The sequence below is a fragment of the Dipodomys merriami genome, unplaced genomic scaffold (assembly GCF_024711535.1).
Source record: "Dipodomys merriami isolate MVZ:Mamm:240054 unplaced genomic scaffold, mDipMer1.0.p SCAF_2, whole genome shotgun sequence".
NCBI lineage: Eukaryota > Metazoa > Chordata > Mammalia > Rodentia > Heteromyidae > Dipodomys > Dipodomys merriami.
The window spans coordinates 112,535,140-112,607,228 of NW_027203381.1; the positions used below are offsets into that span (position 1 = coordinate 112,535,140).

A 72,089-nucleotide genomic window follows, 5' to 3' on the forward strand; every position below is an offset into this window, starting at 1 on the left:
TTCAAGTTTTAAAAATACTGTTCCTACCCAATGGATTTAGGCTATTGAAAATACTAGCTCACCCACATAGTAGCCAAATAGCACTTCAATGCATACCTATTCTATTTACAAAAAATACATGTTAGTGCATAGTGAGATAAATTAGGCCATTTATCAGTAGTAAATTAATATTATTTCCTTTTTGTCTAGAAAGTCAAGTTTTTATCACGATTAGATGACTATGTACATAGATTTTTCTCCAAAATTCAATTCTTGGCACTTTTAATGCACTTAGCTTTCAATTGGGAAACTCAAGCTGACAACAGTTGGGAACGTCAGAAACTGGAAGACATGGGTTCATCTCGGCAGTTCTTGATACAAGGAGCCAGGTAAACAAGTCTGACAGTAGAAGAAGAACCAGCCTAAGAACCAGCTTTGTTTTTTTCAGAACAGCAATCCCTGGTTGGAAACATGAATCAAGATCTCTAGAAGTGCTCTGAAAGGATGATGAGCTTCATATAGAGTCAGTTTCCTCCTTGAGATGTTGTGTGAATTCTGAACGTATAGAGACCAATTTCCTAAGACCCAAAGGAGAATTATTTAAAAAGTGGATAGAATTTTTATCCATATAAAATTGCTGAAAATTACTCACCAAAAGTTATAACCTGCTATGAAGCAGCAAAGCTGGAACAAAAGCATATGACTCAACAATATGCAACCCATAAATAAAATTCACTGCAAAAAATGCTAGAGAAGCTTAATGTACAGGCATAAAAACATGCAAAAATCAATAAAAACTGTAAACTCTAATAACCACATGTGCAAATGGACACCACATTGGATGATAAATTACCATTATCATTCTGCATAAATATCCTATATATTTCTCATATGCAGATACTTGTAATTTAAAACATTTTGTTATTATTAATAGTATTGCTATAAATATTTCATCCATTGTGTGTGTGTGTTTGTGTGTGTGTGTGTGTGTGTGTGTGTGTGTGTGTGTGTATGTGTACTGGGCTTGAATTCAGGGCCCGGACACTGTTTCTAAGCTTTTTTAGCTCAAGTCTAACATTCTGCTACTTGAGTCACACCTTCACTTCCAGCTTCCAGCTTTTCTGGTAGTTAATTGTAGATAAGAGTCTCACAGACTTTCCTGCCTAGGTTGGCTTTGAACCGCGATCCTCAGATCTCAGCTTCATGAGTAGCTAGGATGACAGTTGTGGGCCATGGGTGCCCAACTTTTGCCCATATTTTTAGCAAATACCCTTTTTCACATTTTTCTTAATGCATTTAAAATGCAAAGTATGGGTCTTAAAATTGGGCTTAAGAAGTGGTTTTCCAAAGACGACATGCCAGTTTACATCACCATCAGTATTGTGTTGAGGTTTTAGGTGTTTAACATATGGCTAGTGTCAAAATTTTAAGATAATTAAACTTTAAGAAATTTAAATTTAACAATTACACATGATGTTAAGCTGTTTCAGTGCATGGACACATTGCATTTACCTGACAGTTAATGAAGATAAAACACCATTTCAAATTTGTCAACATTATTTGGGAGGTGTATAATCCTGTCTTCAGTTGGTTTTCAATTGGTTTTCTCTGTATTTGAAAAAATCTTTAGAACACTCTGGAATGTAGGTATGCAAGTATTATAGTTATTCTCTCATGCTACTAATGATGCAAATTTCCTGAGGCTTCATTGATTTACTCTTTAAGAATCGTTTTGAAGTAATGTAATATAGAGGGAGAAGTCTTTTACTCTACATGAATGATTAATCAACAAGCACTATTTATCACAAAGGTTATTCAGTGCCCACAGCACTACACATATTTCTCATTCTAATATGCATAATAAATTTTAAATTTCACTCTGCACATTGGTTGCTTTATGCTCTGCAAATTTTAGTGTATCTTCATTAATCTTTAGATTTAAATGCATTTTTGTTGTTGAGTCTAGGTTATCACAAATGTTACAGTTGAGCCTGGTGTGGTGGCACCTACTTATAATTCAAGCTATTCCAGATTACTTGGGTTCAGCAGTTGCAAGAAAGGCTAGGCAACAGAGTAAGACCCTCATATCAGATAGGCAAGTAAGGACTAACATCATGGAGTTCCTGGTGTTTTGGTAATAATCTGTCTATTTACTTGCTTCAACTTATTAGGGCTAAGCCTGAGTATCTCCTAATTCTTATTTTTTAGCAGGTATGGACATCTAGTGATTATTTTTGTCATATTGATAAAGAAAAAAATTTAATTTTTAAATAATTTGGCTTGGTTTCACGTGAAACTGATCCTTGCAACTTATGAATTTGTATACTCTCTCAAGGTGAACTATGGTTAAGTATTAGACTCATGTATCTTCCTAGTACATTCCTGACATGTTGAGTCTCTGTATTTCCCTTACCATGTGGATAGCGTGAAAAGGGAATGTAGCCTGGTTCTACACTTATTCTGCACAGCTTCTTGCCTGGCTCCAGAACTGCAAAACCTAACTCACTTCTTACTTTTTATCTGGCAGTCTTAGGGCTTGAACTCAGAGCTTAGAAGCTGTCCCTGAGCTTTTTGGCTCAGGGCTAGAACACTGTCACTTCAACCACAGCTTTATTAGTGGCTTTTTGTTGCTTAATTGGAGATGAGAGTCTCACAGACTTCCCTGCCTATGCTGGCTCCAAACTGCAGTCCCCAGATCTCAGCCTCCTGAGAGCTGGGATTCCAAGCTTGAGCCACCACCACCAGCACCTTTAACCCATTTCCTTCTCTCTCTACTATCATATGCCTAATACATTCATGTTTCTAAATCATTAGAATACATTTATGTATTTTACATTTATGTATTTTTAAGAACTTTTGGGCTACATTTTGATAACTCCTAATATTATTATTATTGGTATTTTTAGTGTAATAAAGTCTATATTCTGTAGAGAAGATATTTTGTGTTTTTTAATTGAGAACCATTATACAGAGATAAGACTACTGGATGAAATGATCCAGAGTTGATGTTGCGAAAAACACAAAACATTTAAACATGCATAAGTATAAATAATCCTATATGAAATACAACTATTGTCATGGAAACTATGTTTAAAATTATATGAGGAGCTTAGACAAAGAAAAGCTTGTAGAAATTAGAAGGCACACATAAAAGAAAAGTACATAATTTCCAATTTTATTAGAAAAATAATGACTACAATTCCCTTCTTTTTCCTCTTTTACCCCTTCTTTCTGAAAAAAAGACCACAACCACATACAAGTGACTGAAAATTTCTAAACATACATGTCAAAGTAATTAATATAATGTAATAAAACTATAAGAACAAAATATTATGGTAGAATAGTTTAATAGAATTTGCAAGTCAAATTTGATAACATTGCACAGCATAACACTATAAAATACTTCTGCACTATCACAAAATGCAACATGAATAATTCATCAACATGAGCATGATGCATTCTATTTAGTTTTCCAGATCAGTGTATAGGTGGCATTTATGAAGACATCTAAATTTTGTTCATGTGAAGAAACTTGGAGAGCATTGCAGCAGGACAGGAGGACACAGACAATGGTCTCAGCAGTGGAGGGAACCCCTCAGTAGAGGCCATAGGACCAGTATCTTCCACAGCACAGTGGGCGGCAGCAGCCACAGCCATAGCCACCATAACCACAGCCACCATAGCCACCATAGCCACAGCCACAGCCACAGCGATAGCCACAGCCTAGGCCTCCATAGCCATAGCCCAGGCCTCCATAGTAGCTGCCGTAGTAGCACATGGTGTCAGGAGTGGACTGTTGTGACAGGAGCAGAAGGTGGGATTGTTGAGTCTGGATGTGTCTGTGTGCCAGCTGCCTTTTATACCCCTGGGTGGTGGGTGGGAACCACAGGCATGTGAGCATCATGTGCTCCCTGAGAGCTTCCCCAGCATCCTGAGCACCTCGATTTAGTGCATAAACAAGGTCCTCATAACTGGGATGGTTTTGTTCTTATGTCAGAATTCCATGATCAGTAAATTATAAATTGATCATGGATCTATATTTAGTTTACTCAATACATGTGACTTCACTATACAGTATGATATAAACCATGGGAAAATAGGTATCTCATTTCTACTTCTGTTGTGTATTGTTTCAATTTCTCCATAAGGGAAAAAATTTTAATGTAATTTACTCTCTTGCTCTTCTTTTCTGTCTTCCTCCCTCTCTCATTCCTTCCCTATCTGTTCCCTCTCTCTCTCCCTCACTTTTTTCCTTCCTTCTTTTCTTCCTTCCTTCCTTCCTATCTCATTCTTTCTTTTTTCCCCTTTCCTTGGTCCCTTACTCTCTCTTTTTAAAAGAAGTTTAATCAAGAAACAGAGAGGTTTTCTGATTCTTATTCATGAGCAATGAGCTATTTGTCATGTTATGATTACTGGTTGACAAGTTACTATTATCTATAAACATATTTGAGATTGATCTGAGCTCATTCTTGAGAGTATAATACTTTGAACTTTGAAGAAAACAAATGACTATCTTATGGACCAAAACTACATGTATTCCAATTTTAAGTTTTAGAAAAGGAAAATAAAATATTTTATTTCTTGCCTATTGAAAACTATAGTATTATTTCGTTTAATAGTTGGATAAATGCCCATATATAAAATATTATACATATTAAAATTTTTATTCAAATAATTAAGAGACAATTTTTAATGCCCAGATAAAATTTGACATCTCTGTTAGTCTGTCGGAATTTTGAGAGTGTTGAGTTGGTAAATATTAAAATGGATAAATAACATTTGACAGATGTTTTAAGGCCTGTATTCAAACTTTGTATAATTCTCTATCTAATGGTTTGTAACAGTGTTGTAGAGATTTGTTAGAAAAATAGAATATTTGATCATATTTGGGGGGAATTTCAAAGGAAAAATATGGATTCACAAGTTTAAATTATTATATGAGATGGGCTCAATATCTTAGATGTTGAGCAGAAATCAGTTCTGAAAATTTTTTAAACCAAACTGAGTAAGCTGCAGTCATCAGACAGGGAATTTTATGAATACTGATGTTTAATGATATGTAGAAACACATAATATATGTGGCAAAAATTATCTCTTCTGGAGCACCCGGCTAAATGAGCCTGTATACAAGGTAAGACTAGTTGACAAATATAGGGATTATTATAAACATGAAAAAGGAAGACTGAGGAAGACTTACCTCATTAGAAGCAGAATGTGAACTGAAGTAAGTATTTTACAACCCTTTGGTTTTATCTATGGGAAACATTTGGGTACTCTGCATCTAGAAATTCTGTGTGTAGTTTTATATGCAACAGAAATACACACAAGTTTTCCAGATGATGTGTAATATTAAAAGCTAAAAACACATAGTTGCTTATTACTAAAAAATAAATAATGGTATAGTCCTGCTATGGAAAAATACAGAAACCAAAAGAAAAGATTTTCTTCTGAGTTCAAGTCTCAGAAATATTAAATTGAGTTGGTTCCATAACTTAGCTATGGTAAATAATGCTGCAATAAACATAGTTGTGCTGGTAGCATTAGTATGGTCTTGTTTGTGATCATTTGGGTATGGAACCCACCCAGATGCCTCTCAGTAGATGAATAGATCAAGAAAATGTGGTATATATACCCAATGGAATTCTATGCCTCCATCAGAAAGAATGACATTGCCCCATTTGTTAGGAAATAGAAAGACTTGAAAAAAAAATTATATTAACTGAAGTAAGCCAGGCCCAAAGAAACATAGGTACCATGGTTTCCCTTATTTGCAATAACTAGTATATATCTGAGTCAAGCAGAAAAAGTCAGATAAGATGATGTTAGGGAAATGAACCTCAAGATAAGTATTCAAATATTTTTTCTTCCTTACGATTTTTTCTAAGATATTTATAAGATGATTTCTTTGTTGCTTTGTATGTCCCTCCCCCATGGTATAACCCCTGCTTTCACTGTATTTGTTGGTGTAATTTGTGAAGGGGAAGGGAAAAAACAAATTGTTTAAATAGGGATAAGGTGGACCCATTGTAACAATGAGATGTACAAGTCGTTATGTCGAAAAATGAACTTTACAATTTTGGTGGAAGTGGAAAGATCGGGTGGGGGCGGGTTGGGAGAGTATGGGAAGGGATGGAAAGGGGAAACAGAGGAGGCAACAATGCTTGATAAGAAATGAACTCGTTATCTTGTCCATGTAATTGTAACTCCTCTGTATGGTATTCTCACAATAAAAAAAGAAATATTAAATTTGATCAATAAGCAAGAGTGCACACAACTTTTTAATTTAGAATATTTCATTTACAAGTTAAATAACTTAGAAGACATAATATTGGTTACCTAGAGTTAAAGTGATGCAGAAAGGGCTTTCAGAGTTCTTTAATACTTACTGTTTGATCTGTAGTGGTTTGCATTTTGTTGCAATCATTTGCACATAATTGTGCTTATATTCTGCAATTTAAAATGACATGATAGAACAGCATTTGCGTTATATCCCCAAGGCACTTATCAAACAGAACACTTAATTTAATCTTATTGAAGAGTTTTGCTTTCATTTTCTTTTTTAGTTGACTTTACAGATAGGTGATAGATAAATAGATCAATAGAAGATGAGTAAATCATGATCTCAGTGACAACCTTTTCTGAAAATTATCTTCATTTCTGTTAAAATTATTTTACCAAAAAACAAAAGCCATTTTCTCTTAACTCAGGAATGAGACTCTCTACTTCTCTTCAATGTAGTATTAGAAAGCCTTCCTACAGCAATAAGACAAGATCCAAACATAAAAGGGATCCAAATAGAGAAAGATGAAGTAAAATTCTCTCACTTTGCAGATGACATGATCTTGTATCTAAAGAATCCCATGGACTCCACTCCTAAATTACTCAAGCTGATTCAAAACTTTGGCAAAATAGCAGGGTATAAAATTAACCCTCAAAAAATCAATGGCTTTTCTGTATGCCAACAATGAGACAAGTGTGGCTGAAATCAGGAAAGCAACTCCATTCTCCATTAATAATTAGCCCCACAAAAAATAAAATACGTCGAAATTAACTTAACCACAGAAGTGAAGGACCTCTATGATGAAAACATTGAAAACTTGAAAAAGGAAATCAAAACAGAAATTAGAAAGTGGCAAAACCTCCCATGCTCCTGGATTGGAAGGATCAACATCGTAAAAATGGTAGTACTTCCCAAAGCTATCTACAAATTCAATGTGATACCTATCAATATGCATGAAATTGCAGAGCTTCTTCATGGCAAATGTCATAGCTAGAAATCCCACAGATTGGGAGAAGATCTTCACTAGCCATACAATGGACAAGGGTCTCATACCTAAAATATACCTGGAACTCAAAAAATTAAATTCCCCAAAAACAAACTCTCAAAGAAACAACTGCCCAAAAATAAGTGAGCTAAAGACTTAAAGAGAAACTTCTCTGAAGAGGAAAGAAGGATGGCCAAAGACACATGAAGAAATGCTCAACCTCCCTAGCCATAAAAGAAATGCAAATCAAAACAACATTGAGATACCACCTCACCCCAGTTAGAATGGCTATAATCAAGAACTCTAATAACAACAGATGTTGGAGGGGATGTGGACAGAAGGAAATCTTACTGCATTGTTGGTGGGAGTGTAAACTTGTTCAACCACTTTGGAAAGCAGGATGGAGGTTCCTCAAAAGACTCCACATAGAGCTACCCTATGACCCAGCAATCCCACTTTTGGGCATTTACCCAAATGATCACAAACAAGACCATACTAAAGCTACCAGCACAACTATGTTTATTGCAGCATTATTTACCATAGCTAAGATCTGGAACCAACCCAGATGCCCCTCAGTAAATGAATGGATCAAGAAAATGCGGTATATATATACAAGGAATTCTATACCTCCATCAGAAAGAATGACATTGCCCCATTTCTTAGGAAATGGAAAGACTTGGAAATAATTATATTAAGTGAAGTAAGCCAGGCCCAAAGAAATACAGGTCCCATGGTTTCCCTTATTTGCAATAACTAGTATATATCTGAGTCAAGCAGAAATGGTCAGATAAGTTGATGTTAGGCGAAATGAGCCCCAAGATAAGGATTCAAATGTTTTTTTTCTTTCTTGCAATTGTTTCTAACTATTTATGAAATAATTTCTTTGTTGCAATTGTTTCTAACATACTTATAAGATGATTTCTTTGTTGCAATTGTTTATAAGATTATTTCTTTGTTGCTTTGTGTGTACCACCGCCACAGTATACCCCCTGCTTTCACCGTATTTGATGTCGGTATAATTTGTGGAGGGGAAGGGAAAAAACAGATTGTTTAAATAGAGATACAGGTGGACCCATTGCAACAATGAGATGTACAAGTCATTATATCGAAAAACGAACTTTACAACTTTGGCCAGAGGGGTGGGGAAAAGGGGGCGGGTGGAGATGGGAAGGGATGGGAAGGGAAAACAAAGGAGGAGGCAACAATGCTTGATAAGAAATGTACTCATTACCTTGCCCAGGTAATTGAAACCCCTCTGTTTGGTATTTTCACAATAATAAAAATTATTTTCCCCAGAAAGGCCTACCAGCTCCAGGAAGTCTTCCCCAAGGAGCAGAGAGCCACAGGAGGAGCCTTTCCCAGTTCTACATTCTCAAAAGCCCCGAAGTTTAACCTTGTAGCCATCTCTGTCGAAGTTATAAATACAACCACAGAGCTGTGTAATAAAATAGAGAAAAGACAACCTGGACCATCAAGTTTAAACTTTTGTCCTTTACCAGGGCACATCTGGGCAGTGCAATAAGAATGAGTATTATATTCACCTATTATGATTTACATGTTATAATCACTTAATTTATCCTCTGAATAGCACCATTCTATTGTGTTTGAAAAAAAATTATTTTACCCAAAAATTTCCATAAGAAGACAAAGAATGTTATTGAGCTACAAAGAAGCTTATTGCTCAAAGATAAAGAAAATTGACATGAGTATTTGGGTGGTGTTGAATTGTATCCCACAGAGCTGTGAGCACACCTGGTGAGTTTAGCTGGTCTTGTCACCTCCTGCGTCTAACATGGCCTTGGGGATATGTGAGCTGCTCTGAGGGATGGTGGATAGTTCCCTGAGATCACTATTGTTGCATCATTTCTTGACTTCCTCAGTGGAGGAATCTTTCTCATCTTTCCCTCCGGAATTTGCTCCTTCAGTCCTTTTGTTCTTTTCCAGGTTCAGAAGCTCTAAATGTTTTCTGCTTTGTTTCCAAGTTCCATTTGGCACATTTAGCATCTTGGTACATTTGTAATTTTATTAAGGAGACGGAACTTATAAAAATGATATGCAAATCATTGTCTTTTTAAAGTTTTCATCAAAAAACAAATAGCTTTCCTTAAAAGGAATGCCCTCTTTAAAAGTACTTTATTAAATAATTAGTAGTGAAATTATAACTTAAAACAAAAAAAGTTATAGTTCCTTTGAGTAAGCACAGAGGCTTGGTGTCACTAACATACTAGTCTTTATAGAACTATCCAGGTAATTTAGGCAGAAAGAAAAAAATTTAGTTGGAAAGACCTAAAGAGTGACGAGCAAAATATTTTTATTTATATGAGAAAACAATCGATAATGTCTATGTAAATAAGAATCATCATCCTATTATCATCTCTACAGGATGTAAGTATGTGAGTCCATCATACTTGAATAATACTACAAAAAAAAACAAAGAAGGTAATATGATTTTTGTAAATGTGTCTGAAGGCTCTTGAGCTATAAAAGTAATCAAAATGCTAATTTATGTTAGAATTCAGTAAGAAAAAGTACATGTTTTATTCTGCAATAAAGCATTTCAAGAATGATTTTAAAATGTATAGTTTTCAAGTCAAGAGAGGGAAAAAATGGGACGTAACACATTATATTAATTTAAGCAATTCAAGAAAACAGAGAACACTTGTTTTATGATAAACATAAAACAAACAGAAATGTAGATTAAAACCCCAAAAAGTCTGTCACATTAGTAGGTTACATATTTCAATGAAAACACAAAAATTACTAACCTAGAAAATATGGAATACCTAACTACATATTTTAACAGACATAACTATAATGTCATATAATGGATGTTTAAGAGTCAGTACATCAGAAAATTATACATTACAAACTTTAGGCAAAAAAATAAAATATGGTAACTACATTCATATCAAAATATGGTGGTGTTTTCTTCTTTTCTAATAAGCTTAGGAACTTGAGGCTATATAATCTTTATATTCTTGTCTTTTATGTTATATAGAAGTTTTGTTGTTATCTCTTCTCTACATATTAAATCTTCAAAAGAAACTTGTGGGCAGGGATGGGAGGAGGAATCTGAGAGAAAGTGAAGGAAAGGGTCCAAAAAAGAATTATATTCACCCCAAGCGATTAGTGCTGATCCAGAGGTTTGGCAAAGTAGCAGAGTATAAAATCAACCCACAAGAATCAATGGCATTGTGTTGAAAATGATCTTATACAACTTGTGGATGAAGATGGGAGAGAAAAACTGGGAGAGAGTGTGGGAAGGAGTGACACATTTCAAAAAGAAATATACTCTTTATCTGACTTATAGAACCGTGACCTTCCATACATCACCTTTATGATAACAATAACAAGTGCATGAAAAATGGACCAGCAGGGTGCCAGTGGCTCACGCCTGTCATCCTAGCTACTCAAGAGGCTGAGATCTGAGGATCAAGGTTCAAAGCCAACTCAGGTAGGAAAAGTCCCTTAGACTCTTATCTCCAATAAACCACCATAGAACTGGAAGTGGCACTGTGGCAGAAGTGGTAGGGTGCTTGTCTTCAGCTGAAGAGCTAAAGGACAGCACCCAGGCCCAGAGTTCAGGTCCCACGACCAACAAAAAAATAATAATGAATAAAAAATAATAGAGGACCAATTGAACATTTGTAATAGCTTAGAAGCTATTACAAAAGTCATGATTGAGCTAGTCTAGGGGCATCTGCCTATAGCTCAAGTCCTGTTAGATAACTTTAGCTGAGGAATTGTAGGACAGCTTGGGAAGCAAAGTAAGATCCCATATCAAAAACTAAATTAGGTTGTCCTGATTCAAACAAAGACTTACACAAAAAGATGCTTTTGATATTGGACAAAAGGCACCATCTGCCTTCATTAGACCAATCTATAAGGGCAGAACCAGTGCCTGTGTTATTTAATGATAATTAATTTAGGCAGCATCTGAAATCTGATGATTATTTTCTGATCATTTTGATAAAGAAAGACTTTGATCTAATTTTTAAACATTTCTGCTTGTTTTCTTCTGCCACTGACCCTTGCAACTTGAGAATTCATCGACAATCTAAAGAAGAGCACACTACCTCACAAACCCATTTCTATCTGAGGTCAGTTCTCCAACATAATGGTTTGTTATTCTGAAGAAGAAAGCAATCTAATTCTGCTGGTTACTCTTCCCCCAGCAACTTCTTTTCTCACTCCTAAAATCAAGAACTTCAACATTTACACTCATTTCTCCTAATTCCCCATCTCCTTATTTCTCCATCTTTAGAAGATTGGCCTCTAGGTTATTGTTACCTTGAAATTCCTAGGTGAGTAATATTACTTTACTGACAAGAACAACTTGATTCTGAGAATCAATACACATAGGTGTGTGTGTAGATTGATAGATAAATAGATAGATAGATAGATAGATAGATAGATAGATAGATAGATAGATAGATAGATGATAAAAAGATACATATAGAGCTCAGTGTTGTGTAAAAATAATCTAATGCTAATTTGATACTTAGCAAATATAATATGATCTTCTAAAATTTATTTTACTAATAATAATACACATATTTATCTAAATCATTAGAATATACAGTATCTTTTCCAATGCTACTGGGCTCCCATTTTAATGACAACAATGTCACTGTTAGCTGAAATTTACAGTATGACAAACCCTATATTCATTTTTCTTTTTTTCTATATTCATTTTTCTGTAGGCTTTTTTTAATTGACAAACATCTCACAGGCGCAGAATAGGAGGTATGAAACACAATTTCTGGTGTTGTAAATGACACAAAACATCGAACATACATAAATGTAAATGCCCTGATTTGAAATACAACCATTGCTATAGAAAATATCCATGTTTAAAATTACATAACGAGCATAAACAAAGAAAAAAGCCATAGTAGAGATTAAAAGACACATAAAGAGCTGTTCTTTAATAATGTTCTAGAAAAAATTTGATAATGTTCCTATAATTTTAGAAATCTAACAATGACTAAACTGCTCTCTCTCTTCCCCACCCTCTCTCTCTCTCTCTCTCTCTCTCACACACACACACACACACACACACACACAAACACACACACACACACACACACACACACACACACACATTCTCCCTTCTCTCTCTCTCCTTTCTGAGTCCTTGTTTCCCAGGTACCAACAAACAAGCACGCACACACACACACAGACAGACACACACACACACACACACATACACACACACATATATATTCATTACACACATATATATGATATAATTTAATAATGTATAGACAGTCATATTTGCAAAATACATTTTATTTAATCATTCATATCTTTACCAAAATTTGAAAGTCACAGTGGATCAAGTTTACATAACATTATAGAAATGCAAAATATTTCTGTCCTATCACACAATTTCAAGGAAGAATGAAAGTTGATAGAGTATGGAACATTTATCTAGTGTTTGCTCAGCAAATGGGTGGTATTTCTAAAGACATCTAAATTTTTTTCATGTGTAGAGGACACAGGCAATGGTCTCAGCAGTGGAGGAACTGCTCAGTAGAAGCCATAGGACCAGTATCTTCCACAGCTCAGTGGGCGGCAGGAGCCATAACCATAGCCACCATAGCCATAGCCACAGCCACAGCCACAGCCTAGGCCTCCATAGCCGTAGCCCAGGCCTCCATAGTAGCTGCCGTAGTAGCACATGGTGTCAGGAGTGGACTGTTGTGACAGGAGCAGAAGGTGGGATTGTTGAGTCTGGATGTGTCTGTGTGCCAGCTGCCTTTTATACCCCTGGGTGGTGGGTGGGAACCACAGGCATGTGAGCATCATGTGCTCCCTGAGAGCTTCCCCCAGCATCCTGAGCACCTCGATTTAGTGCATAAACAAGGCCTTCATAGCTGGGATGGTTTTCTTCCCATGTCAGAACTCCATGATCAGTTTATGGGCCAAATTCATCAGTTTTGAAGGCTTTGGCACACTCTATATTTAGTAGATCAAATCATGTGAACTATTTACACAGTATGATGTAAATCATGAAATTCGTTATTCCATTTCTACTTAGATTCTGGCTTCTTTTTCCATTCTTCCATAGGGAAAATATTTTTGGTTTGCATTTTTTGCCTTTTCTTCTGTCCTCTCACTGTTTCTCTCTTGTTCTTTGTTTCCCCCACTTTATCTTTTCATTGAAAAATGTATCATCTAGACAGACTGTTCAGGGACTTTTTCTCAGGAATAATGAGCTACTTATTTTTGATATTATGATTATATGAGAACAAGTTACTATAATCTGTACGTGTATTTGAGATTTATTTAGAGTTCACTGTTTTGAAAATAATATTTGAAAGTTTTCAGACTAAATGACCATCTTTCAGAGTGGAACTAAAGTACTACAGGTTGCAATCTTTCAAAAGGAAAATGTTTTCTATCTTTGAATTGAAAATAAAGAATTACATTTCTTAAGTGGTTAGAGGTATAGTTGCATTTAATATATTACACATACTAAATGTTTCTTCTAATAATTAAGATGCATTTTAAAGTTCCCAAATAAAATTTAAGGACTAAGTTTGTCAGTCATAGTGTTATAAATAGTGTTGAATGTCATGATTTCTTGAAAATTAAAGAAGAAGGTCTCTAGTCAAATCTGTGTAAATTGCTTATCTAATAGCTGTTTCACATGGTAATAGATGTTTATCAAAATAAGGTGTAGGTAATATAGCCTTTGGGGGAGGATTTTAAAAATATGCCTCACAATGTAAATGTTTCTATGAGACTCTTGCAATGTTTAAGCAATCAAAATTGTATTGCTTTGAGCTGATGAACAGATACCATTTCTGGAAATTTTTAGGATCAAACATCTACTAGACAGCATTTGATCTGTGTTAACTTCGCTGGCTTGTAGCATGAATGTAAAATGCCATGATGGAGGGACAGCAAATATTCTGCTTCCTGAGATAACAGTCAGTGCTGTCAATATCCACAACGTAAAGGAAGGTTAGAGCGTCAGGATAAAGGACTCTTTTGATGACCTGAAGTGTCTTTACAATTTTCTTACATTAAGGCCTGGTGTGGTGGTACATGCCTATAATCCTAGTTATCCAGAATGAAGAGAAAGGAGGATCCCTATCCAGGATTTAATGTGGACAAAAGCATGAAATCCAATCTGATACTGTAAGGAAAAGGCTGGTAGCATGACTCAAGTGATAGAACCATTGCATCACCAGTATAAGGGTTTGCGTTCCATTTGCAGCCTTGCAAAAAATAGTTTGATATATTTCTATGAATGGATGGTCTGATTAATAGTCACAGTGACTTCGGGATTTCATGGAAATTGCATAACCCCAGATTAAAGTTTTATATTCAGATACTTGAATGTTTGGTACAAAACACCGAACAAGCATCCTAAGACAGTATTGTGCTTCAGTACTGTGTCCACTCTGTCTTCTTTCTATCTCCCCATCACTAAGCCTCTCTTTCACATGCATACTTACACATGTACACATACACACAAATAAGCAAACACACACATACACACGGAAGCAGGAAATTAAACTAAATGCATTGGAGCCTTATTTAGAGTGGTAACAGTTCATTCAGCATAAACTTTATTTTTTCCTATGAAATAAGTATAGTCACCCCTGTGTGTTTGTGGATTCCTCATCCGATATTTTGAGTAAACTCAGCTGGAAATGCTGTAGGAAACACTTGCCCCTATAATGAAGAGGGAGAGACATTTCATCTTGTCACTAATACCCCATTATTACTTCTAGTTGGATAGAATTTGCATTTTGGCATCCTTACTCATTAGATTTTATTTAATACATACAGGATAATATATGTAGGTGGTGTGTGTTATAGCTTTTATTGTTCAAGAAAATATATGAGAAAAAACATCTAAGCTTTTTGTGTGTGGAGGTTTTATTTCTGTATCTGTGTCTACTGGTAAAGTAACCATATCAAAGAATGAGTATAGAATTAGGAGCATCAATAAGATTGATCAAAACTGTTAAAAATCCTAAAATCCCTAAGCAGCTTTATAGAGTAGAGGAAAAATTAGAAACTTTATTAGAAATGGACTGTGAACTTGAATAATTACATTGGAAAACCACTCAATGTTATATATTCAACCTTCAGATAACCTACATCCAGAATTTTTTTTTTTGATCAGTCGTGGAGCTTGAACTCTGGGCTTGGGTGCTGTCCCTCCACTCTTCAGCTCAAGGTGAGCACTCTACCACTTGAGCCACAGAGCCACTTCCAGTTTTCTATTGGTTTATTGGAGATAAGAGTCTCAAGGTCTTTCCTGCCTGTGCTGGCTTTGAACCATGATCCTCAGATCTCAGCCTCTTGAGTAGCTAGGATTACAGGCATGAGCCTCGGCGTCCAGCTACATTCAGAAATTTTATATCTATTTTTATACTAAACAGAAGTTAAAACTTTTGTTTTCCTGTTGTGATTTTTCTATTAAAAGTAAAAGTAAAGTAGATAATTGCTTATTACTTAAAAATGAATTGTGTTAAACACCTGTCATAGATCAACACACATATGAAAATAGAGTTTTTACTAAACACATTATTTCAGATCTTAGAAACATTAACTTGAGCATAATAAGCCAGAGTGCACAATCTCATTTATTTTAAAAAATTTTTGTCTATTAATAAAGCTAACATAGAGGACAGAATGTTGCTAACCTTTTCTTATAGTGACATGGGAAGGCTTTTCTTAATATTATTATACTTACTGTTATGAATGGATTACATTTTAAACAATGATCTGCACCTAACTCTGCGTATTCTCTATAATTTAAAATCACATTGACATAAAGTGGACATTTTTGTTATGTTTAATAAATGCTCATCAAAGTGTGGATTTAATTTCACTAAGTAGTTTTCTGTTAATTTTATTCCTTGGCTAATAATTTTAGATTAATGATTTGTTAGAAACAATATTTTTTCTTTTTTCAATTTCATTGTAAAGATGCTGTACAGGGGGTTACAGTTACATGAGTAAGGCAATGACTACATGACTTGTCCATCACTGGAACCACTTCCCTTGTTGTTGTCCCACTATCCATTCCCTCCACCACCTACCACACTCCTCCCTGCCCCACCCCATCCCCCCATAATTTTAAAGTTCATTTCCAATATACTGTCCTGTGGGAATCATTGTTGCAATGGCTCATCCTGTTTCCTTCTTTCACCATTTTGTTATTCCCCTTCCCTCACCAGACTGGACAAATATATATACAACATGCAGGGTACCAAAACGAAGCACAGTGACAACAGGGGATATACCATAGGGGAAAGAAAATACAAAGGAAACAAAAAACTCACATAGTACATTGAAAACAAAAACAACAAAGACCATTTGCTTCCATATCTTGGGGTTCATTTCACTTAGCATTATCTTATATGATTGTGTATACATAGCTTTTGAGCTTTTCAGCTCATCTGATAAGATTATCTTATGTGTATATTAATTATTGCAAATAAAGAAAACCTTGGGACCTAAATTACTTTGGGACTGGTTTACTTCACTTAATATGATTTTTTCCAAATCTTTCCATTTCCTAACAAATGGAGCAATGTTATTCTTTCTGATGGAAGCATGGAATTCCCTTGGAGATATATATATATATATATATATATATATGTATATATATTCACATACATATATATGTGGTGGTAAATATATATATGGTAATTATATATGATATGTGTGTATATATATATATATATATATATATATACACCATATTTTCTTGATCCATTCATCTACTAAGGGGCATCTGGGCTGGTTCCATATCTTAGCTATGTTGAGTATTGCTGTGATAAACATAGTTGTGCTGGTAGCTTTAGTATTTAATACACAAATGATGTACAATCTTGCTCTCTTTTTCTTACTCCCATTCCTTATCTTCTCATGACTCAGAAAGAAACCACACACAGATAAACCTATGAAATGGATAAAAATAATTTAACAAACACATAAATAATATTGGTTTAAATTATGGTTTATTTCATAATACACATCATTTCATAAAAATTGAGAGTCATATCTAATAATTCTTCAAGATACCACACAATCCAACTAACAAATAATGGGTCAAATGAACATTTCATTTTTATCAGATGGTTGAATGTGTAGTTGGGATTTCTGAAGACATTCAAAAATTTCTCTTGTGATGGAACTTGGAGATCGTTGCAGTAGGACAGGAGGACACAGGCAGTCGGCTCAGCAGTGGAGGGGACTCCTCAGTAGAGGCCATAGGACCAGTATCTTCCACAGCACAGTGGGCGGCAGCAGCCATAACCATAGCCACCATAACCATAGCCACCATAGCCACCATAGCCACAGCCACAGCCATAGCGATAGCCACAGCCTAGGCCTCCATAGCCGTAGCCCAGGCCTCCATAGTAGCTGCCGTAGTAGCACATGGTGTCAGGAGTGGACTGTTGTGACAGGAGCAGAAGGTGGGATTGTTGATCTGGATGTGTCTGTGTGCCAGCTGCCTTTTATACCCCTGGGTGGTGGGTGGGAACCACAGGCATGTGAGCATCATGTGCTCCCTGAGAGCTTCCCCAGCATCCTGAGCACCTCGATTTAGTGCATAAACAAGGCCCTCATAACTGGGATGGTTTTCTTCCTATGTCAGAATTCCACGATCAGTTTATGAGTCAAATTCTTCTTCCAGCCTAAGATTTTCCCTCACTCAGTGTTGTTTGCTCAGTACATGTGACCTCACTACATAGTATGTTAACCATGACAATCTGTATTCCATTTCTATTTTGATTCTTTTTCTGTTTCCATTCTCCATAGGGAAAATTTGGGGGATCACCTTCAACACTCTCCATCTCTCTCTCTCCCTGTGTCCCTCTCCCTAGTCTCTCTATCTGTGGGTGTCTCTCTCACACAACAAGCACACATACACATACATCTTTCTGGATTCCTTATGTCACTCATTCCTTCCTCTTTCTTTTCTTCTTTACTCTCTCCTTTTTTCTTCTCCACATCCCCATCACATTCCCTTTTTTTCACTTTTTTGAAAAAAACTTTCATCTAGAGTCTCATTTACTGCTCTATTGCTCAAGAAGTATGAAGCAGTTATTTTTTTATATTTGATTACTAGATGGCAACTAGCTACAATTGAGACTTATTCAGAAGCCATTGTTTAATGCACGTTATTTCATAGTTTCTAGAAAGTAAATGAGCATCATATAGAAGAGAGCCATAAATTCTACAACAGTGAATGTTACAAAAGGAAAACATGTATTCTATCTTTTGTATTTTAGATCTTATTTTTTTTTGGTCGGGCATGGGGCTGGAACTCTGGGCTTGGGCGCTGTCCCTGCACTCTTCAGCTCAAGGCGAGCACTCTACCGCTTGATACACAGTGCCACTTCAGGTTTTCTAGTGGTTTATTGGAAAAAAGAGTCTCATGGACTTTCCTGCCCAGGCTGGCTTTAAATCCATGAGCCTCAGATCTTAGCCTCCTGAGTAGCTAGGATTACAGGCATGAGCCATCAGCATCCAGCATGTATTTTAGATCTTTTAGTGAGTAGACATATAAGTATATATAATATGTTAGACAACTAAATATTTGTTCTGATATTTAAAATAGATTTTCAATTGTCCAAATAAAGTTTGAAGCCTGTGACAGTTAAGATTTCATCCATAGTGTTGATTTTTAAAATATTGTCTGTGATAAATAATTTTGGGCAAAATGTTATTTTTGGAAAATCAATAAAGCAGCCAGTATACAAGTTTGTGTAAAATTCAACAGTCTCATGGTTATTTTATGGTGCTCTAGAGATTTGTTAGAAAAAATGAAATTATTGGTATAATTTCAGGGAAAATTTCAAAGGAAAAATGGGGTCTGAAATAAGGTGTCTCAGCACAATTAAGATTATTGCCCTTAAGATTTGTTAATCACCTGTAGAAATCTAAAGATAGATGCTTATATATCACCCTGCACCAGAATCAGCTCCAAATGGATCAAAGACCTTGGAGTCAAAAACACCCTGAAAACATTACAGGAAGGAATAGGAGAAATCCTAGGGCTCCTTGGCACAGGTCAAAATTTTCTTAATAGAGACCCAGAAACACAACAAATCAAAGAAAGGTTGGACAAATGGGATTGCATGAAATTGCAGAGCTTCTGCATGGCAAAGGACATAGCTAGCAAGATCAATAGAAAGCCCATGGATTAGGAGAAGATCTTCACTAGCCATACAATGGACAAGAGTCTCATATCTAAAATACACTTAAACTCAAAAAATTAAATTCCCCAACAACAAATCCTCAGAGAAACAACTGCCCAATAAATAAGTAAGCTAAAAACTTATTTCCTCAGGAGAGGAAATAAGAATGGCCAATAGACACATGAAGAAATTCTCAACTTCTCTAGGCATAAAAGAAATGCAAGCTGGGTGCCGATGGCTCACGCCTGTAATCCTAGCTACTCAAAAGGCTGAGATCTGAGGATCACTGTTCAAAGCCAGCCTGGTCAGGAAAGTCTGTGAGACTCTTATCTCTAATAAAAACCACTAGAAAACCAGAAATAGCATTGTAGCTCAAGCGGTAGAGTGCTCCTCTTGAGCTGAGGGACAGCACCCAGGCCCAGAGTTCAAGCCCCACAGCTGACCAAAAAGAAAAGAAAGAAGGAAATGCAAATCAAAACAACATTGAGAAAAAAACAACAACATTGAGATACCACCTCATCCCAGTTAGAATGGCAATAATCAAGAACTCTAATAACAGCAGATGCTGGAGGGGATGTGGACAGAAGGGAACCGTACTGCATTGTTGGTGGGAGTGTAAACTTGTTCAGCCACTTTGGAAAGTAGTATGGAGGTTCTTCAAAGATTACACATAGAGCTCCCCTATGACCCAGAAATCCCATTTTGGACATTTACCCAAATGATCACAAACAAGACCATACTAAACTACCAGTACAACTATGTTTATTGCAGCATTATTTGCCATAGCTAAGATATGGAACCAGCCCAGATGCCCCTCAGTAAATGAATGGATCAAGAAAATATAGCATATATATACATGATAGAATTCTATGCCTCCATCAGAAAGAATGACATTTCCCCATTTATTAGGAAATGGAAGACTTGGAAAAAATTAGATTAAGTGAAGTAAACCAGGCCCAAAGAAATATAGGTGCAATAGTTTCCCTTATTTGCAATAACTAGTATATGTCTGGGACAAACAGAAAAGGTCAAAAGCTATGTACATATGAGCAGATAAGATGATGTTAACCGAAATGAACCCCAAGATAGGGACACAAGTGGCTTTTTTTCTTACATGCTATTGTTTCTAATGTATTTATAAGGTACCATGTGATTTTTTTTTGTTTCTTTGTATGTTTCTCCCCCAGGGTATAACCCTGTTTTCATTGTATTTGATGTTGGTATAATTTGGGGAGGAGAAGGGAAAAAAATCAAAATGTTTAAATAGGGATACAGTTTGACCCTTTATAACAATGAGATGTACTAGACACTGTTGAACAATTTAGGTGGGGGAGGGGTGTAATTGTGGAAGTGGCAGGGCAGGGATGGTAGAGGAAAAACAAAGGAGGAAGCAACAATGCTTGATAAGAAATGTACTCATTACCTTGCTCATGTAACTGTAACCCCTCTGTACAGTATTTTCACAATAAAAAACATTAAAAAAAAGATCATTGCCCTTAGAACAGAGATGATATGTGGGAAAATTTTAAAACCAAATATGGAGTAATCAGCAATCATCAGACAGATTTTACCAGTTCTGTTGTTCACTGAGAGGTAACATGGAGGGAGAATCATGTGATGTATGTGAAGAATTAATTTCTATTCTAAAGCACCATGCTTCTTAACTCACCTACTCATAAGGTATCAATATTAGACAAAGAAAGGGATGATTGTATAAAGGTCTATTTCCATGACTAAAGCTAAAGTGCTTGGAATATTTGTTGTATTAAGTCCTGGTATGGTACTGTATGTCTATAGTCATAGCAGATGCAGAGAAGGAGTATAACAATCCAGGACTAGCCTGGGAGAGAGCACAAAATCCTATTTGAAAAAACACAGAAATATAAAAGAAAAATAAAAAGTGAGGGGAAGAAGCGTTGGTCACATGAATCCAGTGATACAACATTTGTTTAGTTAATACAAGGTTCTGGGTTTCATTCCCTGCATTGCAAAAAATAATTAGGTGCATTATCATAAATTGATAGTCTGATCAACTGTGGCTTCTGAATCACATGAAAAATGGCATGGCATTAGATTAACAAGTTGATTTTCAGAGCACTGAACTTGAGGATACAAAGAAACTGAGGAACCATCCTAAGCCAGTATTGTTTCTCAGTACTGTCTCTGTTTCTCTCTCGTTTCTGTATTTGCCGTAGTTGCTCCTTTTTTAACATGTATAATCACACACAACCCATAAACACATAAACAGACAGAGGAAAGCAGGACAAACACCAAAAATAATGAAGAGAAATTAAAATAAATGTACTGGAATATAATTTAGAATGGTAACAATTTGTTCGACATAAATGCCATTTTCTCCTATGAAATAAAGATACTCTGTGTCTGAAGATTTCTCATCTTTTGCGTGAACTCAGAAACTATTGGAGAGAAAATGTCCATTATATTAATGATTGAGAACTATTTCATCTTGTGATTAGTCTCTAGCCAGTTCTCACAGCCAGTTACATGGAATTTACATTGTTTTTGACATTATAACATTTGTAGAGTTGATTTAAAAGATGCTGGAAACCATGTGTAGGTTATATCTCTTAGACTTTTTCTGTTCTGACCAATATATGAGGAAAACCTATAAGAATTTTGTGCGTGCATTTCCATTTCTGTACTTCTGTCCATTGGTATAATAACAACAATCTAAGTTTATAAGCTGACCTGTACAACTAGGGGAAATAACTAGAACAACTAAAATTGTTTAAAACCTAAACATATTCAAACTTAGCAAGGGTGAGGAAGAAATAAAAATATTATTGGAAACAATATGAACTGGAAGAATTACTTTGGGGAAACCTTTGATTTTATCCATTCAGGAAGAGCATTCAATCACCTACCTCCAGAAATTTTAGGTATGTCTCAATACTCAATACAAATAGACACATTTGTTCTCCTGATATGATTTATATTAAAAAGTAAAAATTTGTAAATTCTGATCACTTAAAAATGAGTTACATTCTAGACTTGCAAGGGGCAATACAGAAATAAGAAAAAGATCTATAACTCATGAATTTTAATCCCAGAAATATTAGAGCAAAATCAAGAGGAATGCACAATCTTATTTTTACTATTAATGTTTATCTACAGAAAAACAAATTTAGTAGACAGAATATTTGTAATCTTTTAATTTGGTGAGGTGTAAGGGTTTTCAGGGTGGTATCATCCTTTCTGTTTTATCTGGGCTGGGTGATATTTTGTACCAATGATTGGCACATAATTATTCTTTATAATTCAAAAATGGCATAGTGTAAAGCAGGCATTTCCATAAGTTGCTCATCCAGTTGTACATTTAATTCAGTGAGCAGACTTCTATTCATCTTCTCTCTTAGTAGGTTAATAACTTGTTAGAAATAATGAATACTTTTGAGTTGTATTAGAAAGTATGCCCTCACGTTCTCAGTGTTTCAATCCCATCCCTCCAAAAGCAACAGCAAACCTTATAAACTCATAGGAAACAAGTTTTGTAGCAAAATATGGTTATTTAATATGTAAATTTTGACAAAAATGGAGATTGCAATTTGGACCCATTTTAACTAGAAGACAAAATAAATATTTCTTCAAGCTAGCATACAATCCAATTAAAAATAATGGGTCAAAATGAACACTATGCATTTCATTTAGAGTTGGATGTACAGCTGAGGGTTCTGAAGACATTCCATGATTTCTCATGTGAAGGAACTTGGAGAGAGCGGCAGCAGGACAGGAGGACACAGGCAGTCGGCTCAGCAGTGGAGGGAACCCCTCAGTAGAAGCCATAGGACCAGTATCTTCCACAGCACAGTGGGCGGCAGCAGCCACAGCCATAGCCACCATAACCATAGCCACCATAGCCACCATAGCCACCATAGCCACAGCCACAGCGATAGCCACAGCCTAGGCCTCCATAGCCATAGCCCAGGCCTCCATAGTAGCTGCCGTAGTAGCACATGGTGTCAGGAGTGGACTGTTGTGACAGGAGCAGGAGGTGGGATTGTTGAGTCTGGATGTGTCTGTGTGCCAGCTGCCTTTTATACCCCTGGGTGGTGGGTGGGAACCACAGGCATGTGAGCATCCTGTGCTCCCTGAGAGCTTCCCCCAGCATCCTGAGCACCTCGATTTGGTGCATAAACAAGGCCCTCATAGCTGGGATGGTTTCGCTTCTATATTAGGATTTTGTGATCAGTTTTTAAGCCAAATTCTTCTGTAATTTTAAGATTTTCTTTGACTCTATATTTAGTTTATTCAAAAAATATGATACCATATACAGTAGGATATCAATCATGAGAATGGGTATTCCATGACTATTTTTATTCTGCTTCCATTTGTCTATAGGGGGGAAACGTATTCATTTTGGACTTTCTGTCTTCTCTTTATCTCTCTCTCTCACACACACACACACAACAGGGACACACACACACACGCACACACATCTCTCTCTTCATAACTCCTGTATTACTCAGGTCTTCCTCTGTCCCTTTCTTCTTTACTCTTTCTCTTACTGAATACCTTACCGGCAAACATTCCCATTCTCCTCTTTTTTTATTTTTATGTTTTTGTTTTTTGAAGAAACTTTGATCTAGCACCTCATGTATTGCTCTCTTGGTCATGAATAATGAGGTAGTCATTTTTTATATTATGATTGCTTAAAGACAAATTACTAAGTCTGTACATATATTTGAGACTTATTCAGAAGCCATTTTTATTTAGCACACATTGCTTGAAACATAAAGAAAATAAAGGTCTATCTCAGTACCTTAAATTCTACACCAGTACCTTAAATACTACAACATTCAGTGTTTTTTTTTACTTTTTCTTATTGTGAAAATACTGTATAGAGGGGTTGCAATTACCTGGGCAAAATAATAAGTACATTTCTTATCAAGCATTGTTGCTTCCTCCTTTGTTTCCCCTTTCCATCCCTTCCCATCCCCCCACCCAATCCTCCCCCCCACCCTGACCAAAGTTGTAAAGTTTGTTTTTTGACATAACAACTTGTACATCTCATTGTTGCAATGGTTCCACCTGTATCCCTTTTTAAAGGATTTGTTTTTTTCCCTTCCCCTCCACAAATTATACCATCAAATACAGTGAAAGCAGGGGTTATACCGTGGGGGAGGGACATACAAAGCATCAAGAAAATAATCTTACAAATACAACATTCACTCTTACAAAAGGAAATATAATGTATTCTTTCTTTTGAAATTTTAGGCCTTTAAATATTGATAGATAGGCAAACATATCTAATATAAACATATATTACATGTTTGTAACAATAATTAAAATAGATTTTAATCACCCAGATAAAGTTTGAAGCCTGATTGTATCAGTCAGGATTTCATCAATGGTGTTTATTTTGAAAATATTATATTGGGTAAATAACTTTGGGTAAAATGTTATGATTTCTTGAACATCAAATGAAACATCCTATATTCAACATGTATAAAATTCATTAGTCTAATGGTTATTTTACGATGTCCTACCGATTTGTTAGAAAAAATAATAATGAATATAATTTTGGGGAAATTTCAAAGGAAAATGTGGACTCACAGTATCAATGCACGTAGGAGACAGATGTCTTGGTGCATTAACGATTATGGCTCTGAGATGGTTAGAAATCACATCTGGAAAAATTTGAAACCAAATATGGAGTAATCAGCAATCATCAGATAGGGATTTTACCAGTCCTGGTATTCACTGAGAGGTAAGATGGAGGAAGAATCATGTAATATGTGTGCCAGAAATTATCTCTCTTCTGAGATACCATGCTTTCTAACATAGCTTGTACTTAAGGTGTCAATCGTAGACAAAGGCAGGAATGATTATATATAGTGACAGGATAAAAGAATATTTTGGGGATTAAAGCATCTTTGAAAAGTTTGTTGTATGAAGGCCTGGTGTGGTAGCATATGCTTAGAATCATAGCTACATCAGATGCCAAGTCGGAGCTAAGCAATCCAAGACTAGCTGGGCAAAAGCATGAAATCCTGTTTGACACAACAAAATGCAGTGGGAAGGGGCTGGTTGCATGAATCAAGTGAAGGAACATTTGCCTACTGAGTTCAAGGCTCTGAGTCCATTCTCAGTATTGTAAAAAGATAGGATATATGACCCAGCAATCCCACTTTGGGGCATTTACCCGAACAATCGCAAACAAGGCTATACTAAAGCTACCAGCACAACTATATTTATCACAGCATTATTAACCATAGGTAACATGTGGAACCAACCCAGATACCCCTCAGTAGATGAATGGATCAAGAAAATGTGGCATACACACACACACACACACACACACACACACACACACACACACACACACACAGATACATAAAGAACAGGATAAAATGCAAACATAATGAAGAGAAATTAAACTGAATGCATGGGGGCATAATTCAGAGTGAGATCATTTTATTCAACAAGAATGTCATTTCCTCCTATGAAATAAGTACAGTCAACCTTCTGTGTTTTGGATTTCTCATCCATTCTTAGAGTAAACTCAATCTATTTGGGGAAAAATTTACCTGTACATTAAAGAAGGAAAAATATATCATCATGTCACCATTCTCTAAATAAATATTCTGGATAGTTAGTGAAATTTATGTTACTTTTAGCATCATTTGAAATGTATGAGTTGATTTACAAGTTACAAGAAAATACATATATGTTATATATATTAGATTTTTTATTGTTCTGTCAAATATATGAGGAAATGCTATAAGAATTTTGTGGGTACATTTCTATTTCTGTGTTTGTATCTGTTGGTAAAGTAACAATAGCTTAGTTTATAGGCTTGGATATATACTTAGGGTAATCTATTGGAATAATTGAAATGTTTAAAAACCTAAATAGAGTCAGGCTTAGCAAGGCTGAGGTAGAATTAATTAGAAACATTATTGGAAATAGATTGTATACTGGAAGAATTACTTTGGGAAGCCTTTAATTTTATCTATTCATGAAAAGCATTCAGGGTGCCGACACCCTATTCAATAAAAGAGATATACTTTTACTGATATGATTTACTAATAAAAAGTAAAAATGTATAACCCCTTATTATTTGATAATGAATTGTATTGTAGACCTGATGGGGTGATAAAATACTAAGAAAAATCTCCTATCCTCATGAGTTTGAATCTCAAAAATAGTAAATAGAGCAAAATAAAGAGGAGTTCACAATCTTATTTTAACTGTAACTTGTATCTACAAAGAATTGGAGATGACAGAATGTTGGTAACATTTTATTTCTGTAATATGGAAATGTTTTCAGGGTGCCATCATCATTTCTAGTTTTTCTGGAGTGGATTATATTTTGTACCAATGACTGACATCTAATTCTGATTATTCTCTATAATTCAAAATGACAGAAGATAAAGTAGTAATTTTTGTTATTTCCACAAGTTGCCCATTAAGTTGTTCAGTTAACCCACTAAACAGGTTTCTGTTCATTTTCTCTCTTGGTTAATAAGCTAGGTTTAATGATTTTTAAAGAAATAATTATCGTTTTCTATTATATTAATTCCTCCTCTCATTCTCGGTACTTTAATCCCATCTCTCAAAAACTATAGCAAATATTATAAACCCATAGGAAACAATTTTTATAGCAAAATACAGTTTATTTAATAAAATATATCTTTGCACAGAAATGGAGATTAAAATTTGAACCCATTTAACCCCAGAATACAAAACGAAAAGGTTATTTCTTCAAACTATTACACAATCCAAGTAAAAACGAATGGAATAGAATAAGTACTAGGTATTTCATTTAGAATTTCTCTGATAGTTGAATGTATAGTTGAGATTTCTGAAGACATGCATAAATTTCTCATGTGAAGGAACTTGAAGAGAGCTGCAGTAGGACAGGAGAACACAGGCAGTCGGCTCAGCAGTGGAGGGAACCCCTCAGTAGAAGCCATAGGACCAGTATCTTCCACAGCACAGTGGGCGGCAGCAGCCATAACCATAGCCACCATAACCATAGCCACCATAGCCACCATAGCCACAGCCACAGCCACAGCGATAGCCACAGCCTAGGCCTCCATAGCCATAGCCCAGGCCTCCATAGTAGCTGCCGTAGTAGCACATGGTGTCAGGAGTGGACTGTTGTGACAGGAGCAGAAGGTGGGATTGTTGATCTGGATGTGTCTGTGTGCCAGCTGCCTTTTATACCCCTGGGTGGTGGGTGGGAACCACAGGCATGTGAGCATCATGTGCTCCCTGAGAGCTTCCCCCAGCATCCTGAGCGCCTCAGTTTGGTGGATAATCAAGACCCTCATAACTGAGATAATTTTGTGCTTACATCAGAATTCCATGATCAGTTTATGAGCCAAATTCTTTTATCATGTTCAAGCTTTCTCTTACTGCATATTTAGTTTATTTAGCACATGAGACCTCCATACACAGTACTATATAAATCAGAAAATAGGTATCTCATTTCTATTTTTAGTCTGATTGTTTTCCATTTCTCCATAAGGAAAATTTTTTGCTTAAATCTGTACACTCTCTGTCTCTCCTTCACTGTCTCCCCTCTTTATCTATACCTCCCCCCACACACACACACTTCTCTCTGCCTTTATTCCTCCATCACTCCTTCCTCTTTCCCTTTCTTCTTCACTTTTTCTCCTTATTTAGTTCTGCACACTTTGCTGCCAAGACCCAGATCCCATATCCCTCTCCTTCTATTCTTTTTATAAAAGTTTCATGTTGACAGACTGCATAATAATTTTTGTCCTGAAAAATGAGCTTGTTGTTTTTTAGGTTTTGATTACTTGGTAGAAACTCACTAGAGACTGTACACATATTTGACACTTATTCCAAAGCCATTGTTTAGTGCACATTATTGAAACTTCCCTGAAAATACATGGTCATTTATAAACTAGAACACTAAATACTACAACATTCAAGCTGCAAAAAGAGATATAATGTTTGGTTATTTTTTTTATTTTAGATCTTTAGTGAGTAGACATATAAGCATATATAGTATATTGTACATATTAAGTGTTTGTTCCAATAATTAAAATAAATTTGCATCCTAAGCTTGTCAGGATTTCATAAATAGTGTTGATTTTTTAAAAATTGTCTGGGGTAAATAATTTTGGGTAAAATGTTGTGACTTCTTGAACATCAAGTGAAACATCCTGTATTTACTCCATATTGTGAAAATTCCTCAGTTTAATGGTCATAGAGATTTGTTGAAAAAACTGAAATAATTGATATCATTTGGGGGAAATTTAAAGGAAATATGTGCACTTGCAAGTATAAATTCTTATATGAAAAGGATGCAGCGTCTCAGCACATTGAAGATTATGGCCCTGAGATGGTCAGCAGATATTTGGAAAAGTTTGGCACCAAATACTGAGCAATCAGTAGTCATCAGACAAGGTTTTTATCCATTGTGGTATATTCACTGACAGGTAAAGTGGAGAAAGAATCCTGTGATATATGTGTCAAAACTTATCTCTCTTCTGAGACACCAAGCTTTATTACATAGCCTGCAGTTACGGTGTGATTAGTAGGCAAAGACAGATATATAGATATATATATAGATATATATATATATATCTATATATATATAGTGACAAGATAAGGAAATGTTTTGGCAACCACAATATCTTTGAAAAGTTTCTTTTCTTAAGGCCTAGTGAGGTAGTACATGTCTATACCCATAGATATGCCTGATGTAGAGGAATATGGAAATCCATGCTGGGCAGAAGAATGAAATCCTATTTGTAGCAACAAAAGAGAAAAGAATAAGTGGGAGGGCCTGGCTGCATGAATCCGGAGATAGAACACTGGTCTAGGGAGTACAGGGCTCTGAGTTCCATTCCCTGCATTGCAAAAAGTAAGTGGATAAATTACCATCAATTGACTGGCTGATCAATTGTGGTTTCTGCATCACATGAAAGATTGCATGATATAAGAGTAACAAACTGATTTCCGAATCCTTGAATTTGGAGGTACACAGAAACTTTGGGGAAATTCTAAGCCAGTATTGTTTTTCAGTATTATCTCTGTTGTCTGTTTTCTCTCATTTCCCTGCATCTGCCATCGGTGCTCCTTTTTTTCACATGTATGTGCTCACACAATCCCCAAAAACATAGACACAGAGAAGAGCAGGATCAACATCAGAAGTAATAAAGAGAAATTAAACTCACTATCCCGCGGCATAATGTAGAGTGGTAAGGTTTATTCAACATAGACTTCATTTGCTCCTGTGAAATGAGGATAGTCAACTGTCTATCTCTGGATCTCCATTCTTTTGAATGAACTTAGAAACTATTTGGGAATAAATGGCATTTATATTAAAGAAGGAGGGATATTTCATTTTGTTAATATTCTCTAATAACCTGTTCTCACAGCTAGTTATGTGGAAATTACACTGTTTTTAGCATGGTAAGATATTTAGAGCTGATTTAAAAATACAGGGAAACATACATAGCTTATGCCAATTAGACTATCTGTTGTTTTGACAAATGTATGAGAAAAACATCAGAATTTTGTAGATTTCATTTCTCTGTATGTGAGTACCAGTAAAGTAACAAAATCTGAGTTAATAAGTTTGGATGTACAATTAGAGAAATATGCTAATATAAGTAAAATTGTTTAAAACCTAAATATTGGGAGCCTTAGCAAAGCTGAGGAAGAATAGGAAGAATTAACAGCATTATTGGAAACAGAATGTGAACTGAAATAATTGCTTTGAGAAAACCTTCAATGCAGGCACCTACATCCAGAAATTTTAAGTCTGTTTCTATACTCAATTGAAGTGGACACATTTGTTTTCTTGATATGATTTAATATTAAAAAGCAAAAATTTGTACTTGCTTATTACTTGAAAATAAATTGCATTCTTATTTCTTACAGGAATAAGAAAAGATCTATCCTCATGAGTTGGAATCTCAGAAATATTAAATAGAGCAAAATAAAGAGGAGTGTACAATATTATTTTAATTTTAACTTCTATCTATAAGAAAAAATAATTTAGAGGACTGAATATTGGTAACGTTTTATTTTGGTGACTTGGAAGGGTTTTCAGGGTGTATCATCCTTTCTGTTTTATCTGAGATGGGTTATATTTTGTAGAAATGATTGCCACACAATGCTGCTTATTCTCTATAATTCAAAATGACAAGAGATAAAGTAGGCATTTCTGCTATTTCATAAGTTACTTATCAAGTTCTACATTTAATTCAGTAAGTAGCTCTCTGTTCATCTTCTCTCTTAGTTAATAATCTTAGTTTAGTGATTTGCTAGAAATAATTCATACTTTTGTATTATATTAGAAATTAACCCCTCTCATTCTCAGTCCTTAAATACCCTCTCTCCAATACCAAGAACAAACACTACAAACTCATAGGAAACAATTTTTGTAGCAAAATATGGTTTATTTTAATAATATCTACCTTTTCACAAAAATTGAGATTGAAAGTTGAACCCATTTTACCCCAGAGTACCAACTGTAAACATAATTTTTCAAACTATGACACAATCCAATGAAAAAAGTAATGGGTTAAATGAGCACTATGTATTTAATTTAAAGTTGGATGTATAGTTGAGATTTCTGAAGTCATGCAAAAATGTCTCATGTGAAGAAACTTGGAGAGAGCTGCAGCAGGACAGGAGGACACAGGCAGTCGGCTCAGCAGTGGAGGGAACTCCTCAGTAGAGGCCATAGGACCAGTATCTTCCACAGCACAGTGGGCGGCAGCAGCCACAGCCATAGCCACCATAGCCATAGCCACCATAGCCACCATAGCCACAGCCATAGCCACAGCGATAGCCACAGCCTAGGCCTCCATAGCCATAGCCCAGGCCTCCATAGTAGCTGCCGTAGTAGCACATGTGTCAGGAGTGGACTGTTGTGACAGGAGCAGAAGGTGGGATTGTTGAGTCTGGATGTGTCTGTGTGCCAGCTGCCTTTTATACCCCTGGGTGGTGGGTGGGAACCACAGGCATGTGAGCATCATGTGCTCCCTGAGAGCTTCCCCCAGCATCCTGAGCACCTTGATTTAGTGCATAAACAAGGCCCTCATAACTGGCATAATTTTGTTCTTATGTCAGAATTCCATGATGGGTTTATGGGCCAAATTCTTCTTCCATTTTTAAGGCTCTGTTTAGTTCTATATTTAATTGATTCAATACATGTGAACTCACCACTCAATATGATATACGTCATGAAAATAGGAATCTCATTTCTACATTTGCTCTGTTTTGTTTTTATCCCTCCTCAAAGAAGAGTTTTGTTGTACACTTCTCTTTATGTGTCCCTTTTATCTTCCTGTTCACTGTCTGTGTCTCTCTGAATAAAAGCAAAAATGATAGAAAGAAAACTAAATATATTGAAGCACCATTTAGAGTGGTAACAGCTTATTAAATATGAATTTCATTTTCTCATATAAAATAAACATACCCAGCCTTCTATATATTTGAGATTCCTCATCCATGGTTCATCTGAGCACATGTGGACACTTTGTGAAGAAAATGTTTGCATTTTTATTAAACAAATACAGATATTTCATCATGTGTGTATCCCCAAATAGCCCAGTATCTACTCTATTTACACAGAATTTATAGTGCTTTGGGCATCATACATTATTTCTGGATGATTTAAAGAATACAGGAAAGCATATGTAGGTTCTCTCAAACTGTTGATTTTTGTATGTAACATAACTAATGTATTTTTCAATGGTCTAAAGAATCAATTATAATTTACTTATAGCTATTTTATTTTAATTATTTTTATCTTTCAGTAGTTGTACAAATGGGTTATATAGTTCAGCATTTTCGTTTATGAGTACAATGAATCAATATTGAAAGCTATTGTAGTCCAGCTCAATCTTACTTAGTTCTTACATTTGCCAAGCAAAGCAATCTTTATTTATACCATGTTTTCATATTAAGAGAGGTTTGGCAATAGAAAGGAGTATTCACCCCAAGTCTATATCTGTCTTACATGCAGATTTCCTTTAATAACATGTAATAAGACCATTTGTACAAGAAGAATGCTCTAATTTCTTTCCTTCTTTCAATTGAATTAGAGTTATTGAAGTTATGTAATAGTTTCCTATATCCCATCATTTAAACAAACATTATTTCATTATTGGGGAGATACTGAGAGACAATGGGATTATATTATCATTAGTGTGACTATACTTCCAAATACAATCTATCATTGCCAGCATTATGCACTATAAGACACAGCTGTGTTGCAAAGCCATTTGAGAATATCAAAATGTCCCCAGGGCATTGCTATTGAGTTCTTTATTGGGATATTTTCAATGTTGGAGTGTACATATACATATTTACATATACATAAATTATTTACAAGGTAGTTTGTCATGTCCAAGACAGATGAAAAATAGAAAACCATCAGAATCTGAAAATAAAGTCCAAGTTACTATATTATATGCATGCTACTTGAGATAAAAAATACCAAGACAATGATTCTATTAACATGATACATCTGATACCAAATAGTAAGTATTGAGATCTATTAAAAATGTATCCTAAAATTAAAAATAGTGGACTAAAACATTGCCTTGGTGATCAAGTTGCAGCTACACAAGGAGGAGTTCCAAAACATTTGATTTGTTGATGACCCAAGGTAAAGAAGGCAAAATCTGCAGATGGAGGTGACAGGGACAGCCCAAAGACTCAGTCACTGTTGTATAGAGCAGGAATTCATTGATGTTTTGGTGACACTATTCCTTGGAAGAGAAAATGGGTACAACTTCATACTTCCTCTCTCCTTTTTTCTTCTTCTTTCTAATATCACAATTATAACGATGATAAATAGAATTTTAATGCGGTATCAATGAGTGAAGTTAGTGCACGTTTTATGTGCCAGTCCTAGAACTTGAACTCAGGGCCTGGACTCTGTCCCTGAGCTTTTTTGCTCCAGGCTAGTGCTCCACCACTTAAGCCACAGCTCCACTGCTGGCTCTTTGCTGGCTAATTAGAGATAAGCATCTTACAGATTTTCCTTCTGGAGCTGGCTCAGAGCCTCCATCCTCAAAGCGCAGTCTCCCATGTTAACAGAGTCTGGCTACATTTTATGAGACATTTAATCACAATATTTCATTAAGTTGAAACACACTAGACCTGACATTTCTGTGAATTTGTTTAGTTTTGTTTTTCAGGTATACTTGGGTGAAGTTTGTACTTTTGGAAATAAATAAGAGATGTTTAGTAAAAAAATAAAGTGAACTTGGAATAATTTAGTCTGAATGGTTCTACAGATGTTGGAGCAAAATTCGTAGAAGCAGTATCTGTCTGAAGAACAGGAACAACTGGAGCCACAGTCACAGCAAAAACACCACAGTTCTGAGCAACAGAGCATTTTACAAGGCAAAGGCCTCTCCTAGCCACATATCTCCAACAGTTATTTATGGGACATAATAGGCTCATTCATTCACCCAAGAGATATCTTTATGTACATTTTCATTTGTTTCTTCACTCTGAATAGACGGATTTTACCTTGATCTTGTTTTCCATTACAGTGTATTCCTTGGGTCTCTAGAGGTAGAACTTTAGTTTCTAATGAGATAAACCCACCTATGCCTTTTGAAATTCTCACGTGATAATGAGAAAGACCCTTATCCAAATTCAGGGTTCTAACAGGAGCTACATAATAGGACAAGAGATGTTTCTATGGGGAAAAAATACCCCAAAGAGTCTATTACCTGCAAAACCAAGAGAAACTTCTGGTATTTGATTTGAGGAAGCAACTCCATATTATTGTCTACTTTCTGTTTACTTTTATTTATGGTAGGAACTGAAAATTACATTTCTTAGGCTCTTCTCTTAGAAGCATTTCAAGACAAAGTGTCCCAATAAAAGGCTGACAGTCAAAATTCAATATGATTGATTTGAAAAGAACAGGAAGTCCTTTTATTGAACAACGAAGGGGTGATGTATTCCTTTCAGAATGTGTGAGCCTTCACAGCAAGTTGGAGTTAGTCTCCTGAGAACTGCCTGTGTTTCCTGAGGTTTCCTCACTCAGAGGCTCAAAAGGAAGTCTCAGCTGTGGGGATGCATTTCTTCATTTTTTTTTCCTCACAAAATTCTCAGTGGTTGAATAACCTGCTATTTCTCTTACTTTTATACTTTTTCCTATACTACTTTTAAGTCCTATTTGATGCATTTAGTTATGTCTTAATGGGCACATAATATTTAGGATATGAAAGTTACAAAATCAAATGCAAATTAATGCCCACATTTTTATTAGTCTGAAATAAAATCTCTCTGGTGGTTTTTTGTTTGTTTGTTTTGTTTTGGTGTTGGTCATGGGGCTTGAACTCTGGGCCTGGGTGCTGTCTCTCAGCTCTTCAGCTCAAGGCTAGTACTCTACCACTTGAGCCACAGTGACACCCAGCCTTTTCTGCTTATGTGGTGCTGAGCACTCAAACTCAGGGCATCATGCATACAAGGCAAGCACTACCACTGAGCCACCTTCCCAGCCCTCTTTGGTTGTTCTTGAAAACAAGGAATGTCCCATTTAAAATACTTTTTTTAAAAAAAACAATTAGCAATGATAACATAATGTATTTCCACTAACTTGATTGTCAGAACTCTTGGTGACACTTAATCTATTGATGCTCAATATAAAATGATGCCTTTTTCTCCATGTTGGTATGGCTTCTGTATTTGTTGCAGGACTGCCCCCTAACTGGTAGGTCCAAACTTTGAGAGGTAATAGGATTTCAAGGCTCTGACATAATCAATGGATTAATCCTTAGATTGATAATTTGATGGCATTACAGTATTGGAATTGGAGGGAAACTTTCAGAGATAAGGCCTCCTTGTAGTAAATAGGTCACTGACACACAGGATGTAGGCTATATTTTGTACAGGACCCCTCTCAGTTTCCTAGTCATTCTGATATAAACAATATTTGCCACATAGTCTTACCACAAGAAACCTGCCTCACCTAGTACCCAAAGCAACAGGTCCAGCACAACTTGGACTGAAGTACTAACCCCAACTAAAGCTTTTTTCTTGTTTATGTTTACCTCATATATTTGCAGTAAAAGTTGTGGTCAATAAGATGGTCATTTATTTTGTGGGAAGTTTCAAATAATATTCTCTAAACAATAGATCCTGAAAAAGTCTTACATATATGTACAGAAAGTAGTAACATGTTATCAACTAATCACACTATAAAAACAGCAAGCACATTCTTCTAGAGCAAAATTCAGTAAACCAGTTTGACCAGAACAAACTGTATCCAAACAATGAAAAGGGGGGAAGGAAAGGAAGAGAAAGAGTGAAAGATGGGGAAAAATGGAAACCAAAAATATTTTAGAGGAATAGGAAACAAAACAGAATGAGAGTAGAAATGGGAGAACAAATTTCAAAAATGTTTATCAAATTATATACTGAAGTCACATCTATTCGATAAATTAAATATAGGATGTGTTAAAGCCTTAGAAATGAAAGAATTTGGCTCACAAAACAGATCATGGGATTCTGATATGGGAACAAAATCATCTCTGTTATGAGGGCCTTGTTTATGCACTAAATCGAGGTGCTCAGAATGCTGGGGGAAGCTCTCAGGGAGCACATGATGCTCACATGCCTATGGTTCCCACCCACCACCCAGGGGTATAAAAGGCAGCTGGCACACAGACACATCCAGATCAACAATCCCACCTTCTGCTCCTGTTGGAACAGTCCACTCCTGACACCATGTGCTACTACGGCAGCTACTATGGAGGCCTGGGCTATGGCTATGGAGGCCTAGGCTGTGGCTATCGCTGTGGCTGTGGCTATGGTGGCTATGGCGGCTATGGTGGCTATGGTTATGGTGGCTATGGCTGTGGCTGCTGCCGCCCACTGTGCTGTGGAAGATACTGGTCCTATGGCTTCTACTGAGGGGTTCCCTCCACTGCTGAGCCAATTGCCTGTGTCCTCCTCTCCTACTGCAACGCTCTCCAAGTTCCATCATCACATGAGAAGTTAGCGAATGTCTTCAGAAATCCCAAATATAAATACATAGTGTTCACTTAAACTATTCTTTTGTTTAACCCATTATGTTGTGAAAGATATATTTTTAATAAACCATATTTTGCTACAGATGTTGCTTCCTATGAGTTCATAATGTTTGCTGCTGTTTTTCAAGAGATGGGATGGAAGGATTGAGAATAATAAGGTGTCATAATACAGTAGAGAAGTATTAATTATTTTACCAAATCATTAAGATTATTAACTAAGAAAGAAGATGAAAGAAAGCTCCTTATTGAATTAAATGTACTACTTGATGAGCAACTTGTATAAATAACAAAAATGCCTACTTTATCTCCTCTTGTTTTGAAATATAGAAAAAAACAGAATTATGTGTCCATAATTGGTACAAAATATAACCCACCCCAGATAAAACAGAAAGGATGATACACCCTTCCATATTACCAAAAGTAAAGCTTATCAATAGTCTATCTTCTAAATCAGTTTTAAATAGACGTTAAAATAAGATTGTGAAGGCATAGAATTCCATTGTGTATATATACCACATTTTCTTGATCCGTTCATCTACTGAGGAGCATCTGGGTTGGTTCCATATCTTAGCTATGGTAAATAAGGCTACAATAAACATAGCCGTGCTGGTAGCTTTAGTGTGGTCTTGTTTGTAAGCATTTGGGTAAATGCCCAAAAGTGGGATTGCTGGGTCATAGGGGAGCTCTATGTGGAGTCTTTTGAGGAACCTCCATCCTGCTTTCCAAAGTGATTGAACAAGTTTACACTCCCACCAACAATGAAGTAAGGTTCCCTTGTGTCCACATCCCCTCCAGCATCTGCTGTTATTAGAGTTCTAGATTTTAGCCATTCTAACTGGGGTGAGGTGGGATCTCAATGTTGTTTTGATTTGCATTTCTTTTATAGCTAGAGAGGTTGAGCATTTCTTTATGTGTCTATTGGCCATCCTTCTTTCCTCTTCAGAGAAGTTTCTCTTTATGTCTTCAGCCCACTTGTTTATTGGGCAGTTGTTTCTTTGAGGATTTGTTGTTGGGGGATTTAATTTTTTGAATTCAAGGTATATTTTAGATATGAGACGCTTGTCCGTTTTATGGCTAGTGAAGATCTTCTCCCAATCCGTGGGGGACATTGCCCCATTTGTTAGGAAATGGAAAGGCTTGGAAAAAATTATATTAAGTGAAGTAAGCCAGGCCCAAAGAAACATAGGTCCCATCGTTTCCTTTATTTGCAATTGTTAGTATATGTATGAGTCAAGCAGAAAAGTTCAGATAAGGTGATGTTAGGGAAATGAACCCTAAGATATGTATTGAAATGTTTTTTTTCTTTCATGTGATTGTTTCTAACACATTTATAAGTTTATTTCTTTGTTGCTTTGTATGTCCCTCCCCCACAGTATAACCCCTGCTTTCACTGTATTTGATATCAGTATAATTTGTGGAGAGGAAGGGGAAAAACAAATCATTTAAATAGGGATACAGGTGGACCCATTACAACAATGAGATGTACAAGTCATTATGTCGAAAACGATCTTTACAGTTTTGGTGCGGGGGGGGGGGAGGGAAAGGGGTGGGGGGAAGAATGGGTGGGGGGTCAGGGGGAGGTTGGGAAGGGATGGGAAGGGGAAACAAAGGAGGAGGATACAATGCTTGATAAAAATGTACTCATTATCTTACCCATGTAATTGTAATCCCTCTGTACAGTATTTTCACAATAAAAATAAATAAATAAGTAAAAAAGAAATGTACTCATTATCTTGCCCATGTAATTGTAACCCCTCTGTACAGTATTTTCACAATAAAAAAATAAAATAATAAAATAAGATTGTTCTTTCTTGTTTATTTTCTTCTATTTAATATTTCTGATAGGAAAATCAGGAGGGTAGGAGATCTTTTTTCTTATTTTTGTACTGCCTCATGCAGATCTAGATGCAATTCATTTCAAGCAATAACCAGTTATAAGCTTTTAATACTAAATCACATCAGGAGAATAAATGTGTCCATGTCTGTTGAGTGTAGAAACAGATCTAAAATGTCTGGATGTAGGATACCTGAATGCTCATCATGAACACATAAAATGGAAGGTTTCCCCAAAATAATTATGGTTCTCATTCTGGTCCCAATATGTTTCTAATTCTTCCTTAGTCTTGCTATGCCTGAATGTATTTAGGTTTTAAGCAATTTTAACTATTCTATTTGATTCTCCTAATTCTATATCCAAGCTTCTAAACTTCAAAATTGTTACTTTATCAACAGACACAAACACATAAATGGAAATACATGGACAAAATTATTATAGGTTTTCTTCATAAATTTGACAAAACAAAAATCTAACACACATCACCTACATATATTCTCCTCTATCTTTTAAATCAACTCTAAATTCTTTAGGATGCTAAAAGAAAGTAATGTAAGTCCCATGAAAATAGCCATAGTACTACTTTATTTAAAGAACTGTGACGTGATGGAATCTCATTCCTTCTTTAATATACAGATAATCTTCAAAATAGTTTGAATTCAGTAAAAAGAATATGAGAAATCCACAGATATAGGTTGATTATTTATTTCATAGAATAAAATGATGCTTATATTGGATAAAATGTTCCCTCACTATATTATGCCTCCATTCAATTCACTCAATAATTTTTCATTATTATTTTTTCTTTATATCTTGTTCTGTATATAAAAATAACTAAGTATGTGTGTGTTTGGGGTTTGTGAGTATATATGTATATAAAACACAGGAACAGTGATAGTGACATACAGATGCAATACTGTCTTGGAAAGTTTCCTCAGTTTCTCTGTACCCCAAAAATCAGTCATCTGAAAATCAGTTTGTTAATTCGATGTCATGCTACCCTCCATATTATTCAGAAGCCCCAACTGATTAGACTACCATGATAATACATGTGAATATTTTTGCCAATGCTGAGAACAGAATTCAGAGCCTTGAACTCACTAATCAAATGTTCTATCACTTGATTCTTACCCTTCTGTTTTGTTTGTTGTTTTGGTGCGTTTTTTGTGCTGTTGTTTCAAAAGGATTTCATTTCCAAAATACTATCTTGTGTATGTCTCTATTTGTCTCACCATTCTGTTGAGCCCCTTCTCTTCCCTAATTCCAATAAGCATATGTACAATACCAGGGTACCAAAACCAAATACAGTGACAACAGGGGATATACCATGGGGGAAAAATCTACAAAAGAAACAAAAAATCAGAGTAGAGAGGAAGATGGTGGAGGAGAAGCTGGAGGCTAAACAAGCTCTCACATAGAAATCAGTTTTAGTGTTCCAGTGAACAATCCTAAGCCAGAGAATCACACCAAGTGAGCCATCACAGTACAGAGAGTTAGGCCAGAGAGGGAAAATCCAGGAAAGTAGACAGATCTGAGCACTTGCCAGCAGCCACCGCTGCGCCAGCAGCCACCGCTGCGCCAGCAGCAGTGGCATAGCCGCCATACCTGCAACACAGAGAGTCCGGGACTAAGGAGCCAGATGCAGTGGGCAAGCAGATTCTACTCAACACCAGCAAGAACCAACAAGGAGCAGACATCTTCATCCTGCAGTTCGCAGACCAGAGACGACCCAGGAACCAAGACTCGCCATGAGTACAAGCCTAACGTCCTCACTCCTTCTCAGGGAGCAGAGGAGGGAAGGCCACCCCTCCCTCACCACTACCACCATCTTGGATACTCACAAAGCTCGGCTGAGCTGCTAGCTCCAACTCAGGCCTTGGAAGAAAACTAGAGTCATTTAGCAGGTCACAAGAACCTAACCTGACCTGCCAGACTCAGCGCCACCCAGGGAAAAGTCACCCAGCTCAGGCTGCCAGCCCCAGGAGTGGCTTTCTTCACTGGGTAATCAGAGCCAGAGGCTGCCCCTCCCTTTAGCAGCCTTGACAATCAATTGAAATTCAGTAAACATAAACCCTGAGAGGGGCTCTAGGCTGGGCTCTGTGAGTCTCTCACCATCCAGCCACTCAGGGAAAAGCTACTGTTCGCTGAAAGGCCTCAACTCTACCCAGAACCTAGCCTCATCACAGCATCTCCAAACTTGAGGAAACAGCCATCTCCCACTTTTGTGATACTCAAAGCAGATCTCCCTCCCATTGAACTAGCCTGGGAGGAGGGTCACAAAATCCTGGGTAAAGCAGAACATTTTTCTGCCTGCTCAAACAAACTGACTTAAGAAACCAACCAAATCACAGGAAAATCAAACACCAGAAGCAGACCAGAGACTCTAACAAGAGGCTGGTTAAAGACACAAGGGAGATACAGGATCTTCCCACCCCTCCCAAAAAAATCAAAGAACTTTTTTTTTCTTTTTTTCTTTTTTTTTAATACCTTTTATTAAAAAAAATTTCTAAAACTTTTTTTTAATTTTTAATTTTTACCTTTTAAAAAATTGTTTTCTAGTAATTGTTTTCTTCCTCTTCTAATTTTTATATTAGGGGCATATGTGTGTGTGTGTTTTTCTTTCTTTTTTCTTTCTTTTAAAATGTTTTTTTCTTTTTTGTTTAGTTCTATTGAACTTCTGATTTTTTTCTTTCTTTCTCATTCTTTTCACCTTTACTTCTCTTTCATTCTTCTTTGTGTGACATAAGTGCTGTTTGGCACATCCTCAGATATACCCATAGTCGATTATTAGACTTCATCCCCCATTGTGTACACACTTAATCCACAAATTTATTACTCAATTCAAAACCTCTTAGACTTAAATTCCTTAATAGTAGTACTAACTCTTTATACCTATATAATATTTTAAGTATTTTTATTTTTAAGTTTTTCACATCTTTATATCCCTCCCCTTCTCTCATTATATCCACATTCTTCTCTGAATATTTTGTTTTCAGAACTGCATAATTTTTAAGCGTTGCTATTTTTAATTTTTAATTTTCTATTTTTCCCTTTCTCTTTCATCTTTTTTTCTTTCTCTCTACTTTCATCCTATCCAACCTTTGTCCTGCTATGAGATTAGGGCTTAGTTAACTCTCTCAGTGCCCTCCCACATTTCTCTATTCCTAATTTTACCCACATTTCTCCCTAAACCTAATAATTTCTGGTTTGCCAAATTCTTCTTTGTGGTTTGGAGCCCATTAATATATAATTGTTTGATGTTGAATAGATATATCTGTTGAGTTAGAGTGTATCTGCAGACTATTGACTGTACAAATACAGACTTTGGTTGATGCTTGCCTTAAGATAGTGTTCTAGAACAAAACTGGTGTTACTTTCATCCCAAATGGGCAGAGTAAGATGGAAAAACACAAGAAAAATGGCAAGTCCGGGTAACTCAACTCCCATTCATGATAATCAGGAGACAGAACAGATGATGAATAATCCAGAGGAGTTCCCAAATAGCTCTACAAACACTGGTAAATGAAAAGTTTGAAAACATACAAAGGACTCTGTATGAGCATGATAGGGAGAGAGAGGAGTCAATCCAAAGGTTTATACAGGAATATCATGAGCGTGAGGAAGCTACTCAAAAACTGATACAGGATTTGTGTGAGCAGCTTGAGAATACTCAAAGAGAAAGGCAGAAATGGCATGAACAGGCTGAGAACACTCAAAGAGAACTACAGGAATGGCATGAATGGGAGTGGGAGGAAGCTAATAAAAGAGTAATACAGGAATTGAGAGAGCAGGATGAGAATACACAAAGATCACTGAAGGCATTCATGGGATCCATTAACAAAGAGCTGAAGGAAGTTAGGGAGACCACAAAGGGAATGCTGAATGGAACCCAACAGAAGGAATAGGAGTCCAAGGAACCCATAACCAATCAACTAAGTGATTTGAGAATAAACACTGAACACCAAATTAAGGAAGTAAACAAGTTCATACAAGATCTAAAACAAAGCTTCAACAAAGAATTTGAAGCCATCAAAGCTGACCAATTAGAAGGAAAAGAAATAAAAAACAAAGTAGAAAATCTTGACAGCAGGTTAGACTATGCAGAAGATCGAATCTCGGGGATTGAAGACAGCCTAGATATTATAGAGAAAGAACATACAACCATCCAAGACAAGTCCAAGAAATATGATAGATCTATCCAACACATGGAAGACACCATCAGAAGGCCTAATCTAAGGATAATGGGTGTAGAGGAGCACCTAGAAACAGAACTTAATGGTCTAGGAAATTTGTTTAACAGAATCCTAGCAGAGAACTTCCCAAACATGCAAAAAGATATGCCTATTCAGATACAAGAAGCTTTTAGAACTCCAAATAGACCAGACCAGAATAAGACATCCCACCGTCACATAGGATCAATTCAGACCAAGGAAATGGTCCTTAAAGCTGTCAAGGAGAAAAGATTAATCACCTCTAAAGGGAAAACTATTAGAATCACCCCAGATTTCTCAGCAGAGACAATCAAAGCAAGAAGAGCCTGGAATGATGTATGCCATGCCCTAAAGACAAACACCTATCTACCAAGAATACTGTACCCAGCTAAACTCTCCTTCATAATTGAAGGCCAAATGAAAACCTTCCATAGCAAAGAAAAATTGAAACAATACATCTCCACCAAACCAGCCCTACAAAAGATTCTTAAAGATGCCCTACACATAGAAAACCAACAAGACCATAATAAAGACCAAGAAACCACACCCAAACAGAATTCAAGAACCATAAGAGGAACCTAGTAGCTGCAGCCCCCAAGAAGGTAGATTAAATGGCAGGAATTCCCAAATACCTCTCAGTCCTATCTCTCAACATTAACGGACTTAACTCTCCAATTAAGTGACATAGACTGTCTAGTTGGATTAAAAAGCAAGATCCTCATATCTGCTGCCTTCAGGAGTCACATCTTGCCCGTAAAAACAAACACATTTTCAATGTTAAAGGCAGGAACAAAATCTACCAAGGAAACGGCCCCCATAAACAGGCAGGAGTTGCAATCCTAATATCAGATAAAATAGACTTCAAATTAAATTTCGTGAGAAGAGATAAAGAAGGTCACTACATACTAATTAAGGGATCTCTCCTTCAGGAGGATATTACAATTCTAAACATCTATTCGCCAAACAACGGAGCAACCAAATTTATCCAAGAAACACTACTTTCCCTCAAATCCCACATAGATCCAAAGCCATTAATTGTTGGGGATTTTAACACACCACTCTCCCCACTAGATAAATCAACTTGGCAAAAACTCAAGAGAGAAACCGCAGATCTAAACAACTACATATATCAACTAGACTTAACAGACATCTACCGAACATTTCACCCAGCAGCATCAGAATACACGTTTTTCTCAGCAGCACATGGAACGTTTTCTAAAATAGACCATATTTTAGGCCACAAAGCAAACTTGTCCAAATTCAGAAACATTAAAGTTATCCTTGCATTCTCTCAGACCACGATGGAATAAAATTAGAACTCAACACCAAAAGCCACCAAAGAAAGTCTGGTAACACATAGAGGCTGAACAACACACTGCTGAATCACGAGTGGGTCATGGAAGAGATTAGACAGGAAAATTCAAATGTTCATCATATTCAACAAAAATGAGCACACAAATCACCAGCTTCTCTGGGACACAGCAAAGGCAGTACTCAGAGGCAAGTTCATAGCTCTGAGTTCCTACATCAACAAATTGGAGAGAACTGAAACCAACAATTTAATGAGACATCTGAACCTCCTTGAAAAAGAGCAGCAAGATAAACCCCAATCCAGTAGATGGAAAGATAATTAAAATTAAATCAGAATTAAATGAATTAGAATCCAAAAAAACTATAGAAAGAATCAACAAAACAAAGAGTTGGTTCTTCGAAAAAATTAACAAAATTGACAGACCCTTAGCAAATCTTATCAGAAAAAGAAGAGAACACACCCAAATAAATAAACTCAGAGATGAGAATGGAAACATCACCACAGAAACAATCAAGATTCAGAACATTATAAGGGAATATTTCTCAAAACTTTATGCTAATAAGTTTGAGAACTTGGCAAAAATGGACCTTTTCCTAGCAAATATTGACATGCCAAAACTAAACTAAGATGAGTTAAACCATTTAACAGGCCCATATCAAGCATTGAAATAGAAAAAGCAATAAGAGACCTCCCAGCTAAGAAAAGTCCAGGACCAGATGGTTTTACAGCAGAATTCTACAAGGACTTCAAAGCAGAGCTCACACCAATTCTCCTCCAACTCTTCAATGAAATTGAAAGAGAAAGTTCACTACCGAACACATTCTATGAAGCCATCATCACCCTCATCCCAAAACCAGGCAGGAACTCATCAAAGAAAGAGAACTATAGACCCATTTCTTGATGAACATTGACGCAAAACTTCTCAACAAAATTTTGGCCAATCGACTTCAACAATTCATTCAAAAAGTCATATACCACGATCAAACAGGATTCATTTCAAGGATTCAAATTCATTTCAGGATGCAAATCAATTAATATAATTCATCATATTAACAGGAGCAAGGATAAGAACCACATGGTTATCTCAATAGATGGAGAAAAAGCATTTGACAAGATCCAACACCCCTTTATGATGAGGATTTTGGAAAATTTAGGAATCCATGGAACATTCCTCAATACAATAAAGGTTGTATATGACAAACCTACAGCCAGCATTATACTTAATGGTGAAAAACTAAAGCCATTCCTCTTAACTCAGGAACAAGACAAGGATATCCACTGTCTCCACTTCTCTTCAACCTAGTATTAGAATGCCTAGCTACAGCAATAAGACAAGATGCAGACATAAAGGGGATCCAAATAGAGACAGAACAAGTAAAACTCTCCCTCTTTGCAGATGACATAATCTTGTATTTAAAGTATCCCATAGACTCCACTCCCAAATTACTCAAGCTGATTCAAAACTTTGGCAAAGTAGCAGTGTATAAAATTAACCCTCAAAAATCAATGGCTTTTCTGTATGCCAACAATGAAGAAAAGTGTGGCTGAAATTAGGAAAGCAACTCCATTCATAATAGCCCCACAAAAAATAAAATACCTAGGAATTAACCAAAAAGTGAAGGACCTCTATGATGAAAACTTTAAAAACTTGAAAAAGGAAATCAAAACAGAACTTAGAAAGTGGCAAAAACTTCCATGCTCCTGGATTGGAAAGATCAACATAGTGAAAATGGCAAAACTTCTAAAGGCTATCTACAAATTCAATGCAATACCTATCAAAAGTCCAGCCCCATTCTTCAAGGAAGTAGACAGGCAATCCAAAAATTCTTGTGGAACAATAAAAGACTCCAAATAGCAAAACCAATCCTCAACAGAAAGAACACTGCTGGAGGAATATCAATACCAAATTTCAAACTCTACTAGAAAGCCATAGTAATCAAAACAGCTTGGTACTGGCACAAGAACAGACCTCAGGACCAACGGAACAGAATTGAAAACCCAGAAATGAACCTACAGACCTATAGTCATCTAATCTTTGATAAGGGAGCTAAAAAAATAGAATGGAAGAAAGACAGCCTCTTCAGTAAATGGTGCTGGCAAAATTGGTTAACTACTTGTAGAAAATTAAGGCTAGATCCTCCTATATCACTCTGCACCAGAATCAACTCCAAGTGGATCAAAGACCTCGGAGTCAAAGCACACACTCTGAAAACATTACAGGATGGAATAGGAGAAACCCTAGGTCTTGTTGGCACAGGCCAAAATTTTCTTAATAGAAACCCAGAAACACAACAAATCAAAGAAAGGTTGGACAAATGGGATTACATGAAATTTCAGAGCTTCTGCATGGCAAAGGACATAGCTAGCAAGATCAATAGAAAGCCCACAGATTGGGAGAAGATCTTCACTAGCCATACAATGGACAAGGGTCTCATATCTAAAATATACCTTGAACTCAAAACATTAAATCCCCCAACAACAAATCCTCAAAGAAACAACTGCCCAATAAATAAGTGGGCTAAAGAGTTAAAGAGAAACTTCTCTGAAGAGGAAAGAAGGATTGCCAATAGACACATGAAGATATGCTCAACATCCCTAGCCATAAAAGAAATGCAAATCAAAACAACATTGAGATATCACCTCACTCCAGTTAGAACGGCAAAAATCAAGAACTCTAACAACAACAGATGTTGGAGGGGATGTGGACAGAAAGGAACCTTACTTCATTGTTGGTGGGAGTGTAAACTTGTTCAACCACTTTGGAAAGAAGTATGGAGGTTCCTCAAAAGACTCCACATAGAGCTCCCCTATGACCCAGCAATCCCACTTTTGGGCATTTACCCTAATGTTTACCACACTAAAACTACCAGCACAACTATGTTTACTGCAGCCTTATTTACCATAGCTAAGATATGGAACCAACCCAGATGCTCTTCAGTAGATGAATAGATCAAGAAAATGTGGTTTATATACACAATGGAATTCTATGCCTGCATCAGAAAGAATGACATTGCCCTATTTGTTAGGAAATGGAAAGGCTTGGAAAAAATTATATTAAGTGAAGTAAGCCAGGCCCAAAGCAACATAGGTCCCATGGTTTCCCTTATTTGCAATATCTAGTATATGTCTGACTCAAGCAGAAAAGGTCAGATAAGGTGATGTTTGGGAAATGAACCCTAAGATAGGTATTGAAACGTTTTTTTTTTCTTTCATGCGATTGTTTCTAACACATTTATAAGATGATTTCTTTGTTGCTTTGTATGTCCCTCCCCCACAGTATAACCTCTGCTTTCACTGTATTTGTTGTCAGTATAATTTGTGGAGGGGAAGGGGAAAAAACAAGTCATTTAAATAGGGATACAGGTGGACCCATTAAAACAATGAGAAGTACAAGGCGTTATGTCAAAAACGAACTTTACAACTTTGGTGGGGGGGGGCGGGGAGGATTGGGTGGGAGACGGGTGGGGGTAGGATGGGAAGGGATGGGAAGGGGAAACAAAGGGGGAGGCTACAATGCTTGATAAAAAATGTACTCATTATCTTGCCCATGTAATTGTAATCCCTCTGTACAGTATTTTCACAATAAAAAAATTAAAATTAAAACAAAAGAAACAAATCACATAGTACATTAAAATCAACAACAAGAAAGAAAATCTCTTGTGTTTATGTCTTGGAGTTTATTTCACTTAGCGTCATGGGGGAGGTAGAGCAAGAGGAAAAATAGGAGAAAAATGAGGGAAGGGCTAACAAGTTTAATAAGAAATGTACTTACTACTTCACTTACACATCTGAAACCTCTCTATACATCACCTTGGCAATAAAAAAGAGGGAGACAAATGATTTCATGCTTTTGCCCGGGTAAGCCTTGGATGGCTATACTCCTACTTTCCATGTGGCACAGCTATTATTATAGGCACATCCTATCACCAGGCCTTAATATAACAAAATTTTCAAAGACAGTTTAGTCAACAAAATAGTCCTTTATCTTTTCATTATAAATAGCCATCTCTGTATTTGTCTGCAAATGACACCTTAACTAAAGGCTATGTTACAAAACATGCTGGCTCAGAAAAGAAATAATTTCTGCTTAGGTCCATTACATGATTCTCCCTTTATGTTACTTATCAGTGAATACCAGGACTGGCAAAAATCCCTGTCTCATGACTGCTAAGTACTCCATATTTGATTTTAAATTTTTCCAGATATGATCTCTAATCACAACCTCAGCCATGATCCTTAATATGCTGAAATATTATATCTACCTCCTATACATTTTTGCTTGGGAATCTATATTTTCCTTTGAAATTTCCTCCATACTTTAGCAATTGTTACATTATTTCTAACAAATCACTAGGACATTGTAAAATAACCATTACATGAATGAATTTTACATAAAGTTGAATACAAGACATTTCACTGGATGTTCAAGAAATCATGACATTTTTTCCAAAGTTTTCAATATATTGAAAATAAACACTATTGATAAAATCCTGACATAATCAAGCTTCAAACTTTATTTAAGCAATGGAAATCTATTTTAATTATTGTAATGAATATTTCACATAAATAGTATATTACATTTGCTTATCTGTTTATCAACTGAAGACGTAAAATTCAAAGGAAAGAAAACATATTTCCTTTTGTAAGATTGAATGTGGTAGTATTTAGGGTCTATGAGATGTTCCTTTATGTTCTAAAGTTTCCAATAGTGTGTGCTAAATAAGCACAGCTTCTGAATGGCTCAAATATATGTACAGACTGTAGTAACTTGCCTTCTAGCAATCAGAATGTAAAAAATGACTAGCTCATTGTTTATGATCAAGACAGAAGTAAATGAGAATCTGAAGTAAGTTTCTTCATAATAAAAAGAAGAGTAGAGAAGCAAATAAATGTATTTGGTAGTAAGGTATGCAGTAAGCAAAAGAGAAAGAGTGATGAAGAAAGGGAAAGAAAGGAGTAAGTAAAAAAGAAGGAATGGAGGCAGAGATTTGTGTTTGTGGGGGCGTGTGTGTGTGTGTGTGTGTGTGTTTGTGTGTGTGTGTGTATATCCCTGTTTTGTGGGTGAGAAAGACAGATAAAGAAAGGACAGATAGGCAAAGATCAACACAAAAATGTTTTTCCTGTGGAGAAATTGAAACAAAACAGAATCAACATGGAAAAGGAATACATATTTTTATGATTGACATCATACTGTGTAGTGATGTCATATATATATAGGTATATACATATATATCTTGAACAAAGGAAATATGGAGTCAGAAAATCTTAAAATTGTGGAATAATTTGGTTAAAAAACAGATCATAAAATTCTAATATAGAAGCAAAATTATCCCAGACATGAGGACCTTGTTTATGCACTAAATCGAGGTGCTCAGAATGCTGGGAGAAGCTCTCAGGGAGCACATGATGCTCACATGCCTGTGGTTCCCACCCACCACCCAGGGGTATAAAAGGCAGCTGGCACACAGACACATCCAGACTCAACAATCCCACCTTCTGCTCCTGTCACAACAGTCCACTCCTGACACCATGTGCTACTACGGCAGCTACTATGGAGGCCTGGGCTATGGCTATGGAGGCCTAGGCTGTGGCTATCGCTGTGGCTATGGTGGCTATGGTGGCTATGGTGGCTATGGCTATGGCTGCTGCCGCCCACTGTGCTGTGGAAGATACTGGTCCTATGGCTTCTACTGAGGAGTTCCCTCCACTGCTGAGCCAATTGCCTGTGTCCTTCTGTCCTACTGCAGCTCTCTCCAAGTTCCTTCACATGAGAAATCACGGAATGTGTTCAGAAATCTCAGCTGTACATCCAACTCTCACGGAAAATCTAATTGAAATGCATTTGTTCATTTTGGCCCATTATTTCTCACTCGATTGTACGCTAGCTTGAAGAAATATTCTTTTCATTTTGTATTCTGGAGTAAAATGGGTCCAAATGGAAATCTCAATTTTTGGAAAACATAGATATTATTAAATAAACCATGTTTTGCATCCTGTGAATTTATAACGTTTGCTGTTGTTTTAGGAAGGATGGGATCAATGCACTGAAAACTAGAGGGGATATTATCTAATACAATACAAAATTATCTATTATTTGTAACAATCATTAAATTAAGTTTATTAACTAAGAGAAAAAATGGACAGAAATGTGCTCACTGAATTAAATGTACAACTGGATGAACAACTTGTGGAAATAACAAAAATGCCTTCTTTATCTCCTGTCATTTTGAATTGTAGAGAATAAGCAAAATTGTGTGCCAATTATTGGCACAAAATATAACCCACCTTGGGGAAAATAAACAAAAAGGATTAGAGAATCTTGATAACCCTTCCATGTCCCTAAATTAGTTTTTTTGTAGATAGAAGTTAAAGTTAAGAAATGTACGCATTATTCTGCCCATGTAATTGTAACCCCTCTGTACAGTATGTTCACAAAAAAAAGAAAAAAAGCACAAAAAAAGAAGTTAAAGTTAAAACAAGATTGTGCAGTCTTCTTTATTTTTGCTCTATTTAAAATATCTGAGATTCACCTGTTGCAACAATGAGAAGTACAAGTTGTCATGTCCAAAACGAACTTTACAACGTCGGGGGGGGGGGGAAGGGAGGGAAGGAGAAGGATTGGGATGGGGGGGAGGGGGGAGGCTGGGAAGGGATGTGAAGGGTAAACAAAGGAGGAGGCTGCAATGCTTGGTAAGAAATGTACGCATTATCCTGCCCATGTAATTGACTCCTCTGTACAGTATGTTCACAAATAGAATTAAATTAAATTTAAAAAAAATCTGAGATTCAAACTCATGAAAGTAGGAGATCATTTTCTTATATCTGTCTTACCCCATCACAAGTTGAGGATGCAATTCATTTTCAAGCAATAAGCAGTTACAAATGTTTACTTTTTATATTAAATCAGATCAGGGAAACAAATGTGTCCATTTCTATTGAGTATTCAAATAGACCTAAAATTTCTGGAGGTAGGTGTCTGAATGCTCTTTGTGAATGGCTAAATATTGAAGGTTTTTCCCAAATTAATTTTCCCAAAGTAATTATTCCAGTTCACATTCTGTTTCCAATAGTATTTCTAATTGTTCCTCATCTGTGCTATATTTAGGTTTTAAACAATTTTAGTTAATTTACCTAGTTATATATCTAAGTTTATAAACTTGGATATTGTTATGTTACCAACAGACACAAATATAGAATTGGAAATGCACACACAAAATTCTTATAGGTTTTCCTCATATATTTGTCAACACAATAAAAAATCTATAGACATAGCCTACACATATTTTCTGGTATCTTTTAAATCAACTCTACATGAATTATGATGCGAAAACAATGCAAATTCTAGGTATCTCTCTCTGTCTCTCTCTCATTCTCCCTCTCTCTCTCCCCTCTCACTCCTTCTCTTTCTCTGTCTCTGTCTTTGTCTGTCTCTCTCTGTCTCTCTTTCTGTCTCTCTCTGTGTCTGTGTCTGTCTGTCTCTCTCTGTCTCTGTCTCTGTCTGTCTGTCTGTCTGTCTGTCTGTCTCTGTCTCTCTCTCTTTCTCTCTCTCTCTCTCTTATCTATCTTTGGGTTGCTTCAAATAGAACTTTGTGCTTTGCCCAGGCTAGTCTTCTTATACTCCTCTGCATCTGGGTAGCTATAACTATAGATACACACTACTGCACCAAGACTGAATACAACAAACTTTCCGAGATACTTTAGTCATGGAAATAGACCTTTATACTGTCACTATATACAGTCAGTCCTGTCTTTGTTTACTACTGACACCTTATTTTTGGACCAAGTTAATAAGCATGGTGTCTTAAGAGAGAGAGAAATTCTGCCACATACATCATATGATCTCCTTCCATGTTACCTTTCATTGAAGATCAGGACTGGTAAAAATCTTGTCTGATGATTGGTAATTACTCCAGATTTGGTTTTAAATTTTTTCAGCTATCATCCTGTTCATAATCCAAGAGCCACAATCTTCAATGTGCTAAGACACTGTATGAATCTTATGTAAGCATTTATATTTCTGAAGCTATTTTTCCTTTGATAGTTCCCCAAAATGATACCAATAATTTCAATTTTTTCTATCAAATCTCTAGAACATCAAAAATAACCATTAGACTAGGGAAGTTTATACAAAATTGAATACAGGTTGATTCATTTATTTTCCAAATAAATAAATAACAGTTTGCCCAAAGTTATTTACCCCCAGACAATAGTTTAAAAGTCAACACTATTGATGAAATCTTAACTGGTATCACTCTTAACTAGCTTCAAATTTATTTGGACAATTGAAAATCAATTTTAAATACTAGGAAAAAGGTTCAGTATGTCTAACATATTATATGTGTTTATATGTCTATCCACTAAAGATGTAAAATACCAAAGAAAGAATTATATTTCCTTTGTAATATTCAATGTTGTAAATTTATAGCTATGTTCTATTAGATCGTCATTTATTTCCTGAAAAGTTTCAAATAATGTGCATTAAACAATGGCTCCTGAATATCAAGTCTCAATCAAATGTACAGATTGGAGCTAGTTGCCATCTAGTAATCATAACATAAAAATCACTATTTCATTGTTCTTGAACAATAGTGCAGTACATGAGACTCTAGATGAAACTTTAAAACAAAATAAGAAATGAAAAGGTGATAGGGGAGTGTAGTAGCAGGTTGTAGAAAAGAAAAAGGAAGAGCATTAAGAAGAAAAGGAAAGAGAATGGAATGAGTGACAGAGAAGGAATCAAGACATACACATATTTTTGTATGTTTGTTGTGTGAGAGAGAGTTGAAGGTGACCACAAATACTTTTCCCTATTGAGAATGGAAACAAAACATGGTTGACATCATACTGTGTAGTGAGGTCACATGCTGTGAATAAACAATATAGAGTCAGGGTAAACCTTAGGCTAGAAGAAGAATTTCGTTCATAAACTGATTATGGAATTCTGACATAGGAAGAAAACCATCCAAACTACGAGAGCCTTGTTTATGCACTAAATCTAGGTGCTCAGGATGCTGGGGGAAGCTCTCAGGGAGCACATGATGCTCACATGCCTGTGGTTCCCACCCACCACCCAGGGGTATAAAAGGCAGCTGGCACACAGACACATCCAGACTCAACAATCCCACCTTCTGCTCCTGTCACAACAGTCCACTCCTGACACCATGTGCTACTACGGCAGCTACTATGGAGGCCTGGGCTATGGCTATGGAGGCCTGGGCTACGGCTATGGAGGCCTAGGCTGTGGCTATCGCTATGGCTATGGCTGTGGCTATGGTGGCTATGGTGGCTATGGTGGTTATGGTGGCTATGGTTATGGCTGCTGCCGTCCACTGTGCTGTGGAAGATACTGGTCCTATGGCTTCTACTGAGGAGTTCCCTCCGCTGCTGGGACGATTGTCTGTGTCTTCCTGTCCTGCTGCTGCTCTCTCCATGAGAAATTTTTGAATGACTTCAGAAATCTTAACTATGCATCTACTATCAGAAAAAATCTAAATGAAATACATAGTGTTCATTCTAACCCATTAATTTCACTTGGAATTGATGATTGTTAAAAGCATTATTTTTTCATTTTGTATTCTGGGATAAAATGGGTTCAAATTTCAATCTGAATTGTTGTGAAAAGATATATTTTATTAAATAAACTATAATTTGTTACAAATATTGTTTCATATGAGTTTATAATATTTGCTATAGATTTTTGAGAGACGGGGTTGAAGTAATGAGAATCAGAGGAGAAACTTTCTAATATAATAGAAAAATGTTAATTATTTCTAACAAAAAATTAAACTAAGATTAATAACTAAGAAAGAAAATGAACAGAAAGCTGTTCACTGAATTAAATGTACAAATTAATGAGCAATTTTTGGACCTAATAAAAATTCCTCCTTTATCTCCTATCATTTTGAATTATAGAGAATAAGAACAATTATGTGCCAATCGTTGGCACAAAATATAATCCACATCAGAAAAAACCAGAAAGGATCATAGCACCTTGAAAACACTTCCATACCACAGAGATAAAAGGTTACCGATTTTCTTTCTTATAAATTAAATTGTTTTTTAATACTTTTTTATTGTAAAATACTGTACAGAGGGATTATAGTTACATGAGCAAGGTCATAAGTGCATTTCCTATCAAGCATTGTTACCTCCTCCTTTGTTTTTCCTCCTCCTTTGTTTTCCCTTCCTCCCTTCCCTCCCACCTCCACAACTAAATCCCCTCCTTCTTCCCCCTCCCTACCTAAATTGTAAAGTTTGTTTTTCCACATAGTGTCTTGTACATCTCATTGTTACAATGGGTCAACCTGTATTCCTATATAAGCATTTTTCCCATTCCCCTCCCCAAATTAGAAAAATGTATATACAAGACACAGGGTGCAACAATGAGATGTTCAAGTCGTTATGTCGAAAAAATGAACTTTACAACTTTGGCGGGGGAGGCGAGGGATGGAAAGGCATGGGAAGGGGAAACAAAGGAGGAGGCAACAATGCTTGATAAGAAATGTACTCATTATCTTGAGCACGTAATTGTAATCCCTCTGTAAGGTATTTTCACAATAAAAAAAAAAAGATGCAAGGCACTGACATCAAATACAGTGTGAACAGGGGCTATACCATGGGGGAGGAACATACAAATCAACAAAAAAAATCACATGGTACATTATAAATATGTTAGAAATGATAGCAAGAAAGAAAAAACCACTGTGTCCCTATCTTGGGGTTCATTTTGTTTAACATCATTTTATCTGGTCACAGGTACATAGCTTTTGACCTTTTCTGCTTGTCCCAGACATACACTGTTTATTGCAAATTAGGGAAACCATAGGACCTATTTGTCTTTGGGCCTGGCTTACTTCACTTAATATAATTTTTTCAAGTCTTTCCATTTCCTAATAAATGGGGCAATGTCATTCTTTCTGATGGAGGCATAGAATTCCATTGTGTGTTTATGTAATATATGTCCAAAATTCTTATAGATATTATAGATTTTCCTCATATATTTAACAGAAGAATAAAAAGTCTAACATATATAACTTACAGATATTTTCCTGTATCTTCTAAATCAAGTCATAAATGTCTTATGATAACAAAAGTAACATAAATTCCACAAAATATCCAGGATACTTACTTAGAGAATAGTGACATGATGATATATGTTTTCTTCTTTAATACACAGATAATTTTTCCCCAAATAGTTTGAGTTTACTCAAACAATAGTTGAGAAATCCAAGACACAGAAGGTTGAGTGTACTCATTTAATTGAAGGAAATGACATTCATGTTGAATAAAATGATCTCACTTTTAATTATGCCTCCATGCATTCAGTTTAGTTTCTCTTCATTATGTTTGCTTTTTATCCTGTTTGTGTGTGTGTGTGTGTGTGTGTGTGTGTGTGTGTGTGTGTGGTTTGTACACATGCTCATGAAAGAGAGAAATTGTGATGGTGAGATACAGAGAAATGGAACACATACAACACTGTCTTGAAATGTTTCCTGTTTCTGTGTACCCAAAAATTTAGACATCTGAAAATCAATTTATTTATCTAATGTCATGCAATAGTCCAAAATTGATCAGACTACCAATTATTGATAATATATCCAATTAATTTTTGCAATACTGGGAATGGAACTCAGAGCCTTGAACTCATTAGTCAAGTGTTCTATCACTTGATTCAAAGCAAACAGCCCCTCCCCACTATATTTTAGTTGTGTCAAACAGGATTGCATGCTTTTGCCCAGGCTAGTCTTGGGTTGTCTGCTCCAACTTGACATCCAGTGTAGCTATGATTAAAGGCATATGGTACCACAGCAGGCCTTCATAGAACAAACTTTTCAAAGATACTGTAATCACAAAAATATTCTTTTATTTTGTCACTAGATATAATCATCCTTGCCTTTGTCTATGATTGACACCTTAAGTACAAGCTATGTTACAAAGCATGGGGTCTCAGAAGAGAGATAATTTCTGGCACATACATCACATGATTCTCCTTACATCTTACCTGTCAGTGAATACCGGGAATGGTAAAATCCCTGTCTGATGACAGCTGATAACTCCATATTTGGTTTCAAAGTTTTCCAGATATGATCTCTAATCACCATTTCAGAGCCATAATCTTTGATGTGTAAAAACATCTATCTCCTACATACATTTCCGCTGGAAGTCCACATTTTTCCTTGAAATTTCCTCCAAATTCTATCAATCATTACATTTTTCTAACAAATCTCTAGGATATTATAAAATATCCATTAGAATAATAAATTGTACACAAAGTTGAATACAGGATGTTTCATTTGATATTCAAGAACTCATAACATTTTGCCCAAAGTTATTTACCAATAAATTTTTTTCAAAATCAACACCATTGATGAAATCCTGACTGACACAATCAAGCTTCAAATTTTATTTGGACAATTACATTATATTTTATTATTTTTATAGTTTATTGTAAAGGTGATGAACAGAGGGGTTACAGTTACATAAATAAGGTAATGAGTACATTTCTTTTTAAACAGTTACTCCCCTCCCTCATTTTTCCTCCTTATCTCTTCCTTCTCCTTCTCCCCCCTCCAGATTGTAAAGGTAATTTCCAATGTAGTGTCTAGTGAGTAGCATGGTTGCATTAGTTCACCCTTTGCCCTGCTATTCCCATGATTCCTTTTCCCTTCCACTGATAAACTTATATACAAGAAAAAGGGTACAGAAAACAACAACAGAAAGAAAAAAATAGTAATAACTACAGGCATGACATAGTAAGAACCTCTTATTTCCAATTCTTGAAGTTAATTTTGATACACTTCATTATATATGGTCCTATTCACTTAGTGATTGGTCTATTGTGATCCCCTGATAAGAATATCATAGATATATTCTAGTTCTTACAAATGAGAGAAACCATGCAACCTCTATTACTTTGGGACATATTTGCTTTGCTTAATATATTTTATTCCTGGTTTTTCCATTTCCTTACAAATGGGACAATCTCATTCTTGTTTATTATCAAAAGAGCAGTAGATGAATCTTTAAACTTCTCCAGACAGAGAAGAGTGGGAAATAAGAGTGTGTGGTAGTAAGGTATGCAGGAAGACAAACAGAAAGAGCAAAGAAGAAAGGGAAAAAGGAAGGCCCAAAGGATGAAGGAAGATTGGAGACTGGGATGTGTGTGTGTGTGTGTGTGTGTGTGTGTGTGTGTGTGTGTGTGTGTGTGTGTCCCTATTACATGTGTGACAGAGAGACAGAGACAAACAGTGGACAAAGAGAGAGACAAAGATCAAGACAAAAAAATTTTCCTCTGGAGAAAATGAAACAAAACTGAATAAAAACAGAAATAGAATACCTAGTCCCATGAATGACATCCTACTGCATAGTGATGTCATGTATATTGAATTAACTAGAGTCAAAGAAAATCTTAAAAATGCAGGAGAAAAACTGATCACAAAATCATAATATAAAAATTAAATCAGCCCAGCTATGAGGGCCTTGTTTATGCACTAAGTCGAGGTGCTCAGGATGCTGGGGGAAGCTCTCAGGGAGCACATGATGCTCACATGCCTGTGGTTCCCACCCACCACCCAGGGGTATAAAAGGCAGCTGGCACACAGACACATCCAGACTCAACAATCCCACCTTCTGCTCCTGTCACAACAGTCCACTCCTGACACCATGTGCTACTACGGCAGCTACTATGGAGGCCTGGGCTATGGCTATGGAGGCCTAGGCTGTGGCTATCGCTGTGGCTGTGGCTGTGGCTATGGTGGCTATGGTGGCTATGGTTATGGTGGCTATGGCTGTGGCTGCTGCCGCCCACTGTGCTGTGGAAGATACTGGTCCTATGGCTTCTACTGAGGAGTTCCCGCCACTGCTGAGCCGACTGCCTGTGTCCTGTCCTCCTGCAGCTCTCTCTTAAGTTTCTTCACATGAGAAATCACGGCATGTCTTCAGAAATCTCAACTGTGCATGCAACTCTCACAAAAATCATTTTGGCCCACTATTTTTTATTGGATTGTATGCTAGCTTGAAGAAATATTCTTTTCATTTTGTATTCTGTGGTATAATGGGTACAAATTGGAATCTCAATTTTTGCCAAAATATAGATATTATTAAATAAACCATTTTTGCTATAAATACTGTATCCTATGAGTATATATGTTTGCTGTTGGTTTCGGAGGGATGGGATTGATGCACTGAGAACTAGAGGGGATATTATCTAATACAATACAAAAGTCCCTATTATTTGTAACAAGTTATTAACTAAGAGAGAAGATGGACAGAAATCTGCTCACTGATTAAATGTACAACTGGATGAACAACTTGTTGAAATAACAAAAATGCCTCCTTTATCTCCTGTCATTTTGAATTGTAGAGAATAAGCAGAATTGTGTGCCAATAATTGGTACAAAATATAATCCACCCTAGAAAAAAAGAAAAAACAGGATGATCGCACCCTGAAAATTCTTCCTCTTCCATGTCACCAAAATAAAAGGTTACCAATAGACTGTATCTAAACTTGTTTTTTGCATACAAGCTAAAGTTAAAACAAGATGGAGCATTCTTCTTTATTTTCCTCTATTTAAAGTTTCAAAGATACAAACTCATGAGGGTAGGAGATCTTATTCTGCCTTGCCCCATCACAAGTCGAGGATACAATTCATTTTTAAGTAATAAGCAGTTATAATTTTTTACTTTTTATATTAAATCATATCAGGGAAACAAATGTGTCCATTTTCATTGAGTATTAGAACATCCAAAATTTCTGGAGATAGGTGCCCAAATGCTCTTTGTGAATGGCTAAATATCAAAGGTTTTCCCAAGGTAATTATTCCAGTTCACATTCTGTTTCCAAGAGTATTTTTTTATTCTTCTTTGGGCTTGCTGTCTGAATATACTTAAGCGTTAAACAATTATTATTCCAGTTGACTCCCCTAGTTATATATCTAAGCTTATAACTTTAGGTATTTTTACTTTACCAACAGACACATAGAGAAATGGAAATGCAGACACGAAATTCTTACAGGTTTTCCACATATATCTGTCAAAACAATAACAAGCCTCAGAGACATAACCTACACATGTTTTCTTTTTTTTAATTAACTCTACATAAGTTATGATACCAAAAACAATGTAAATTCTAGGTAACGTCAGAACTGGCTATTAGAGCATAATCACATGATGAAAATTTTTCTCTATCACTAATATAGTGGACATTTTCTCTGAGTTTACTCAAACTAATTGATGAAAAATCCACAGACACAGTGTTGGCTATCTTTATTTCATAGGAGAAAATGATGTTTTTGGTGAATAAATTGTTACCACTCTAAATTATATTCCAGTACATTTACTTTAATTTCTCTTCATTATATTTGCTGTTGGTCCTACCCTTCTCTGTGTGTTTATGTGCTTATGGGTTATGTGTGTGTGTGTGTATTCGTGTAAAAAGAAGGCAGCAAAGACAGATATAGAGAAATAAGAGAGAGAGAGAGAGAGAGAGAGAAGGGGGAGGGAGGGAGGGAGGGAGGGAGGGAGGGAGGGAGGGAGGGAGGGAGGTAGAGAGAGAGGGAGAACAGAGACAGTACTGAGAAACAATACTGGCTTACGATGGTTCCTCATTTTCTGCATGTCCCAAAGTTCAGTGATCTGAAATCAATTTGTTATTATAATATCATGCAATCTTCCATGTGATTCAGAAGCCACAATTGATCAGGTTATTTTTGATTCATGATAATGAATCCAATTATTTTTGGCAATGCTGGGAATAAAACTCAGAACCTTTTATTTACTAAGCAAATGTTCTATCACTTGATTCATGCCACCATCCCTGCTTCCCCTCTTCTTCTTTTTTTTTTTTTTTTGGTTGTTTCAAATAGAACTTTGTGCCTTGACCAGGCTAGTCTTAGATTGTTATCCTCTTTCTCTGCATCTACGGTAGCTATACCTATAGATAAACACTACCACAGTACAACCTAATACAGAAAAATTTCCAAGAAACTTTAGTCAGAAATAGACCTTTATTCTGTCATGATATACAATCAGGTCTGTCTTTGTCTACTATTGACACCTTATGTATGGGATGAGTTAATAAGCATGGTGCCTTAGAACAGAGATAAATTCTGCCACATATATCACACGATGCTCGCTCCATGTTACTTGTCACTGAAGATCAGGACTGGTAAAAACCCTGTCTGATGACTGCTGATTATGCCAGATTTGGTTTTAAATTTTTCCAGCTATAATCTCTGTTCATAATCTAAGGGCCATAAGTTTCAATGTGCTGACACACTGTATGAATCTCATATAAGCATTTGTACTTCAGAGACTATTTTTCATTTGAAACTTCCCCAAAATAAGACCAATAACTTCACTTGTTTCTAACAAATTTCAAGAACCTCATAAAATAACCATTAGACAAGGGAATTTTACACAAAATTGAATACAGGTTGTTTCATTGATTTTCCAAATATAATAACATTTTGCCCAAAGTTATTTACCCCAGACAATATTTTAAACATCAATACTATTGATGAAATTCTAACTGGCACAGTTAGGCTTCAAACTTTATTGGGATAATTGAAAAACTATTTTAAATATCAGAAAAAAGGTTTAATATGTGTAACATATTATATATTCTTATATGTCTACCCACTAAAAACCTAAAATACAAAAGTAAGAAGACTTTATATTTCCTTTTGTGATATTCAGTGTTGTAGCATTTATAGTTCCATCTATAAGATGACCATTTATTTTCTGGAAAGTTTCAAGTAATGTGTATTAAACAGTGGCTCCTGAATAAGTCTCAATCATATGTAGAGATTGTAGCTAGTTGCCATCAAGTAATCATAACATAAAAAAATCACTACCTCTTGTATCTGAGCAATAGAGCTGTATATGAGAGTCGAGATGAAATTTTTTTCAAAAAAAAATGAAGAGAAGGGAAGGTGATAGGGGAGTGTAATAGTAAGTTGTAGATAAGAAAAAGGAAGAGCATAAAGAAGAAAAGGAAAGAGGAAGGAATGAGTGAGAGAGAAGGAATTCAGACAGACGTGTGTGTGTGTGCGCGCGCGTGTGCTTGTTGTGTGGGAGTGACCACAAATAATTTTCACTATGGAGAATGGAAACAAAACAGAATAAAAATAGAAATGGAATACCTATTCTCATGATTGACATTATACTGTGTAGTAAGGTCGCATGTACAGAATAAACAATATAGAATCAGTTAAAAAAAAACTTAGGCTAGAAGAAGAATTTGGCTCATAAACGGATCATGGAATTCTGACATAGTAAGAAAACCATCCCAGTTATGAAGGCCTTGTTTATGCACTAAGTCCAGGTGCTCAGGATGCTGGGGGAAGCTCTCAGGGAGCACATGATGCTCACATGCCTGTGGTTCCCACCCACCACCCAGGGGTATAAAAGGCAGCTGGCACACAGACACATCCAGACTCAACAATCCCACCTTCTGCTCCTGTCACAACAGTCCACTCCTGACACCATGTGCTACTACGGCAGCTACTATGGAGGCCTGGGCTATGGCTATGGAGGCCTAGGCTGTGGCTATCGCTGTGGCTGTGGCTGTGGCTATGGCGGCTATGGTGGCTATGGTTATGGTGGCTATGGCTGTGGCTGCTGCCGCCCACTGTGCTGTGGAAGATACTGGTCCTATGGCTTCTACTGAGGGGTTCCCTCCACTGCTGAGCCGACTGCCTGTCCTAATGCAATGCTCTCCAAGTTCCATCACATGAGAACTTTTTGAATGACTTCAGAAATCCCAACTATACATTCAACTATCTGAAAAAAATCTAAATGAAATGCATAGTGTTTATTTTGACCCATTTTTAAAAACGGGATTGTGTGATAGTGTGAAGAAATATTTTTTTTCATTTGAATCTGTAGTGAAATGTGATTGAATTTCAATCTCATTTTTTCTGAAACCATGTATTTTATTAAATAAACCATGTTTTATTACAAATATCATTTCCTATGAGCTTATAATTTCCATCATTTGACACACATCTTTGTCTGTGATTAGTTACATGTTTTCTGTTGATTTGGGGAATGTAGTTGAGAATGAGAAGGGGTAGTTTAAAGTGTAATAGGAAAAATAACTATTTCAACAAATCATTGAACTAAGATTATTAACTAAGAATGCAAAAGAAAAGAACTGATCTCTGAATTAAATGTACAACTTAATGAACAACTTGTGGAAATACCAAAATACCAACATTAAAATCATGCCATTTTTATGTTGTAAATATACACAATTTTTAAAAAAATTATTATCTGTTCTTGTACAAAGGAGTAGCTATCTAGCAAGGTAGCTTATAAATAAATATATCTTAATTTTATACCTTTCAGCACTCCCACCCATCTCTCTCCTAATTTCCCCCTCCCTTGCTCTTCTTAATTTTGTAACAGTACATTGGATTCTTGACTAAATTCTCTCTTCCTTTTCCCCTTCATTTGTCCACCACTGTCTGCTTAGCTCCATAACACACCTTTCAAGTCCACACTTGTTGGTGTTTTATTTTGCTGATTTTTCTAAGGAATTATACTGTTTGAATAAACCTTATTTTACATATTTATATACACTTGCATACTTACAGCTTTTTAAGCCAAATCTATCTTTCACATGGAGGGAAAACACTCTTCCATTGTCTCTTTGGGCCTGACTAACTTCACACAACACAATTTTATCCAGGTATATACATTTTTTAAAAGAAATGTAAATCAAACAACATTGGGATTCTACCACACCCCAGTCACAATGGCCATTATTAAGAAATCTAACAACAAATGTTAGCAGAGTTGGGGCCACAGGGAATTCTATTACACTATTGGTGGGGATATAAATTTATTCAGCTGCTCAGGAAAATAGCATGGCAGTTCCTCAAAGCACTAAACATAGAGCATCTCTATGACCTAGCAATAGAATACAAACAAAGCCACACTAAAGCTACCAGCGCAACCATGTTCATTGCAGCATTATATTTTTCGATAGCCAAGATTTGGAATCAACCCAGATGCACCTCAGTGGACAAATGGATCAAGAAAATGTGGCACAATGGAATTCTATGCTTCCAACAGAAAGAATGATATTGCCCCATGTGTAAGGAAATAGAAAGACTTAGGAAAAAATTGTATTAAACAAAGGAAGCCAGACCCAAAGAAACACAGGTTTCGCATTTTCCCTCATTTGTTGTAACTAGAATGTGTCTATAAATCTACAAGTAAACACACTAGATGATTTTTTTTTATTTTTTGGTCCTGTCGTGGGGCCTGAACTCTGGGCCTGGGCGCTGTCCCTCAGCTCTTCAGCTCAAGGCTAGCTCTGGTGCTGAGGAATCGAACCCAGGGCCTTGAGCATGCAAGGCAAGCGCTCTACCACTGAGCCACCTTCCCAGCCCACTAGATGATTTTTTTTTTTAAAAAGCACTGGGACATGATAAATTATACAGGATTCTACACATTTACCCAGAGTGAGAAAAAGGAGGATATTCTTAGGAGGGCCATGCAGGACAGAAATAGTGGGACAAAGAGTAAACAAGTGCATCAGTAATACTCACTAGACATATGTTGAAAATAAAAAGAACTTGTGAGAAGTGACAGAAGAGAAAAACTTGGAGAAATTGAGGGAAGGGATGACATGGTTGAAAAAGAATGCACTCTTTCTATGATTTATATAATGGTAACCCCTCTGCTCATGTCATTTTTGAATTGCAGAGAACAAGAAAAAATATGTGCAAATTATTGTTACAAAATATTATTGACCACAAATGAAACAGTAGAAAAATAGCATTCTGAAAACTCTTCCATATCACTGTAATGAAGTTACCATTATTATGTCTTCTACATTTTTTATAGATTGAAGTTAAAGACAAATATAAGATTATGCAGTCCTGCTCTTTGCTCATTTAAATGTTCCTGAGATTCAAACTCATGAATGTAATAGAAAACTTTTTCCTTATTTCTATATTGCCTCTTGCCAGGTCTAGAATGCAATTCATTTGTAAATAATAAGCAGTTACAAATTTTTATATGTTAATATTAAATCACATCAGGAAAACAAATGCATCCATTTCTATTGAATACTGAAACAAACCTAAAATTTCTGGATATAGGTTAGTGAATACTATTCACGAATAGTTAGTATCAGAGGTTTTTCCCAAAGCAATTATTTCAGTTCACATTCTGTTTCCAATTATGCTGCTAATTCTTCTTCATCCTTGCTAAGCCTTCCAATATTTAGGTTTTTAACAATTTAAATTTTACTAGCAGATTCCCCTAATTATATATCCAAGGTTGTAAACTGAGATTGTGTTACTTTATCAATAGAAACATATACAGAAATGGAAAACACAAAATTCTTATGTTTTACTCATACCCTTGTCAAAACAGAAAGTCTAATTGGCAGAAACTACATATATGTCCTGTATCTTTTAAAGCAACTCTAAATATCTTATGATGCTAAAAACAATGTAAATTCCCCATAACTAGTTGTGAGAACAGATTATTAGAGAATATTGACAAAGTGAAATATTCCTCCTTTAATACACAGACCAATTATTCCCAAACAGTTTCTGAGTTCATTCAAAAGAATATCTTTTAAAGCAACTCTAAATATCTTATGATGCTAAAAACAATGTAATTTCCCCATAACTAGTTGTGAGAACAGATTATTAGAGAATATTGACAAAGTGAAATATTCCTCCTTTAATACACAAACCAATTATTCCCAAACAGTTTCTGAGTTCATTCAAAAGAATATATGGACAATTCAGAGATACCCAGAGTTAATCATATTCATTTCATAGGAGAAAATGAGGTCTGTGTTGAATAAAATCTTACCACTTTAAATTGTGCTTCAGTACATTGAATTTAATTTCTCTTCATTATTTTTGCTGTTGATCCTGCTCTTCTGTGTGTGTTTATGTGTTTATTGGTTGTATATGTATATACATGTCAAAAAAAGGAACAGTGATGGTAGATACAGAGAAATGAGAGAGAGGTAAGAAACTACTAAAAACAAGACTGGTTTAGCATGTTTCCTCAATTTTTGTGTACGCTCAAATTCAAGGACCTGAAAATCAATTATTCTAATAGCATGGAAACTTCCATGTGATCCAATTCATGGTAATTTATCCAGCTCTTTTTTGCAACCCTAGGAATGGAACTCAGAGCCTGGCACTCCCTGGGCAAATGCTCTATTAGTGGATTAGTAGAACCAGCGCCTCCCTCCTTCTATTAGTTGCTATAAATAGGATTTCATGTTTTTGCCAAAATTGGCATACTCTACTCCTCTGGCATAACTATGGATATAGATATACTATGGGTGTAGATATATACTACCACACCAGGCCTTAATACAACCAATTTTTCAAAGACACTAGAGTCACTAAAATGGTGTTTTCTCTTGTCACTATGAATAAGCATCTCTGTCTTCATTTACTCATGATATCTTAAGTATACAGACTACGTTACCAAGCATGATGTCCATGAAGAGAGATAATTGCTGCCATATATATCTCGTGATTCTCCTCTATCATACCTGTCAGGGAATACCAGGATTGGTAAAATCACTGTCTGGTGATTGCTGATTACTTTGTATTTGTTTTCAAATTTTTCCAGCTATGATCTCTGTTTACCATCTCATGGCCTTAATCTTCAAAGTGTTGAGACACTGTATGAATCTCAGATACACATTTATATTTCTGAATCCATTTTTCCTTGGAAATTTTCCCAAAATGATAACAATTACTTCATCTTTCCAATAAATCTCTATGGCATTGAGAAATTACCATTAGGTTGACAAATTTTAGACAAAATTGAACACAATACAGTATGTTTAATTTGATGTTCAATAAATCATAATATTTTGCCCCAAGTATTTGTCAATATTTTAAAAAATCAACACTATTGATGAAATCCTGACAAGCACAGGATTCAAATTATAATTTAATTATTGGAACAAACATTTAATACGTATGATATGTTATGTATGCTTATATGTCTACCCACTAAAATCTAAATTGAAAAAGTAAACACAAACATTGTATTTCTTTTTGTGAGATTGAATATTGTAGTATTTAGTATTCTGTTCTATATAATAATCATTTATCTTCTGGAAATGTACACTAAACTGATTAAATCTGACATCTATGTACAGACTGTAGTAAATTTCCATCAAGTAATCATAGCATAAAAATGACTAACTCATTATTCAGAAACAAGACTCAGTGATCCAATCTCTCTATATAAAATATTTTCAAAAATACAAGAGAAGAGAGGGAGTATGTGATTTGGGGAGCAAGGTATGTAGAAAAAAATAGGGAAAAGAGTGAAAGGGAAAGAGCAAAGAGTGGCAAATGAGGAATAAGGGGAGAATTGTGTGTGTGTGTGTGTGTGTGTGTGTGTGTGTGTGTGTGTGTGTTCTGTTGGTCCTGTGTGTGTATGTGTGTGTGTGTGTGTGTGAGAGAGAGAGAGAGAGAGAGAGAGAGAGAGAGAGAGAGAGAGAGACAGTGACAGAGACAGAGACAGAGAGACAGAGACAGAGACAGACAGAGACAGACAGAGATTCAGAGAGAATAGAAAGTCAAAATAAAAACCCTTTGCCTTTGGAGAAATGAAAACAAAACAGAATAAAATTGGCAATATCTATTCTTATGACTGATATCATACTGTGCACTGATGTCATATATACTGGATAAACTAAATATAGAGTCAGAGAAAATCTTAAAATTGCAGAATAATTTTATAAACATGTCATAAAATTCTACTATAGTGAAGCAAAATTATTCCAGTTATGAGGACCTTGTTTATGCACCAAATCGAGGTGCTCAGGATGCTGGGGGAAGCTCTCAGGGAGCACATGATGCTCACATGCCTGTGGTTCCCACCCACCACCCAGGGGTATAAAAGGCAGCTGGCACACAGACACATCCAGACGCAACAATCCCACCTTCTGCTCCTGTCACAACAGTCCACTCCTGACACCATGTGCTACTACGGCAGCTACTATGGAGGCCTGGGCTACGGCTATGGAGGCCTAGGCTGTGGCTATCGCTGTGGCTATGGCTGTGGCTATGGTGGCTATGGTGGCTATGGTTATGGTGGCTATGGCTGTGGCTGCTGCCGCCCACTGTGCTGTGGAAGATACTGGTCCTATGGCTTCTACTGAGGGGTTCCCTCCACTGCTGAGCCGACTGCCTGTGTCCTCCTGTCCTACTGCAACGATCTCCAAGTTCCATCACATGAGAAATTTTTCAATATCATTAGAAATTCCAAATGTACATCAAACTCTCTGAAAAAAATCTAAATAAAATGCAGGGTACCTTATAATGACCCCTCATTTTCAAGTTGGATTTCATGATAGTTTGAAAAATTATTTCTACATTTTATTATTCTATGTGAAGTGGTCTTAAATGTGACTCTTAATTTTTGTGCAAAGATTTATATTATTAAATAAACAATCTTTAACAACAAATATTGTTTCTTGAGAGTTTATTAAATTATTTCCATCGGTTTGATATATTTAGATATATTTATCTGTGTATGGTTGTTTTCTGAGGCCTGAGAATGGGAGGGAAGAAGAGAGAGAGAGTATACACCAGATGTGTATTAAATTTCTAATAGCAAAAATACTGTGTGTAATATATCATTAATCTAAGATTATTAGCTAAAATAAAATTACCAGAAAATGGTTCAGTGAAATGAAATCCACAATTTGATGAGCACCTAGTGAAATAACAAAAATGCCTATTTATGTCACATCATCTTGAATTATAGAGAATAAGCAGAATTAGATGCAAATCATTCTTATAAAGTGCAATCCACCAAGATTTAAACAAAAGTATGATAATACTCAGAAAAGCCTTCTCATGTCTCTATAAGAAAAAGTTACCAATGTCCAATCCTCTAAGTTAGTTTTATTATCTACACAAAATCTTTATGATAAAATAAGAGTGTGTACGACGGCTAATTATGATCAAGTTAATGTTTCTGAGATTCGAAACAATCAATGTAGTAAAACATAATCTATCCTTTCATATTGATCTACAATTCATTAGTAAATAATAAGCAAGTATGTACTTTAATAGTAAATCACATTAGGAAAACAAATGTGCCCATTTCTGTTGAGTATGGTAACAGACATCACATTTCCAGATGTAAGATCCCTGAATGTTGAATATATAAAATTGAGGGATTTTCCAAATTAATTATCCCAGTTTACAGTGTTCTTGTAGCAAAATTTCTAATTTTTCCTCTACTTTGTTATACCATTAGATTTTTGAGAACTTTTAACTATTTTAACCATTCTTGTAGATGTTTCTAATTTGATATTCAGGCTAGTTAGAGTTACTTTACCAATAGATACACATAAAGAAATAAGACCTCACACACAGAATAACTCTTGTATGTTTCTCTCATACATTTTCCTGAACAATAAAAACATTACCTACATGTTTTCCTGTATTTATCAACTAAAATCTAAATAACTTAGGATGTCAAAAAATGTAAATTCCACATAACTAGAGGTGATAACGGGCTGTTAGAGAACAGTGACAAGATGAAACATCTCTCCTTTATTATAGGGGCAATTGCTTCCTACAGGGTTTCTAAGTTTACTCAAAAGAATGATGAGAAATCCACAGATACTGACAGTTAGCTATTCTTATTTCATTGGAGAAAATATAGCTTAAGCTGAATGAACTGTTACCAGGCTAAATGACATTCCAATACATTTATTTTATTTTCCTGCTTCTGTGTGTATGTATGTTTGCTTATTTGTGTGTATGTGTACATGTGTGTGTGTGCATGTGAAACAGAGGCTCGGTAATAGGGAGGTACAGAGAAAAAAGGGAGAGTGGAGAGAGTACTGAAGCACAATACTGTCCTGCCATGTCTCCTCGGGTGTTTGTACCAAACATTCAAGGAGCTGAATATAAAACTTTAATTTAGACTCATACAATTTCCATGAAATTCAGAAATCAACAGGACAATTGATCAGACCATCAATTCATGGACATATTGCTGGGAATGGAACTCAAAACCTTGTACTTGCTAGGCAATGGTCTATGACTTGAACCATGCCACCAGCTATTTTTTCTTTAACTTTTTTTGTATATATTTTTATTGTAAAGATACTGTACAAAGGGGTTACAGTTATATGAGTAAGGTAATGAGTACATTTCCTATCAAGTATTGTATTGTTACCTCCTCCTTTGTTATACCTCTATAATACCTACTCTCCACACCTCCTCAACTCCCCCTCCCCACTGGAATTTGTAAAGATCCTTTCAACATAGTGTCTTGTACATCTCATTGTTACAATGGGCCAACCTGTATCCTTATTTTAACACTCTGTTATTTCATTTCCCCTTCCCAAATTAGAAAAAATGTATAAACAAGATACAGGGCACTAGAACCAAACACAGTGAAAACAAGGGTTACACCATGGGGGAAGAACATACAAAAGAAAAAAAATCACATAGTACATTTTATATATATATATATATATATATATATATATATATATATATATATATATGTTTGTATACATATATATTTTTTTAATGACAGCAAGAAAGGTAAACACCACCTGTGTCCTTATCTTGGGGTTCATTTCGCTTAGCATCCTCAAATTAGATTTCATGCTTTAGTCCAGGTGAATCTTGGGTACCTATCCTCCTTTCTCTCCAATACACCAGTCTTTCATAGAACAAACTTGTAAAGACACTTTGGTCATTAAAATAGTCCTTTATACTGACACTCTAACCTTCCTTTCCTTTGTTGATATTGATTCCCTAAGCACTAGCTGTTATCTCAGAAAAGAGAATATTTGCTCTCTCTATATATCACGTCATTTTACCTCCATACTACAAAGTCAGTGATGTCAGTACAGATAAAATGCTGTGCAGTACATGCTGGCTACTTGATGTTTGGTAGTAAAGTTTTCCAGAAATGATCACTGTTCATCAGCTCAAACAACAATCTTCAGTATGCTGAAATATTTGCAACATTCTCATAGAAACATTCACATTGTGAACCATATTCTAAAAATTCCCCTCAAAGGCTCTCAACTATGCCTTTGTAAAAAAAAATCTATAACATTGTGAACTAGCTATTATATAAGAGAAATTTACTCAGATTTGAACATAAGACTTCTTATTTGGTTTTTTAAGAAATCACAACATTATGCCAAAAGAAATTCATATATATTTTAAAACAACACTATTGATAAAACTATGACTGGTAAACATAGGCCTTAAATGTTATTTGGGAACTTGAAAATCTATCCTAATTAGTAGAATAAACTTTTAATATGTGTAATGTATTATCTATAACTGTATCTCTAGCCACTTAGGAAAAATGTTTACTTTCAATTTAAAAGAAAGAAACATCATGTTTTCCTTTTGTAAGATTAAAAATAGTAGTAATTTAGTTCTACTCTGAAAGATGTTCATTTATTTTCTGAAAATTTCAAATAATATTCTCTAAATAATGAATTTTGAATAAGTCTTAAATACATGTATAGATTATAGTAACTTGTCCTCATGTAATCATAATATAAAAAATAACTAGCTTCTAGTTCCTGAGAAAAATCTCAGTAAACTGGCTAGTCTAGATGAAACATTTTTCAAAAAGAGAGACTGAAAATAGGCAAAGAATAAGAGAGAGGGGGGGCAGAGGAGAAAATTACAAAAAAAAATATTTTCCTTATGGAGAAATAGAAAGAACAAAACAACAGAACAAAAGTAGAAATGGAATACCTAATTTCATGATTTATATCATTCTGTGTAGTGAGCTGACATGAACTGAATCTACCAAATATAGAGTGTGCCAAAGCTTTCAAAACTGATGAATTTGGCCCATAAACTGATCATGGAATTCTGACATAGGAAGAAAACCATCCCAGCTATGAAGACCTTGTTTATGCTCTAAATCGAGGTGCTCAGGATGCTGGGGGAAGCTCTCAGGGAGCACATGATGCTCACATGCCTGTGGTTCCCACCCACCACCCAGGGGTATAAAAGGCAGCTGGCACACAGACACATCCAGATCAACAATCCCACCTTCTGCTCCTGTCACAACAGTCCACTCCTGACACCATGTGCTACTACGGCAGCTACTATGGAGGCCTGGGCTACGGCTATGGAGGCCTAGGCTGTGGCTATCGCTGTGGCTGTGGCTGTGGCTATGGCGGCTATGGTGGCTATGGTTATGGTGGCTATGGTTATGGCTGCTGCCGCCCACTGTGCTGTGGAAGATACTGGTCCTATGGCTTCTACTGAGGAGTTCCCTCCACTGCTGAGACCATTGTCTGTGTCCTCCTGTCCTACTGCAACGCTCTCTTAGTTCCATCACATGAGAACTTTCTGAATGACTTCAGAAATCTCAACTATACAGCCATCTATCTAAGAAATGCATAGAGCTCATTATAATCCAATACTTTTTAACTTATTATATGATAACTTGAAGAAAATTTTTTTTCACTTTGCACACTGAAGTATAATGTGTTCAAATTTCAATCAGCTATCGTAAAAATATTTGTGTTATTCAATAAACCATGTTTTACTACAAATAGTGTTTCCTATGAGTTTATAATTTCTATCAGTTTGACGTTTGTTTGATTAGTTGCAAGTCTGCTCTTGACTTTTGAAGAATGGGAAATAAAGAGTGAAAATGAGAGAGGAATACTTTAAAACATAATGGAAAAGGGGATGGGAAGGTGGCTGGCTCAGTGGTAGAGTGCTGGCCTCGCATGCATGAGACCCTGGGTTCGATTCCTCAGCACCACATAAGCAGAACAAGCCCAAAGTGGTGCTATGGCTCAAGTGGTAGACCACTAGCCTCAAGGGACAGTGCCTAGGCCCAGAGTTCAGGCTTCACAACCAACAAAAAATTAGCTATTTCTAACAGATCCTGAATCTGACTATAAACTAAGAAAGAATGTGAACAAAAATATGAACAACAGAATGAAATGTACAATTTGATAAGTAACTTTTGGAAATAAAAAAATACCTACCTTATAATTCATGACATTTTTGAATTGTACAGAATAGTAGAATTATGTGCAAATAATTGATACAAAATATAAGCCACCCAGGTAAAATAGAAGCCTGATACCACCCTGAAAGCCCTTCCATATCACTGTAATAAGAGGTTAGCAATACAGTGTCTTCTACATTAATTTTATTTGTAAATAGAGTTTAAAGAAGTGTGCAGGCCTGCTCATTTTCCTCATTTTGCTGAGATTCAAACTCAAAGAGTAACAGAACATGTTTTCCTTATTTCTATATTATCCCAT

The 72,089-nt window shown here is 35.9% G+C and overlaps 12 protein-coding genes across 12 annotated transcripts; 6 read left to right on the forward strand and 6 right to left on the reverse strand.

Annotated features, from left to right (window-relative positions):
- Nucleotides 1-3,574: 3,574 nt before the first annotated feature.
- Nucleotides 3,575-3,757, reverse strand: LOC138831758 (keratin-associated protein 20-2-like). The gene has a single exon (XM_070028794.1). The coding sequence runs from the start codon at nt 3,755-3,757 to the stop codon at nt 3,575-3,577; it is 183 nt and encodes a 60-aa protein (XP_069884895.1).
- A 9,019-nt stretch (nt 3,758-12,776) lies between these two features.
- On the reverse strand, nt 12,777-12,929 carry LOC138831760 (keratin-associated protein 20-2-like). Its single transcript, XM_070028796.1, has one exon. The coding sequence runs from the start codon at nt 12,927-12,929 to the stop codon at nt 12,777-12,779; it is 153 nt and encodes a 50-aa protein (XP_069884897.1).
- Nucleotides 12,930-17,476: 4,547 nt separating this feature from the next.
- Nucleotides 17,477-17,659, reverse strand: LOC138831759 (keratin-associated protein 20-2-like). The gene has a single exon (XM_070028795.1). It carries the CDS (start codon nt 17,657-17,659, stop codon nt 17,477-17,479), a length of 183 nt encoding a protein of 60 aa, XP_069884896.1.
- Nucleotides 17,660-23,213: 5,554 nt separating this feature from the next.
- LOC138831762 (keratin-associated protein 20-2-like) lies at nt 23,214-23,399 on the reverse strand. The gene has a single exon (XM_070028797.1). The coding sequence runs from the start codon at nt 23,397-23,399 to the stop codon at nt 23,214-23,216; it is 186 nt and encodes a 61-aa protein (XP_069884898.1).
- A 3,947-nt stretch (nt 23,400-27,346) lies between these two features.
- On the reverse strand, nt 27,347-27,529 carry LOC138831764 (keratin-associated protein 20-2-like). The gene has a single exon (XM_070028799.1). The coding sequence runs from the start codon at nt 27,527-27,529 to the stop codon at nt 27,347-27,349; it is 183 nt and encodes a 60-aa protein (XP_069884900.1).
- A 3,573-nt stretch (nt 27,530-31,102) lies between these two features.
- Nucleotides 31,103-31,285, reverse strand: LOC138831763 (keratin-associated protein 20-2-like). Its single transcript, XM_070028798.1, has one exon. The coding sequence runs from the start codon at nt 31,283-31,285 to the stop codon at nt 31,103-31,105; it is 183 nt and encodes a 60-aa protein (XP_069884899.1).
- Nucleotides 31,286-36,130: 4,845 nt separating this feature from the next.
- Nucleotides 36,131-36,316, forward strand: LOC138831765 (keratin-associated protein 20-2-like). The gene has a single exon (XM_070028802.1). The coding sequence runs from the start codon at nt 36,131-36,133 to the stop codon at nt 36,314-36,316; it is 186 nt and encodes a 61-aa protein (XP_069884903.1).
- A 13,005-nt stretch (nt 36,317-49,321) lies between these two features.
- Nucleotides 49,322-49,486, forward strand: LOC138831766 (keratin-associated protein 20-2-like). The gene has a single exon (XM_070028803.1). The coding sequence runs from the start codon at nt 49,322-49,324 to the stop codon at nt 49,484-49,486; it is 165 nt and encodes a 54-aa protein (XP_069884904.1).
- Nucleotides 49,487-57,454: 7,968 nt separating this feature from the next.
- Nucleotides 57,455-57,637, forward strand: LOC138831767 (keratin-associated protein 20-2-like). Its single transcript, XM_070028804.1, has one exon. It carries the CDS (start codon nt 57,455-57,457, stop codon nt 57,635-57,637), a length of 183 nt encoding a protein of 60 aa, XP_069884905.1.
- A 3,640-nt stretch (nt 57,638-61,277) lies between these two features.
- On the forward strand, nt 61,278-61,460 carry LOC138831768 (keratin-associated protein 20-2-like). Its single transcript, XM_070028805.1, has one exon. It carries the CDS (start codon nt 61,278-61,280, stop codon nt 61,458-61,460), a length of 183 nt encoding a protein of 60 aa, XP_069884906.1.
- A 5,316-nt stretch (nt 61,461-66,776) lies between these two features.
- LOC138831770 (keratin-associated protein 20-1-like) lies at nt 66,777-66,959 on the forward strand. The gene has a single exon (XM_070028807.1). It carries the CDS (start codon nt 66,777-66,779, stop codon nt 66,957-66,959), a length of 183 nt encoding a protein of 60 aa, XP_069884908.1.
- Nucleotides 66,960-70,890: 3,931 nt separating this feature from the next.
- On the forward strand, nt 70,891-71,073 carry LOC138831769 (keratin-associated protein 20-2-like). Its single transcript, XM_070028806.1, has one exon. It carries the CDS (start codon nt 70,891-70,893, stop codon nt 71,071-71,073), a length of 183 nt encoding a protein of 60 aa, XP_069884907.1.
- Nucleotides 71,074-72,089: the final 1,016 nt, after the last annotated feature.

Coding starts and splice junctions, on each gene's coding strand:
- LOC138831758 (XM_070028794.1), bottom strand. CDS start 3,757: ATGTGCTACTACGGCAGCTACTATGGAGGCCTGGGCTATGGCTATGGA.
- LOC138831760 (XM_070028796.1), bottom strand. CDS start 12,929: ATGTGCTACTACGGCAGCTACTATGGAGGCCTGGGCTACGGCTATGGA.
- LOC138831759 (XM_070028795.1), bottom strand. CDS start 17,659: ATGTGCTACTACGGCAGCTACTATGGAGGCCTGGGCTACGGCTATGGA.
- LOC138831762 (XM_070028797.1), bottom strand. CDS start 23,399: ATGTGCTACTACGGCAGCTACTATGGAGGCCTGGGCTATGGCTATGGA.
- LOC138831764 (XM_070028799.1), bottom strand. CDS start 27,529: ATGTGCTACTACGGCAGCTACTATGGAGGCCTGGGCTATGGCTATGGA.
- LOC138831763 (XM_070028798.1), bottom strand. CDS start 31,285: ATGTGCTACTACGGCAGCTACTATGGAGGCCTGGGCTATGGCTATGGA.
- LOC138831765 (XM_070028802.1), top strand. CDS start 36,131: ATGTGCTACTACGGCAGCTACTATGGAGGCCTGGGCTATGGCTATGGA.
- LOC138831766 (XM_070028803.1), top strand. CDS start 49,322: ATGTGCTACTACGGCAGCTACTATGGAGGCCTGGGCTATGGCTATGGA.
- LOC138831767 (XM_070028804.1), top strand. CDS start 57,455: ATGTGCTACTACGGCAGCTACTATGGAGGCCTGGGCTATGGCTATGGA.
- LOC138831768 (XM_070028805.1), top strand. CDS start 61,278: ATGTGCTACTACGGCAGCTACTATGGAGGCCTGGGCTATGGCTATGGA.
- LOC138831770 (XM_070028807.1), top strand. CDS start 66,777: ATGTGCTACTACGGCAGCTACTATGGAGGCCTGGGCTACGGCTATGGA.
- LOC138831769 (XM_070028806.1), top strand. CDS start 70,891: ATGTGCTACTACGGCAGCTACTATGGAGGCCTGGGCTACGGCTATGGA.